This window comes from Capricornis sumatraensis, chromosome 5 (assembly GCF_032405125.1).
Source record: "Capricornis sumatraensis isolate serow.1 chromosome 5, serow.2, whole genome shotgun sequence".
In the NCBI taxonomy this organism is placed as follows: Eukaryota; Metazoa; Chordata; class Mammalia; order Artiodactyla; family Bovidae; genus Capricornis; species Capricornis sumatraensis.
This window is the reverse complement of record NC_091073.1, coordinates 70,691,739-70,763,827: the sequence shown is the minus strand read 5'-3', so window position 1 is coordinate 70,763,827 and position 72,089 is coordinate 70,691,739. Positions and strand designations below refer to the sequence as shown.

At 44.1% G+C, this 72,089-nt stretch overlaps 1 protein-coding gene across 2 annotated transcripts; it reads right to left on the bottom strand.

Annotated features, from left to right (window-relative positions):
* Positions 1–11,989: 11,989 nt before the first annotated feature.
* Positions 11,990–51,385, bottom strand: NOD1 (nucleotide binding oligomerization domain containing 1). 2 transcript variants are annotated; one of them, XM_068973242.1, is made up of 11 exons: positions 51,185–51,385; positions 49,755–49,929; positions 45,133–46,960; positions 38,992–39,075; positions 37,680–37,763; positions 36,260–36,343; positions 30,350–30,433; positions 29,170–29,253; positions 24,586–24,669; positions 19,831–19,914; positions 11,990–12,111 (listed from the first exon to the last, which is right to left on the bottom strand). In XM_068973242.1, exons 1-11 carry the CDS (start codon positions 51,383–51,385, stop codon positions 12,039–12,041), a joined length of 2,865 nt encoding a protein of 954 aa, XP_068829343.1. In that variant the 3' UTR covers positions 11,990–12,038. The 2 variants fall into 2 exon arrangements, with proteins under 2 accessions (XP_068829343.1, XP_068829345.1); XM_068973244.1 differs by lacking the exon at positions 30,350–30,433.
* Between the last annotated feature and the right edge of the window lie 20,704 nt (positions 51,386–72,089).

Here is a 72,089-nt window from a genome sequence, read left to right as displayed (position 1 = left end):
GCACATTTGGTCGGCCTCAAGATCTACCCAGAGCCTGCCAGCAGTCACTGGGGACATGCCATAGACGTTCATCACTGAAGCTCCTGGTGCCAGAAAGCTTCAGACTGTAACTGTCCCAGTTGGGATGGATTGTTCCCCTTTTACAAAGTCACATAAGCATAGTTTTTGCACATAGAATAAAATTATTTTCGGGACAGATAAAAGAGTGAAAAGAATGAATGAAAAAATTAAATTTATACCTACTAAGATTTCTTGAATTAGACGCTGAATAATGTGTGGAAAGGCCAACAGCCTTTATGTTGACAGAGGGGTTCTTGGAATAGACAAAGGAGACAAGAATTATCTAGGGTTTGGCTATCAACAGGAGGGATATCACCCCTAAGGGGTTAAAAGTTGGTTCTTGGGGGGAAAAAAGAGTTTAGCTATTGAATGGCCTGCAGGGTCAAGGTACCTAAACAGAAATGCAGTATATTTGTGGTATTAAGAGTTTTTTGGTGGAAGAGGGGATTAGGTAAAAATGTCTTAAAATTCTCTTTACAGGGGTGATAATGAAAAAAGTTGAGAAAAATGGACTAGATGATTCAGGTGGAAGCATAACATTGACCACCAATAGGCCCTCCTCTTGGGAATATGTGTTGACTCAGCAGAAGGAAAAAGATCTCACACATTGTCTGGTGAGTACCCACCGGGAGATCTAAAAGCAGCGGTGGGCAGCTGGGCCATTCCTTGGAGCTGCTCAGTAGATGATGAGCTGCTGGCCCCATACAAATGCAGTGCCCAAGATGCCAGGCTGATGGGTCCCGACACATATGGCCAGCTCCTGGACAAGACACAGCAATAGGAGGGTATGAATCAGGATGGGAGTCAGGATTCCAGTGGCTAACCCACCCACCTTCCACACTCCTGTTCTGACCTCCCTCCATCACTACTCTTCTCTCCTGCTAGCTCTCAAGACTGCCATTATTCGTTTATGCTGGAGGCTGGGGGATCAGTAGCTGTGTCAACCAAGTGGATGAAAAGAATGCTAGAAACAGAACCACATGCTGACATCAAAGACAGAAATGACCTTCAGCCATACGATTTTAGTGTAGAATGCCAGATAATTCACTCTAATATCTGTGAAATCAACTTAAAATGCAAACAGACTTTTAGCTTGCTTAATCCCTGCTTCTGAATAGGACCTGGACAGGCAGTTCCTTAACAAAATAAAACTGGAGACTGTCAGGTACGTCAAGATGCTTAGTTCTTGCGTGCATGCTGAGTCACTTGAGTCATGTCCGGCTCTGTGTGATCCTATGGACCAGAGCCCACCAGGCTCCTCTGTCCATGGGGTTCTCCAGACAAGAAGAGTGGGTTGCTGTCCCCTCCTCCAGGGGATCTTCCCAACCCAGGGATCGAACTGGCACCTCTTAGGTCTGCCTGCATTGGCAGGAGGGTTCTTTATCGCTCATGCCACCTAGGAAGCTTAGTTCTTATCCCATAGGTATTCGGCCTCCGGCTTCTGGTTTCTGAGCTGCTTGCAAGTCTAGACACTGCTGTCAGTTTGAAAATGGCGGTGTTTTTTCAGAGGGGCTCTCCAGGTGCGGAAGGATGGCTTAGCACTGCTCCTTCTTTTGCCCTGTCTCTGATGCTCATTAAGGTCGTGCTAGAGGGGAAAGGTCTGATTAGATAACAAATGTTGCTACTTCTAGAGCCCTACTACATGTCAGACACTGTTTTCAGTGCTTTATAAAAATATTTATTAATTTACTCCTCGTAACCAAACAGCCCTGCAAAGGGAGCAGTACTGCTACAGATGCAAAGCTCAATAACAGAAAAGCTAAGTCACTGTCCAGGGTCACACCAGTGGCAGCACTGGGATTTGAACCCAGACCCTCAGTACCCACAGACCTGGCTGTAACTCTGCTGTTTCTCTCCCTAACTTAACAGTGTCTTTGAAGTCATGGATGAATGCACTGACAATGAAATTGCTCTTAACACCATGTACTTTGGATTTTTATGTAAGTAGAACATTGGATCAGTATCAGCACCCCCTACACAATTGAATCCTTCAGGCCACTTATGTAATGGACTAATTGCTGGATACATGCTGCCCTCTTGTGATGGAAATAATCCCAGTATGACCTTCTCCAGGTCTCTGGGATACACCTACTTTCTTTGGTCCAGTCCCATGGTTGTGGTTGGCAGAGGATGTGTGGGCTTTGAAGAGTCAGACTTGGGTCACCCGACATTCTCCAGGGTGTTCCTCACCTTGAGACTGTCAGTCAGTGAGACTTGAAAACAGGAGTCCTGAGTCTTGAAGCTTTTCGCATCGTTCGTATATGAAAATAAGACCAGACTGCCCAGAGCAACACTTAAGACACCCCACCTAAGTCCTTGGGGAGCAGAGTTCATTTTGTTTAACTTGCCCTAGTGGATTGGGATCAGGTTTAATAGGCTTGGCCAAAAAAAAAAAAAAAAAAAAAAGGTCAACTGGAGAATGAACTGGAGGTCACAGACTGTCAGAACAGAACGGAAAATAAAGCCAGCCAGAAGGCCTGTGTTCTAGTTCTTGCTCTACAGATAATGTGTGTGACCTTGGGCAAGTTTCTTTTGCTCTCTGAGGCCAGTGTCCTCACTGGCATGGTAAGAAGGCTGAACTTACCAGGGCCTGTCTGTGGCGGTAGCATCCCTGTGTGTGTGGGCAGGACCTGGGTGCCATCTAGGGTACAGGTCCAAGGCAGGGAGTCTCATTCCTATTCAAAGGAGATAGTACATTGTTCTCTAACTTCCACCCGCTTCCAAACCATTTATTAGACTCCTAAACCTAATGGATTCATGTAGATTGAAAAAAAAATAAAAATTCACAGCAAGAATCTTTGACTTGCTAATCCCACTCCAAAGAAATAATCCTAAAGAAACTTTTTTACTTCCATAGAAATGTCTATAATAATCATCCCTACAGCCAGTCTGGACACCTGAATGTCTAACACCTGGGACATAATTAAGCAAATTAACATACCAATAGAATACAAATGATAATTATAAAGATTAATAACTGTGGGAAAATTAAATAAATTATAAATGTTCACTATGATTATAACTATATAAAAAGATGTCAAAATGGTCAACCCTAAAAAAGGAAATTCTGACATAGATGAACTTTGAGGACATCATGCTAAGAGTCACAGAAACACTCTGTTTGGCTTCACTTATGTGAGGGAGCTAATAGTCAAAATCATAGAGAAAGAAAGTAGTAGGTGGTTGCCAGAAGTCGGAGCAGGAGGAATTATATTTAATGAGCACAGAGTTTTAGTTTTACAAGAAGAGTAATTCTGGAGATGGGCATTGGTGATGGTTACACAACATATGAATGTGTTTATACCACTGAAATGTATAGACATGATTAAGATGATAAATTGTATATTACATGTATTTTACAAAAATAAAAGTCTCCATGTAGGCAAAATAGGGAAAAATGACATGCAAAAATTAAGTTGCTATTAGCATTATTATAAGCATTATTTGCAGAGTACATCATGAGAAATGCTGGACTGGAAGAAACACAAGCTGGAATCAAGATTGCTGGGAGAAATATCAATAACCTCAGATATGCAGATGACACCACCCTTATGGCAGAAAGTGAAGAGGAACTAAAAAGCCTCTTGATGAAAGTGAAAGAGGAGAGTGAAAAAGTTGGCTTAAAGCTCAACATTCAGAGAACGAAGATCATAGTATCTGGTCTCATCACTTCATGGGAAATAGATGGGGAAACAGTGTCAGACTTTACTTTTTTGGGCTCCAAAATCACTGCAGATGGTGATTGCAGCCATGAAATTAAGACGCTTACTCCTTAGAAGAAAAGTTATGACCAATCTAGATAGCATATTCAAAAGCAGAGACATTACTTTGCTGACTAAGGTCCGTCTAGTCAAGGCTATGGTTTTTTCAGTGGTCATGTATGGATGTGAGAGTTGGACTGTGAAGAAGGCTGAGCGCCGAAGAATTGATCCTTTTGAACTGTGGTGTTGGAGAAGATTCTTGAGAGTCCCTTGGACTGCAAGGATATCCAACCAGTCTATTCTGAAGGAGATCAACCCTGGGATTTCTTTGGAAGGAATGATGCTAAAGCTGAAACTCCAGTACTTTGGCCACCTCGTGCAAATAGTTGACTCATTGGAAAAGACTCTGATGCTGGGAGGGATTGAGGGCAGGAGGAGAAGGGGACGACTGAGGATGAGATGGCTGGATGGCATCACTGACTCGATGGCCGTGGGTCTGAGTGAACTCTGGGAGATGGTGATGGACAGGGAGGCCTGGCGTGCTGTGATTCATGGGGTGGCAAAGAGTCGGACACAACTGAGCGACTGAACTGAACTGAACTGAAGCATTATTTTCCACAGTTTATTGTGATCCACACAGTCAAAGGCTTTGGCATAGTCAATAAAGCAGAAATAGTGTTTTTCTGGAACTCTCTTGCTTTTTCCATGATCCAGCAGATGTTGACAAGTTGATCTCTGGTTCCTCTGCCTTTTTTAAAACCAGCTTGAACATCTAGAAGTTCATGGTTCACGTATTGCTGAAGCCTGGCTTGGAGAATTTTGAGCATTACTTTACTAGCGTGTGAGACGAGTACAATTGTGTGGTAGTTTGAGCGTTCTTTGGCATTTCCTTACTTTGGGATTGGAATGAAAACTGACCTTTTCCAGTCCTGTGGCCACTGCTGAATTTTCCAAATTTGCTGGCATATTGAGTGCAGCACTTTCACAGCATCATCTTTTAGGATTTGAAATAGCTCAACTGGAATTCCATCACCTCCACTAGCTTTGTTCATAGTGATGCTTTCTAAGGCCCACTTGACTTCACATTCCAGGATGTCTGGCTGTAGGTGGGTGATCACACCATCGTGATTATCTGGGTCATGAAGATCTTTTTTGTACAGTTCTTCTGTGTATTCTTGCCACCTCTTCTTAATATCTTCTGCTTCTGTTAGGTTCATACCATTTCTGTCCTTTATTGAGCCCATGTTTGCATGAAATGTTCCTTTGGTATCTCTAATTTTCTTGAAGAGGTCTCTAGTCTTTCCCATTCTGTTGTTTTCCTCTATTTCTTTGCACTGATCGCTGAGGAAGGCTTTCTTATCTCTCCTTGGTATTCTTTGGAACTCTGCATTCAAATGGGAATATCTTTCCTTTTCTTCTTTGCTTTTTGCTTCTCTTCTTTTCACAGCTATTTGTAAGGCCTCCCCAGACAGCCATTTTGCTTTTTCACATTTCTTTTCCATGGGGATGGTCTTGATCCCTGTCTTCTGTACAATGTCATGAACTTCTATCCATAGTTCATCAGGTACTCTGTTTATCGGATCTAGTCCCTTAAATCTATTTCTCACTTCCACTGTATAATCATAAGGGATTTTATTTAGGTCATACCTGAATGGTCTAGTGGTTTTCCCTACTTTCTTCAATTTCAGTCTGAATTTGGCAATAAGGAGTTCATGATCTGAGCCACAGTCTGCTCCTGGTCTTGTTTTTGCTGACTGTATAGAGCTTCTCCATCTTTGGCTCAGGAAGCAACAGTTAGCAACAGTTAGAACTGGACATGGAACAACAGACTGGTACCAAATAGGAAAAGGAGTACCTCAAGGCTGTATATTGTCACCCTACTTATTTAACTTTTATGTAGAGTACATCATGAGAAAGCCTGGGCTGGAAGAAGCACAAGCTGGAATCAAGATTGCCAGGAGAAATATCAGTAACCTCAGATATGCAGATGACACCACCCTTATGGCAGAAAGTGAAGAGGAACTAAAAAGCCTCTTGATGAAAGTGAAAGAGGAGAGTGAAAAAGTTGGCTTAAAGCTCAACATTCAGAAAACAGATCATGGTATCTGGTCCCATCACTTCATGGGAAATAGATGGAGAAACAGTGGAAGCCGTGCCAGACTTTATTTTTAGGGGCTCCAAAATCACTGCAGATGGTGATTTCAGCCATGAAAGTAAAAGACTCCTTAGAAGGAAAGTTATGACCAACCTAGATAGCATATTAAAAAGCAGAGATATTACTTTGCCAACAAAGGTCCGTCTCGTTACGGCTATAGTTATTCCAGTGGTCATGTATGGATGTGAGTGTTGGACTGTGAAGAAAGGTGAGCACCGAAGAATTGATGCTTTTGAACTGTGGTGTTGGAGAAGACTCTTGAGAGTCCCTTGGACTGCAAGGAGATCCAACCAGTCCATCCTAAAGGAGATCAGTCCTGGGTGTTCATTAGAAGAACTGATGCTGAAGCTGAAGCTCCAGTACTTTGGCCACCTCATGTGAAGAGTTGACTCATTGGAAAAGACCCTAATGCTGGGAGGGATTGGGAGCAGAAGGAGAAGGGGACCACAGAGGATGAGATCTGCTGGATGGCATCACCAACTCGATGCACATGAGTGTGGGTGAACTCCGGGAGCTGGTGATGGAAAGGGAGGCCTGGCATGCTGTGATTCATGGGGTCGCAAAGAGTCAGACACGACTGAGCGAGTGAACTGAACTGAAGCATTATTTAAAAAATTTTAATATTGTCATAGTGCTTTTGTAATACAAATGTGACAGAGAGGAAACTGTCAAGGAAAAAAAAAGATCAAGTTATTTTGATATTTGTTATTTGCCCCAAAAAGCACCTAAGTAGGTATGGGGAAAATCAGAAACTTGTTTAGCATCCTTGAACTTATTTTATAATTTACCTGGTTTAAAATCTTTTTTCATTATTCATTCATTCATTTCATTACAAATTACTGGGGGCCTACCCTCTTTTTCATCCTTAGTGCTTCCGAAAGAGTTTTAAGCTGGTCTGGGTGCAGTTAATTCAGCTTTAAGTCTGTGAGAATCCTGCTGGGATGGCCCCTGGGCCCTGTAGCTCTGCGGCCAGCCCATCTGTGCGGCAACATGAGCTTTGGCCTCCTTACCAGCTAATTCCGCTTTTCATTAAAATTCCTCTCTATGGACCTGAGATGATGGTCATGCTTTTGCCTTTCAGGTCCAGAGCAAGGATTTTTATTCCTGTAAGTGAGCAATTAGTTACTGGAAATAGACATGTGTCACCCCTGGAAGTGGACCAAAACACCAACGAGCCAAATGTGCCTTCCCAGTTGGGGAGCTGAAAGGGACACCTGGCAAAGGCTGGCGGGCCTGGCTTTGTGCGGTGGTGCCAGCTTTGCTCTGTTCTTACTGTGCACTGAAGACATGGATACGCCTCCCTCTGTTCAGTGAGTGACACGTAACTGTAAGAATGGTGACAACTCATGGCTGTGCTTTTCACTGAAGGTGTCAGGATACTGCAGGAAGCTCAATGTTGTATGCCTCTAGACTTGAATTTGAGAACCTCTAGTGCTGTATTTGACCTTGTTGGGACGTTTCCTAAGCCTAAGTGTCAAGGGGATACTGGGGGATGCCACTGTGAGCAGAAATGAGAAACATTGGTTTTACAATTGTTGTTGTTTAGTCGCTAAGTCATGTCCGACACTTTGGGACCTCATGGACTATAGCCCTCTAGGATCCTCTGTCCATGGGATTTCCCAGGCAAGAATCCTGGAGTGGGTTACCATCCCTTCTCTAGGGGATCTTCCTGATCTAGGGATCGAATCCGAGTTACCATACTGTGTATTGAGCACTGGGGGCTTCCCTGGTAGCTCAATGGTAAAGAATCCTCCTGCAGTGCAGGAGACCCTGGTTTGATTCCTGGGTCAGGAAGATCCACTGGAGAAGGGACAGGCTACCCACTCCAATATTCTTGGGCCTCCCTTGTGGCTCAGTTGGTAAAGAATCCGTCTGCAATGCGGGAGACCTGGGTTTGATCCCTGGTTTGGGAAGATGCCCTGGAGAAGGGAAAGGCTACCCACTCCAGTATTCTGGCCTGGAGATTTGGGTCGCAAAGAACCAGACACGACTGAGCGACTTTCACTTTCATTGAGCACTGACCCTGCACCAGCGTTGTGCTGATCTCCATGCGGCAGCTCATTTAATCCCCACAACAACTTTGTAAGTCAGTACTCTGGGATTTCCGTTTTCAAGGTAGAAACTGAAATTCTGACAGTCTTAAGATGTGGCCCAAAGCCCCACAGTGATTTTACATGGCTTATTTTATAAGTTCCAAGTCAACATGGACATGTAGGTCTGAAACAATCAACTAACATGTCCTGTGGAAACAGTCGTATCCTAAGTTTGCAGAATTCCTCCCCTCCCCCCAATTTCCTATTATCTTTTTCTTGATTTCTCCATTTCTCTGCAGAGAAGTTCACCTATGGGCAGTGGAGAACCTTTCCAACAACTCAGCAGTCTAATTTCTCTTTTGTAAGAAAATCCATCATTCACCATCTGGAAGACCAAAGTATTTCTATGTTAGAATTTAACCCAATACCACACAAATTCAGTTTCCCTTAGAGGCAACAGTTTTAATTTTCATAGTCTCTAAAAGTAGTAATATTTGGTAGTTTCTGGGTTCATTTTATTATTATTTTTTGTCTTTTATTTATTTAATATAAATTTATTTATTTTAATTGGAGGCTAATTTCTTTACAATATTGTATTGGTTTTGCCATACATCAACATGAATCCACCCGTGTTCCCCATCCTGAACCCCCCTCCCACCTCCCTCCCTGTACCATCCCTCTGGGTCATCCCAGTGCACCAGCCCCAAGCATCCTGTGTCCTGCATCAAACCTGGACTGGTGATTCGTTTCCTATATTATACATGCTTCATTGCCATTCTCGCAAATCATCCCACCCCCTCCTTCTCCCACAGAGTCCAAAAGACTGTTCTGTACATCTGTGTCTCTTTTGCTGTCTCGCATACAGGCTTATCATTACCATCTTTCTAAATTCCATATATATGCATTAGTATACTGTATTGGTGTTTTTCTTTCTGGCTTACTTCACTCTGTATAGTAGGCTCCAGTTTCATCCACCTCATTAGAACTGATTCAAATGTATTCTTTTTCATGGCTGAGTAATCCTCCATTGTGTATATGTACCACAGCTTTCTTACCCATTCATCAGCTGATGGACATCTAGGTTGCTTCCATGTCCTGGCTATTATAAACAGTGCTGCGATGAACATTGGGGTACACATGTCTCTTTCAATTCTGGTTTCCTCGGTGTGTATGCCCAGCAGTAGGATTGCTGGGTCATAAGGCAGTTCTGTTTCATTTTTTAAGGAATCTCCACACCGTTCTCCATAGTGGCTGTACTAGTTTGCATTCCCACCAACAGTGTAAAAGGGTTCCCTTTTCTCCACACCCTCTCCAGCATTTATTGCTTGTAGACTTTTAGATCGCAGCCATTCTGACTGGTGTGAAATGGTACCTCATTGTGGTTTTGATTTGCCTTTCTCTGATAATGAGTGATGTTGAGCATCTTTTCATGTGTTTGTTAGCCATCTATATGTCTTCTTTGGAGAAATGTCTGTTTAGTTCTTTGGCCCATTTTTTGATTGGGTCGTTTATTTTTCTGGAATTGAGCTGCATAAGTTGCTTGTATATTTTTGAGGTTAGTTGTCTGTCAGTTGCTTCAGTTGCTATTATTTTCTCCCATTCTGAAGGCTGTCTTTTCACCTTGCTTATAGTTTCCTTTGTTGTGCAGAATCTTTTAATTAGGTCCCATTTGTTTATTTTTGCTTTTATTTCCAATATTCTGGGAGTCGGGTCATAGAGGATCCTGCTGTGATTTATGTTGGAGAGTGTTCTGCCTATGTTCTCCTCTAAGAGTTTTATAGTTTCTGGTCTTATGTTTAGATCTTTAATGCATTTTGAGTTTATTTTTGTGTATGGTGTTAAAGTGTTCTAGTTTCATTCTTTTACAAGTGGTTGACCAGTTTTCCCAAGACCACTTGTTAAAGAGATTGGTCCATTTTAGAATCTCAAAAGTTTAGTTTTAGCAGTTTATAATAAAATATGATTCTGTCAGCTGGGAAGTGTGGTTCTCTGACTTGGCAAGTCTGAAGTCTGTTCTAAGCACCCTTGGCCTTCAACTCACCAAGCACTCAGTCCTTTATGTGATGTGGGCATATCTGCTGCTCAGATATTCTGGAAGAGAGATCCTCCCTTGGGTGGGGGTAGGGGTGGAGGTGGTGACTGTTAGAGATACCCAAACCTGCGGTGGCCAGGACCTTAGGGGACTAGCTCCCATGTGACCAAGTGACTGTACAGGATTTTTCCCCTAACTTTCAGGGCTAACTTGTTGAATTATACCCTTCTTAACTGGGGCTGTTGTATAAAGCCTGGGGGGACTTCTGACAATTCCAACGTACTGTTGAACGGGCCCCCCACTTACCCCTGTCAGCTCAGTGCCTCTTGCCACAGTGGGTACAAGCCCACCCTGGTCCTCTATTTGGCAGTGAACAGCCGAGAAGGGTAGGGGACAGCCCATCAGGTTGTGGTGGGGGCCATGAAATCTGGCTATGCCAGCGTACCCTGGCCCCAACCACCAGGGACTCAAGTTATTCCCTCTGAGAAGCCGTTTGGGAGGTTAGATGGAGGGGCCTCAGATGCTTTCTCTGCCTTCTTCCTTCTCTTGGTAGGTGGAGGGATTTGTGAAGGATAACACTGAGGATGCCTGACTGTCCCTCGTCTGGTTCTCTTCACAGCACGTCACCCTGGGGCCCCACCCAATGCAGTAAATGCCTCTAAAGGGGTCACAGCGTGCTTGCCAGGCCAACTTCCTTTTTAAAACCCCTGACTCAGACAATTGGAAGGACTGATGTTGAAGCTGAAACTCCAGTACTTTGGCCACCTGATGCGAAGAGCTGACTCATTTGAAAAGACCCTGATGCTGGGAAAGATTGAGGACAGGAGGAGAAGGGGATGACAGAGGATGAGATGGTTGGATGGCATCACTGACTCAATGGACATGAATTTGTGTGGACTCCGGGAGTTGGTGATGGATAGGGAGGCCTGGCATGCTGCAGTTCATGGGGTCGCAAAGAGTCGGACACGACTGAGCGATTGAACTGAACTCAATTAGAAATAATGAGGGTTTCAGTATTTTACTAACAAATGAATTGGCAAATGAATGAGTTATCTGGTAAAACCTCCTCCTTCCCCCCATTTAGCATCCACTGCATGCCCGCCATGGTGGCAGGGGTCTAACATGCTCTCCCAGCCGAGTTCTCAGCAACTCTGAGCCTTGCCTCTAACACAACCACCCTCACAACTGCTCAGGGGCAGGAGGAGACTTCCCTTTCTCCACAGGGCAAGAGAGAAGCTCCAGTTTGGATGCCACGGCCACAAGGGCACGCCAGGCCTTTATTCCTTTTGGAGGACGGTACTGATTCTTCTTCCTGGGGCAGAGCCCATAGCATCAGCCTTCTAGAGGTCAGCCCCATCCCATGAAAGCCCTGAGTAGAGCCTCAGTATTATGAAGACATTGCCCTGTCCCTCAGTCTGGTGAAGAGGGCATCCTGCCATCTTTGTCAGCAGATGGTGAGACTCCAGGACTAAGACAAAAGCCCATGTGGGTCCTTCCTTTGGCACCAAATCCCTACAGAGCCTTGGAGGAGTCAAACCCCCACACTGCACCCCCTCAGTGTCTACAGTGAGGTGGGAATAGTATCAACACTTGGGGAGGCACTGAGGAGGAAGACAATATTTCAGGTAAAATACTTTCCTTTGTTGAGCACCTTTGCCCCCCAAGAAACAGGGTACCAACTGTGCACCATGTCATCAGCTCTCGGTGAGCATGGCGGTGACTGACTCGCTCCCCCTAGCCTTTGGGCAGGCTTTCGTACGAGCTCTGAGTCTCACTTCTCTAGGTGCAGATTTAAATAGTCACGGCTGTGCATTAACATCTCTTTATAGAAAGTTTACAGTCACTAAAACGGCTCATGCTTTTTTCTGCAGAATTGTAACAACTACTCGGGGCCTCTGCCAGTCGGAGGGATCTCTGCCAGATCCCACTTGATCTGCATCATGAAGGCTGGATTCCTAGAAGTCCCACCTCAGCAGACCCTGGATGCCGCCATCCAAGCCAGGCGACTGCACTGAGTTGCCCCCAGGGCCAAGACCCACCCACGAGAAAATATCCCCTCAGAAACAGACAATGCGCTTCTCATCTTCAAAGACCTTGGCCTCCTCGGGCTTTATCAAGTTTCCATTTAAGCTGTTGGAGAAAAAGAACACAAGTAAGTGAGGGACTACTGTATACACCTTCCCAACATGTGTTCCTAACACACTCTCATGCTTCACACAACCCTGAAATTCAAACACTTGTTTCTTTTTTAAAACTGAAGTATGGTTGATTTACAGTATTGTGTTAATTTTAGGTGTATAGCATGGTGATTCAGTATTTCTGAACATTATTTTTTATTACAGGTTATTACAAGATAATGGATGTAATTTCCTGTGCTACACAGTATATTCTTATTATTTTATAATATAGTAATTTGTATATATGTTAATCTCATACCCCTGATTTGTTCCTCACCCTTTTGGAGGGTAACCACGAGTTCCTTTTCTATATTTGTGAGTCTGTTTCTGTTTTGCCTATATACAGGCATGTGTGTTATTTTTTAGATTCCACATTTACCTGATATAATCGTTTTTCTTTCTGTGACTTATTTCTTTTAGCATAATATTCTCTGGGTCCATCCACTTTATAAATAGCAGTATTTCATTCTTTTTATGGCTGAGTAATATTCCATTGTGCATATGTGTGTGTACATATATATTATGTGTACATATATATGTACATATAAGTGTGTGTTTATCACATATTAATCCAGTCATCTGTTGATGAACACCTGGGTTGCTTCCATGTCCTGGCTATTGTAAATAGTGCTGCTGTGAACACTGGGGTACATATATCTTTTCAGGTTAGTGTTTTATCTTTTTCTGGATATATACCCAGGGGTGCAATTGCTGGATCATATGGTAGTTCTACTGTTAGTTTAAGAATCCTCCACATTGTTTTCCATAGTGGCTGCACCAATTTACATTCCCACCAACAGTGTACGAGGGTTCCAATTTCTCTATATCCTCTCCAGAATTTATTTGTAGACTTTGATGGTGTCCATTCTGACAGGTGTGAAGTGATACCTCATTGGGTTTAGATTTGCATTTTCTAATAATTAGTAATGTTGAGCACCTTCTCATGTGCCTGTTGGGAATCTGTAAATTGTCTTTGGCAAAATGTCTATTCAGGTTCTCTACCCGTTTTTTTAATTGGGCTATTCTTTTGATATTGAGTTGTATGAGCTGTTTGTATATTTTGGACAGTAACCCCTTGTCAATTTCATCATTTGCAAATATTTTATCCCATTCTGCAGGTTGTCTTTTCATTTTTTCAGGGGTTTCCTTTGCTATGTAAAAGCTTTTAAGTTTAATCAGGTCCCATTTGTTTATTTTTGCTTTTATTCATTTTGCCTTAGAGCTACATTTTTAATTCCTAATGTCATATTTTATATCTCCCTGCTTACCCCTTTATTGTTTAGTGTAGTTATAGTCATTTTTACAATTTTTTCACTTTTAATCCATGTACTGGTTTAAGTGATCTTCAATCCTCAATATATATTTGCTTTTCCTACTGGTATTTTCCCTTTCCTAGGGAAAGGGAAGAGAAGATTCTTCAACATTTCTCTTAGGGTAGGTTTTGTAATGGTAATTTGCTTTTTGCTTTTCTGAGAAATTCTTATATTCTAAATGATAATCTTCCTGGGATTAAGTATCCTAGGTTGATATTTTTCCATCTCAGGACTTTGAATATATCATGCTATTAATACTTCCTCTGGCATGCCAGGTTTCTGCAGAGAAGTCAGCTGATAGCCTGATGGGGATTTCCTTGTAAAGGACTGTTTTTCTCTTGCTGCCTTTAGAATTCTTTGACTTTTGCCATTTTAATTACGGTATGTCTTGGTGTGGTTCTGTTTGGGTTCATCTTATTTGGGACCTTCTGTGCTTCCTGTTCCTGGCTATTTGTTCCCTTCTTTAGGTTTGGGAAGTTTTCAGCCATAATTTCTTCAAATACATGTTTTATTCCCTCTTCTCCTTCTGGAATCCTTACACAGCAGACACTGGCACGTTTTATATTATTCCATAGGTCTCATATGTTGCTTTCATTTTTTTCATTTTCTTTGTCTGCTGTGTTGATTGACTTCCATTATTTTATCTTTCAGATCATTTGGATTTGTGTCATTTGGTCTGCAATTGCTTTTACAGTGAGTTTTATCTCAGAAATTGAATTTTTGATTAGATCTTTTTATAGTTTTTGTTAAAATGATCTGTGCTTAGATCAGTTTCCTTTCTTCATTCAGTTAGCATTTTTATTACCAGCTTTTTGGTAATAAAAATTACCAAAAAGACCAATTACCTCTATTTCATTATTTTTTCCAGGGGGCTTCTCTTGCTCTTTCAACTGGGAGTAGTTCCTCTGCTTTTTCCTTAACTGTTTCACCTAAATTCACTGAAAGAGAGAAAAGTAATCTGTTGTGGTCATGGAGAGGTGTTTTTATGTGAGTGTCCCTGTGTAGACTGTGTGTGCCCAGTGTCTTTGGTGTGAGGACTGGATTTGATTGTGGATGCCAGCCATGTCTTCTTCAGGGTGTGCTGGCCACCATCACCTTGATGGAGTATGGCTAGAACTAAAAGAGCTAGAACCTGCACAGGTTGTGATGTGGGACCTCCTTTCTGCTCAGTGACCATCACCCAGGGCAGGTGCTGCTCCGGAGCTGCTGGAGCAAATGCCCTGAGCTTTGGGCTAGAGAGTTGGCTCTGCTCCCTGTAAGTGTATGTCTTCCCTCCTCCCTGCACTGGGGCTTGTGCATTTACAGAGGTCTGATGCACCACCTGTGTAGGCGGCTCACATGGAGCCCAAGGTCATGTTTCTTCCCATTGTGGTCGTGCCAGGTCGTGGCATGGAGAGGCTGGAGCATCTGCTTGGCTAGCAGTGGGGGTCATGGCATTCGGGCTGAAGCGGCTGTGTTGCCATCAGACATCTGGGCTGATGTCTGTTAGTGCCGTCAGCAGGCTCCTGGGGGCCACGTCTGTGTCCCTAGATCAGGTCTTCTGCCAGGACTTGGCTTCTCTAGATCCAGTGCCAATCTGTGGTGTGGAGTGAGTGGGCCTGGGGTGTTTGCTCAGCGCAGCTTTGGGAGCACAGTGAGGTGGCAGCCACTCGGGCAGACCTCTTTCTGCCCTGTCTGGTGGCAAGCAAGCACCCACACTCCTCCCAAGCGGAGCCTAGGTGCTCCAGCCTTTCTGTCATACTGGTTCTCCAAGCAGCCAACGGGGCTTGTCTCCTCTGCACAGGAGCCCAGGACTGGGACACCCAGTCTGTGGTTCAACCTGCTCACTTCCCAGGCTTCCTTTTCCTCTTAGTCCTTTCCGTGGGGTGTCATCCTCACCTGATTCTTTTTTTTACCCAGCCTACCTGATTACATGGAAATCTTTCTTGTAGCCTTGGTTGTATAGGCGTTCTCCTGCCAGTTTCCAGTTTTCCATGAGACCTGTTCTACACTTGGATGTATCTGGGGGGAGGTGAGCTCCACATCCTCTTACTCGGCCATCTTGATGACTTGTTTGATATTAATCCTTTCCAGATGGCCAACACACACATGAAAAGATGCTCAACATCACTCATTATTAGAGAAATGCAAATCAAAACTCCAGTGAGGTATCACCTCACACCAGTCAGAATGTCCATCATCCAAACAAATCCACAAATAATAAATGCTGGAGAGGATGTGGAAAAAAGGGAATCCTCCTGCACTGCTGGTGGGAATGTAAATTGCTACAACTACTATGGAGAACAGTATGGAGGTTCCTTAAAAAACTAAAAACTATCATGCTGCTAAGCTGCTAAGTCACTTCAGTCATGTCCGACTCTGTGCGACCCCATAGACGGCAGCCCACCAGGCTCCCCCGTCCCTGGGATTCTCCAGGCAAGAACACTGGAGTGGGTTGCCATTTCCTTCTCCAGTGCATGAAAGTGAAAAGTGAAAGTGAAGTCGCTCAGTTGTGTCCGACTCTTAGTGACCCCATGGACTGCAGCCCACCAGGCTCCTCCATCCATGGGATTTTCCAGGCAAGAGTACTGGAGTGGGGTGCCATCGCCTTCTCCGAAAAACCATCATAGGATCCAGTAATCCTACACCTAGGCATATGCTCTGAGAAAACAACAATTCAAAAAGATACATGTGTTCCAGTATTCACTGGAGCACTACTTAAAATAGCCTAAATGTCCATGGACAGACAAATGGGTAAAGAAGATGTGGTGTACCTATACAATGAAATATTACTCAAACACAAAAAGGAACAAAACTGGGTCAGTGTGGATGAACCTAGAGTCTGTCATACAGAGTGAAGTAAGTCAGAAAAATATATTAATGTATATATATGGAATCTAGAAAAACAGTACTGGTGAACCTATTTGCAGGGCAGGAATAGAGGTGCAGACATGGAGAACTGACTTGTGGACACAGTGAGGGAAGGAGAGGCCAGGACAGATTGAGAGAGTGGCATGGACATATATGCACACCCATGTAAAACAGACCGCCACGGGGAGCTGCTCATCTCAGCGCCCTGTGACGGCCTAGAGGGGTGCCCAAGGAGGAGAGAGATGTATACACACAGCTGATCCACGCTGTTGTAGCGGAAACTAACAACATTGTAAAGCAATTATAATCCAATTTAAAAAAATCCCTTCAGGGAGCTACCATCACTCCATGGAATGGGTCTAAGGTCACCAATAGCCTCTATAAAACTGAATTTAAATGACATTTTTCAGGACTTATCTTTCTTGATCTTCACAGGCATTTCTTCCTCCTCTTTGAAACACTACCATCCGTTTCTTGGCTTGATATTTACAGTCTCTGATATTTACATCTGATCACTCCATCTTCTTTTTTATATTCTCCTCCATATAACCTCTAAATAATGGATTTCCTCCAGGCTTGGGGCCCAGCCCTCTTCCCCCAGAAGAACCTCATCTATCCCTGGCCTCATCTGTATGTCAGTGACCTGGGCAAGACCTCCCTACTCCGGAGCCTCTTACCTACTTGATGTTTTCATCTGGATGCCTCCCAGGTACTCATAGTGGGCACCTCCCCCCAGGGTGCCCTACCTCTGTGAATGGGACCACTCTTCCTCCAGTTGTGCCAGTTAGTAACCTGGAGGTTAACCTTACCACCTTTCCCACCTTCATATTCTGTCACAAAGTTTTGTTTCCTAAATATCCCTAGCATGGCTCCTGGAATCTCTCCACATGTTCCCACCACCGTCCTGATCTGAGTACCTATCACCTCTTCTCTGCCTCACTGTGCTGTCCTGCTAACTGTCCCTTGACGTGGCCTCTGCGGTCTTTCCCAGTCCACTTTCCTACAGGAGCCAGGGTGGTTTTGTTTTTTTTTTTTTAAAACAGTGTGGCTCTGAGCACATCCCTCTTTGCTTGAAACCCTTCAATGACTTACTATTGCTTTTAGGATAAATACCAAAAATATCCAACAGGGCCCATAGATCTTTCAGGGTCTAGTCTCCACCCTATCACCTCCACCTCCTGTGGCCCTTCTTCCACACTGTTCTTCAGAGGTACCATGTTCCTTCGTGCCTCAGAACTTTTGCACATGCCGTTCTCCTTCCTAGAACACTGTCTTCCCACCTCAGCTGATGATCTCCTATTCGTCCTTCATGGCTTACTTTAAACGCCACTTCCTTCAGGAGACCTTCCCTGAAACCTCCTTTGTATCAGGTTCCTGTCTCAGCCTTCCCCTCTCCAGCACTCATCATGATTGTCATTAAATAATTACTTGAATAATTTTTTCCTTTGTCTTCCTCACTGGATGTAAACCAATGAGAGCAGCTCCATCTTGCTCACCACTGGATTCTCGGAATCAGCACAGCACATGGCACTCATTCGTTATTCAACAAATTAAGATGCTGTGCTTTCCCTGGGGACTCTGCAGTGACCCTGACACAGGCCCTACCTGTCTCCTGGAGGAGACAGCCTCACAGAAGGCTCTTACAACAGAGTGTGGTTAAGTGCTATAATTTATGACTTCGGGTCATTGAATACTGCTCATTTCTGTCTTTGAAGGCATAACTCAACTCAAGGAGGGACTTCATATCTCAAGTTCTTTTTGAACAGGGATGAGGCAGACATAAATGTCATTACAAAGAGTCCGAGGAGCTGGCCCAAGGTAATCTCTGCCAGTGGTGACGCTGGGCAGAGCCTGACCCCAGCCCTGGAAGCCCATGAAGTGAGACTTCTGGGATGAGACAGGGGCTGAAGATACTCCTGGGCCAGCGCCCGAGATGTCCTCCTTGTCCTCTTTTCTAATCCTTCCTGACACCAAGGCCTCATTCAGGTTCTACACAGCATTGCCTTAAAGACTGATACTGAGTCCTATACAAATAGTTCTTTGTGTAGGAACAATGGTCTTTGGTGGGCCATTTTAAGCTAGTCAGAATTAAAGCAGCTGCATGTCCTTAAACCAGTCACTGAGCAGAGTGGAGGCCAGCTGTCCTTCAGCCTGGTCCCCTGTCCTCTTACAACAGAGTCAGCAGCAAATGGGGTGCTTCTAGGAAAGGATTCCTGGCTGAGTAGGCTTGGCTTTGAAGACGACTTGCCACAGCCCCTCCATCAGTCTGTTTGGAGCCTGGGCTCTTCTCTCAAGCATAATGTTTTCAAATGTTTTTTTGGTTTTGCCTCCAAATAAGAACATTTTACATTGTGAACCAGTATCTATGCTGGTACACATCTATACAAACACACCCACATCTGAAATTAGATTATGAAATATCTCATAGTGTACCCACAGCATTCTGGTGTTCTACTCCATTTCATTCTTTAAATAATGCTAGTTACAACCTACCAAACCAATTTGTGATCCTCTAAGGAGTTCTAAAGTAAAGTTTAAAAAACGCCGTTCTAGCAGCCAAGGTCAGGGAGAAAGCTGTACCTTGACTTATATTTTTGGGGCTATGAAATTCTTCTCCCCAGTACGAAGAAAGCACTATAGTTAATGAGTAACTACCCCCTGCACTGAGGGTTTGGGTCATGGCAAGGCTGCTCCATGGACCTCAGGACCCTGGATGGAGCATGAACTCCTGTGGTCTCTGCCCTCCAGGGGAACCCGGCTCTGGCCCCTGCCAGGCTTTCCATGTTGGTCTGAGCCTCACACTCTGCTGGGCTGTCTCAGGCCAGGCCTGGGGCAGAGAGCAAATTCCAGAGCTCTTGGTGGGTCCGGGTACAAGGACACAGGGGCCCTCTGTTCTCAACTCGGTTACATCAGTACTGAGGCAGTCAGGGCCCTTTCTGTTACTAGTGGGACACACACACTCCCTCACCCCCTTGAATGTAGCCCAGTCCTACCTGTGGGGGAAGGGGGGGTGCTGTATGTGTTCCGTGGGAGGCACAAGAAATGGAATGGGGCGCAACATTGCAGTAAGGTAGGCCATGGGCTTTCCTTCTGCTGGCATAAGCGAGTCCTCAAAAGAGAAACAGGAAGTTCGAAAAGAGTACAGTCAGCTCAAATACAGCCTGGAAGCCCAGAGAGGAAAAGAATGTGCTTCAGACTCCAGGCCATCTCTCAGTGGGAATCAATTCTCAGTCTGTCTGCCCCTGTACAATCTAGGACAGGGGGACTGCAGAAGAGTCCTAACTATGAAGTCACAGCCTTGAATTTCAGTTTCTTCTTTTAGGTGTGACCTGGGTCTGGGCCTCAGTTTCTTCATCTGTGAAATGGAAACAGTACTACCTACTTTACAGATTGTTGGAAAGATGAGAAATAAATGCACATTGTCTTACATTGTGCACAGCACATAGTCAGTGGTGCTAAGTAAATAATCACTGTTGTTACCACTACAAAAAGTGGTAGCTCAGTCTTACCAAATCTCCATTATGCCAGTGTTCTTCTGTAATGCCTCTGCCAACTGGGCAATCCCCTTGGCTGTGATCTGGTTCTGGATAAGCCTGTAAGAAAAACATACCTTTTGTATCAAGTCATACTGGATGAACTCTGTCCACGTCATTAGGGGGTTGGAAGGGTATGATGGAATGAGAGACAGGGTCAGGAAGAACTAAATCCATTTAACTTTCAGTCTAGCAAAGATTGTCTAGATCACACTCAGGAGAATAAACGACATGTTTTAAAATGTTTTACTTTTCTGATGGGCAGAAGACCTAAATAGGCATTTCTGTAAAGAAGACATACATATGGCCAACAGGTACATGAAAAATCTCTATAATTATTGGAGAGGTGAAAATCAAAACCACAATGAGGTACCACTTCCTACCAGTCAGAATGGCCATCATTAAAAAGTCTAAAAATAATAAATACTGGAGGGGATTTGAAGAAAAGGGGATCCTCCTACACTGTTGGTGGGAATGAAAACTGGTGCAGCCACTATTGAAATCGGTATGGAGGTTCCTTAAAAAAACTAAAAAATAGAGTTGCCATAAGATCCAACAATCCCACTCCTGGGCATATATCCAGATAAAACGAATTTTGAAAGACATATGTGCTCCTATGTTCGCACAGCACTATATACACTAGCCAACACATGGAAACAACCTAAATAGCCATCAGACGATACAGAAGATGTGGTATACACACACACATATATACACTGAACTATTGCTCAGCATTAAGAATATCACACTAAGCAGAGAAGGACAAATACCATATGACAGCACTTATATGTGGAATCTAAACTATTACACAAATGAACCTATCTACAAAATAGACTGCGAAACAAATAAAGACTACAAAACACATATGGCGAACAGACTTTGTGGCTGGCAATGAGGAGGAAGGGCGGGCAGGGAAGGATTGGGGATTTGGGATTCGTAGATGCAAATTATTATATAGAGGATGGATAAACAGCAAGGTCCTACTATATAACACGGGAAACTATAGTCACAATCCTGTGATAAACCATAATGGAAAAGAACATGAAAAACAGCATGCAGGGAGCTTCCCTGGCAGTCCAGTGAGTTAAGACTTTGCCTTCCAGTGAAAGGGATGCAGATTTGAGCCCTGGTTGGGGAGCTAAAAATCCAAATGCCTTGTGGGCAAAAACCCAGAACATAAACAAGAGAAGCAATATTATAATAAATTCAGTAAAAACTTAATTTTTTAAAAATATATAACTGAGTTACTGTGCTGTACAGCAGAAATTAAACTGTATTAATATATAAATTATACATCAATAAATGTTTTAATGTTTAACCTTTCTGTATATTTTTAGCATGAGCATAATAGATCTGCATATTCACATGCAGGTACTTTTACTACATGAACATATATATGCATGTGTGCTTGACACTTTTCATTGTTTCGAGACTACCAGTCTGAACAACAAATTCTAAGGAACGTTATCTGGGAACAGGCAGTCTGATATCTCCTTCCAGGTGGCTGGAGAAAGCCAAGGCAGCTTTCAAAGTCAAGTATTTTTAAAGAGCTAGGCATTCTCTTCTTTGATGGGGAAAAGACTTCCAAAATGGTGCCATGTCCTATCCAACACCTGAGAGGGAGGGAGGGGGAACTAGTCATGAGTCCCAGTGGAAAAGCATCCATATTGGGGCCTCTAGGAGTATACCCCATTATGTTGGGTAACAGTGACTCAATGAAACGAAGGTTTCAGATAGAGCTGAGAAGCCTGAACAATTCCTGAATTGCTCCCCTGGGAGGCTATGCTTCTAGCCCACCCAGGAAAAAAATGCAGCCCAAGTCAGTGATATGTCTACTTTTTTTTTTTTTAATCATCACAGGTTCACTCCTCTGCTCTGGCTTTTTGTAGATAAAGGCTGCAAATACATTTGACCTTTAGAAATTTGGGGGCACTGATCCAAGAAGGCAGCTGCATGAGGAAGATGAAGGCCTGTATTACCATGACGATGAGATTTCAGAAATTAAGCCAATCCCTTAGAAGGAAGCAGTATAGCATGGTTAAAAGTTCTCCTCATATACAATTACACCTACGCCCCACCTTCCAGCTATAGATCCTTGAAGAAGCTCTCTGTTCTTTGGTTGCCTGACCTATAACACGAGAGTAACTGTAAGAGAACCCCACAACCCTGAGTGTGTTAGTTTCAATAGGAGGATGGGTAGGAAGTAGTTCTCAGTCTCTATCACAGTGCCCAGTGCAAGTTCTTGTCACCATTCCTGCGCAAGCACACAGGGATAGGCAGCCATGCTGTAGCCAGGACCCAGTGATTGTTGCCCTATCTCCCACAAACTGGGGGCCCTGGTCTTGGTGCAGAGGTGGTGACTTTCTGGTAAGCATGACCACAGTGTGACTTGGACTTTTTGCAAAAGGAGCAAAAATAGAACCTGGAAGTGGGCACAGAGTTCTGCGTTTAGTTAAATTCTGCTATTTCCTAATGATCCCTTCCATGGTTGTGACCACTGGCACCACCTACGCCTTGCTGGAGGTAGGCTAAGCTGCTTGCAGCCTAGACCTGGCAAGAGGCTGGGTAGAAGGAGAGGTTAAAAAGTCTGGCAGTGCTCAGGCCCACTGGCTACCTTCACCCTGGCCAGTGCGGTCTGTGCTTACACAAAGAGTGAAGACTCACTCTCAAGCCCTCTCCTAACTGTGTTCTCCCTGGGGAGGTTGGCCTGACACCTAGGGAAGGGCATAAAAGAAAGTCTGTGGGTGAGAAAGAAAAGGAAAAAAAAAAAACACAGATGTAAAAGTAACACATTGGGTTTATACATATATATATATATATATATATATAGAAACTGACATGATCTAAAATTCAGATGTAAAAGTAACACACTGGGTTTATACACATATATATAGAGAGAGAGAGAGAGAGAAACTGACATGATGATCTAAGATTCATGTGGCAATGCAAGGGTCCTGGAATAGTCAAAACAATATTAAGAAGAACAAAGTTGGAAACACACACTTCCTGGTTTCAAAAACTTATTACAAAGTTACAATAAGCAGGACAGTATGGTCCTGGCATAAGGATAAACATATGGTTCAACCAGAATAGAAAGTCCAGAAATAAACTCACACATTTATGGTCTACTGATTTGACAAAAGTGTCAGGGCCATTCAAAAGGGAAGAGCCTTCAACACGTGGTGCTGGCACAACTGATTATCTAGATGCAATAAAATAAAGCTGGACCACAAATCTCATACCGTACACAGAAACGAACTCCAAATGGATCAAGGACCTAAATGTAAGAGCAAAACTGTAACACTTAAAAGAAATCTTTATGACCTTGGATTAGGCAATGATTTCTTAGTAAGACACCTACAGCACAAGCAACTAAAGAAAAAATACATTGGACTTCATCAAAATTAAAAACTTTGGTGCTTCAAAGGTCACTGTGAATAAACTGAAAAGAAATATTTGCAAAATTGAAAAACTCTACAGAAAGGGAGGAAATATTTGCAAATCATCTATCTAGTAAATGTCTCGCACCTGGAATATTTAAAGAATCCTAACGACTCAGCAATTAAAAGGCACATAACCCAACTTAGGGCTTTCCAGGCGGCACTAGGGGTAAAGAACCCAGCTGCCAGTGCAGGAGACGGAAGAGACAAGGAGCGTGATCCCTGGGTGGGGAAGATCCCCTGGAGGAGGGCTCAGCAACCCATTCCAGTATTCTTGCCAGGAGAATCCCCATTAACAGAGGAGGCTGGTAGGCTACAGCAAAGACTGAACCAGCTTACCACAGCACAATCCAATTTACAAACGAACAAAGAATGTGGAGCCAGTTCTCCAAAGAAGGTATACAAATGGCCAATATGCACGTGAAAAGACATCCAACATTGTTAGTGTCAGGGAAATGCAGTCAAAACCACGATGAGACAGCACTTCATATCCCCTAGGATAGTATGACCCCAGAAGACCTGTGTTGGTGAGGACGTGAAGAAATGGTGACCCTCATACATGATTGGTGAGAACGTAAATAGCATAATCACTTTGGAAAACAGTTTATCAGTTAACAAAATAACCATATAACCCTGAAATTCTATTCCTAAGTATATACCCAAAAGAAAACACATGGTTATATAAACATGCACAAATGTTCACAGTAGCATTATTCATAACAGTCATAAAGTAGAAACAATCCAAATGTCCACCAACTGATGAACGGACAAACAAAACATGGACTATCCATACAACGGAATATTCAGCCATAAAAAGCAATGGAGCACCGATACATGCCACAGTGTGGATGAAGCTTGAAAACTTATGCTACTGAAATAACACAGAAACAAAAGGCCCCATGTTGTACGACTGCATCTCTATGAAATGCCCAGAAAAGGCAAATCCAGAGACTGAAAATCAGTAGATGCTAAATCCCACGGACAGAGGAGCCTGTTGGGGTGCAACGGTCCATTGAGTCACAAAGTCGGATACGACTGAGGGGACTTGCACGTATGCAGGAACCAAGAGAGAAGAAGGATGGGGGGTGATTGCTTAATGCATACAGGTTTGGGGGGAATAGGGGAGGTGGTTAAATGTTCTAGAGTTAGAGAGTAGTACTGGCTGCACAACCTATAAATACGCTAAAAATCACTGGATTGTATACTTCAAAAGAGTGACTTTTATGGTATGTTAATTTTATGTCAAAGTTTTTTTTTTTTTTTTAAAGCACAGTGTTGAAATCTGAATTACCATAAATGTTTCAATGTCTGGTTGACTTTCAACATCTCTGCAAAGCTCTCTGCCACTTCATCATCAAGTTCATTTTTGGTGAGCCTGTAAGAAAAAGGAAGAGTGGGCTCAGGGCAGTCAGTCCTACCTGGTACCCTTTCTTCATTGTGTTCCTGGCCCAGGCATCTCCAGCTTGTGCTGCTAATCACTTGCTGAGAACTCAGCAAACAGCCAGGCTCCAAACCCAGCCTCTGAGCCCCAAAGACAATAAATGGAGGTTCATTTCTAGTGCAAATCCTTCACCCAAGCTCCTACTTCTTAGCCCTGCTGTTGTTGGGGAGCCCATACTCCCCTCTATCCTTGCTAAGCTCTCGGATTTCACAGAAGACAGGGGCCCACAGAAAGCGAGGGACCAATGCTTGTTTCTCTGGTCTCCTGCAGCCTTTAAGATCCCTTGACCACCACAGACAGTCTGTTACTAAATTCAGTCTGATGGAGACCTAGAAAAGCCTGACAAATGCATGTTAAAAGGTGATCATCACTTTGCCAGTTATGAAGGACCCAAGTTCTGTGACCGAAAGTTCCAGTAGTCTCTCACTTGTTCATAAAAGCAGAAAGTGACCTGGGTAAAGCACAGAGGTTGAGACACTCCTGGTTGTAAAGAGGATTAAACCCTGTTGTGCCAGTGGATGAAAGAATAAATAAAGGAAGGAGAACAAAACAGAAGAAAAAATTAAAAATCATTCCTTGAAGGGCAATTTGGTAGTGTCTATCCATATTTTTTGCATCCCAGTCCCCTATAATGAAAAGGACATCTTTTTTGGGTGTTAGTTCTAAAAGGTCTTGGAGGTCTTCATAGAACCGTTCAACTTCAGCCTCTTCAGTGTTACTGGCTGGGGCATAGACTTGGATTGCTGTGATATTGAATGGTTTGCCTTGGAAATGAACAGAGATCATTCTGTCATGAGATTGCATTTTGAGATTGCATCCAAGGAAAGACTAGAGATTTAGAAAATTAGAGATACCAAGGGAACATTTCATGCAAAGATGGGCTTGCTAAAGGACAGAAATGGTATGGACCTAACAGAAGCAGAGGATATTGAGAAGAGGTGGCAAGAATACACAGAAGAACTGTACAAAAAAGATCTTCACAACTCAGATAATCATGATGGTGTGATCACTCACCTAGAGCCAGACACCCTGGAATGTGAAGTCAAGTGGGCCTTAGAAAGCATCACTACAAACAAAGCTAGAGGAGGTGGAATTCCAGTTGAGCTATTTCAAATCCTAAAAGATGATGCTGTGTAAGTGCTGCATTCAATACGCCAAGAAATTTGGAAAACTCAGCAGTGGCCACAGGGCTGGAAAAGGTCAGTTTTTATTCCAATCCCAAAGAAAGACAATGCCAAAGAAGGCTTAAACTACTGCAGAATTACACTCCTCTCACACGCTAGTAAAGTAATGCTCAAAATTCTCTAAGCCAGGCTTCAGCAATATGGGAACCGTGAATTTCCAGATGTTCAAGCTGGTTTTAGAAAAGGCAGAGGAACCAGAGATCAACTTGCCAACATTTGCTGGATCATCAAAAAAGCAAGAGAGTTCCAGAAAAACATCTATTTCTGCTTTATTGACTATGCCAAAGCCTTTGACTGTGTAGATCACAATAAACCGTGGAAAACTCTGAAAGAGATGGGAATACCAGACCACCTGACCTGCCTCTTGAGAAACCTGTATACAGGTCAGGAAGCAACAGTTAGAACTGGACATGGAACAACAGACTGGTTCCAAATAGGAAAAGGAGTACATCAAGGCTGTATATTGTCACCCTGCTGATTTAACTTATATGCAGAGTACATCATGAGAAATGCTGGGCTGGAAGAAGCATGAGCTGGAATCAAGATTGCCGAGAGAAATACGAATAACCTCAGATATGCAGATGACACCACTCTTATGGCAGAAAGTGAAGAGGAACTAAAAAGCCTCTTGATGAAAGTGAAAGAGGAGAGTAAAAAAGTTGGCTTAGAGCTCAACATTCAGAAAACTAAGATCATGGCATCCGGTCCCATCACTTCATGGGAAGTAGATGGGGAAACAGTGGAAACAGTGTCAGACACTATTTTTGGGGCTCCAAAATCACTGCAGATGGTGATTTCAGCCATGAAATTAAAAGACATTTACTTCTTGGAAGAAAAGTTATGACCAACCTACACAGCATATTGAAAAGCAGAGATATTACTTTGCCAACAAAGGTCCGTCTAGTCAAGGCTATGGTTTTCCCAGTGGTCATGTATGGATGCGAGAGTTGGACTGTGAAGAAAGCTGAGCACCGAAGAATGGATGCTTTTGAACTGTGGTGTTAGAGAAGACTCTCGAGAGTCCCTTGGACTGCAAGGAGATCCAACCAGTCCATTCTTAAGGAGATCAGTCCTGGGTGGTCTTTGGAAGGACTGATGCTGAAGCTGAAACTCCAATACTTTGGTCACCTCATGCGAAGAGTTGACTCATTGGAAAAGACTCTGATGCTTGGAAGGATTGGGGGCAGGAGGAGAAGGGGACGACAGAGGATGAGATGGCTGGATGGCATCACCGACTCAATGGATATGAGTTTGTGTGAACTCTGGGAGTTGGTGATGGACAGGGAGGCCTGGTGCGCTGCAATTCATGGGGTCGCAAAGAGTCGGACATGACTGAGCGACTGAACTGAACTGGTCCAAATTTTAAAGGTGTTTCACTTTGGACCAATAATTAGACTTCTAGAAATTGACCTATGGTGTGCAAAGACATTACACACAGGTTTCTATAGATGCAGTATTGATTGCAGTCTTTTTTGGTCATAAGGTAAGATGTGAACAAATTTCAGTATCAATAGAGGCAGCTGGAAAAATAAGTTGTGAGTGTGCAGCCTTTAGAGAGACTGAGGTAGGAGGAAGAAAGAGGCTGAAGAGCATAGCACTTAAGACACGAAGTCAGACAGGCCAGCTGGGAATCGCTTACTAGCAGGGTGACCACAGCAGGTGGCTGAACTTCTCTGGGCCTGAGTTTTCCCATCAGTAAATGTTAACAGTAATGGTACAACCCTCCTTGCATGGTTGTGAGAATGAGTTACCGTACGAAAAAGACAGTATGATGTATTTATGGTCAGTACTCAGGAGATTCTGGGGATTGACATTATTATCCACCTAGAGCCGTGAGTCTCAACTGGGGTGAGTTTCCATCCAGAGACACTTGCCAATGTCTGGAGACAATTTTGATTGTCACAATTAGGGGTCACTACAGAGTATCTAATGGGCAAAGACCAGGGATTCTGCTGAATATCTTACAATGCACAGGACAGCCTCTCAACAGAAAAGAAATATCTGGACCAAAATGTCAAAAGTGTTGAGACTGAGAAACCCTGACATAAAAGGACATATAAAATATGTACAATATATGGCTGAGATGTTTTTTAAGCCACCTGCTAAATTCGATTTTGTAAGAAAAGGGATATTTATTTGAATATACATTCAAATGCTAGAAATAGAAGATTATATTTAGGAAACATGAAAGGGGAGGTACTTTCACTTCCTACTTTCCAGACTTCAGTGTCATATTTTTTTCTCAAAAAGTATGTTTTTTACTTTCCAAAATCTTTTAAGAGATGTTTTTAAGAGAAAAGGGAAATGAGCTTCCTGGGCAGCAGGTCTAGTGTCAGAATTCTCACAATGATGACATTTACATTAACTGATTTAGCCAATATCTCACGAGGAGGATATGGAGACATGTAATATAACTTCCTCACCTGGAAGCAATTAATGATACAGGCAAGTAAGTAAAATACAGTAAAATAAAAATATGGTAAATGGCCAAAAAAAAAAGAACCAAAAAAAAAAGGAGCACTTTCAGAAGGTAACATTCATTAATTAGTGGCCCTGGAATCCAGAGAGGAGTGAGGACAGGTGAGCCGGAGCATGAAGGTCAACTCCTGATGTGACTGGCTGGGGAAGCAGGAGGCTGCATGGGAGAAAGGCAGTGTAAGAGGAAGAAGGGAGAACATTGAAACAAGAATGCGAAAGTTGGACCCTTCAAGGCATATCTGGGGGTGTTCCAGAGATATCCTGACAGTTAGAATGGCTAGCCTTCTGATTTACCTGAGGCCCGCAGTGGCCAAGAAAGCTAAGGTCTCAAACTCAGGCTCCGAGGGCCCTCTCCACCCATCCTGTTCTTGTCTGTGCTTCTGGGAATGACTATCATCTTCTCCAGGAGGAAATTAAATTATAGACCTTCCTTTGAGGAAAGGCCTAGAGCCTTTTCAATTTTCAGGCTTCCCTGGTGACTCAGATGGTAAAGAATCTGCCTGCAATGTGGGTTTGATCCTGGGTTAGGAAGATACCCTGGGGGAGGGCATGGCAACCCACTCCAGTATTCTTGCCTGGAAAATCCCATAGACAGAGGAGCCTGGTGGACTACAGCCCATGGGGTCGCAAAGAGTTGGACATGACTGAGCGACTAAGCGCAGCACAGAGCCTTCTCAATTCAGAGGCAGCCTTTCAGTTAAGATTCTAGGCTGTGCACAGTCTTTGGAAAAATCCCCAATACCCAACCTTTCCAAATGACTCTGGTTATTACCAGAATATTCTCAGAGATGCATTATGCTGCAGGGCCCACGCGAGGCTCTTTCCTCCTTCTGTAGAGATGCCGTTGAATGCAAGACTAGGAAGGAAAAACATTTGGAGAAGGTTATTAAAAACATGTCTACATTTGCCTTTGGCCTGGTAGCTTAATGGTAAAGAATTTGCCTGAAATGTGGGAGAACCAGGTTCAATACCTAGGTGGGGAAGATCCCCTGGAGGAAGGTATGGCAACCCACTCCAATTTTCTTGCCTGGAGAATTCCATGGACAGAGGAGCCTGGCAGGCTACAGTCCATGGGGTCACAAAGAGTCGGACACAACTGAGAGGCTAACACACTCAGCAACTAAAGCAGCTGGGAAGACTTGCCAGGAGGTGGCCCCTGCCTGGGCTGACTCAAAGCAAGAAGCAGAAGTGCTCAGCTGTGCCAGCAGCCACTTGAGTTTGTTGCTTCAGAGCCCAGGTTCAGACCATGAGAACAGGCCAGAAGGGAAATGAAACACGGGCCATATCTGGCCACAGTGCAAACAGCAGGCTGAAGAGGCTTGGCCAGCTCTGCTTTGGATGCTGAGACCTTACAGGCACACATCAGTGAGCCCTAGGGAAATCTCTGTTCTCATAAGGAAGGAACTCTGCTACTTCCCCTACCACAGGAGACTCTCTGTAAGTGACAGCAAGAACACAGGCAATCAAGAGACAGCCAGGTCTCAGGGATTCAGCCGGAGGTCTGAAGGAGGGCCGGGAAGGACCAAGTCTGTTTACAGAGATGAAAGGTCCCCTCTTGTCCCAGCACCATCCTGAGAATGAAGAAGGGGCAGAAATAAGCTGCCCAGTGTCCCTCTCAGTTTTATTTGGACTGAAGAATTCCTCCCCAACCCTCAAGGGGCACATGCAGACTGCCAAGGAGCTGGCAGCGTCCCATGTCTGATATGATGGGTGTGGGCACACGTCACATTACGGAGCTGAAAACTTCACCATGGTGTACTTTACTGTATCCCCATCTTCTATGTCAATAAAAATGTTCTTAAAAAGACAAGGTAAAACCACGCACACAAATACCTTCCCTGTTAGGAATGCCAGCCACCTCTTCCCCTTGGTTCCTCCCCTGGTGAAACAAGAGGTGCGCCGGGTGAGCAGGTTGGGCCTGAAGACACTGGGTCTCAGAAAGCAGCAGTTACCTCAGGTTGGTCAAGCTGGGGTGGTTCCTCAGAGCCTCTGCGAAGGCCTTTGCTCCTTCATCACCGATTTGATTCCCCCACATCCTGAGGGCAGAGGCGAGACAGTAAAAGTTACCTCATGCTCATCCCCTTATTTTCTGCTCGTGGCCACAGGAGATGGTGTGTAATCTCAACAGGCAGATGTCTCTGCTCCATCTCTGGAGCTGTGGCCTGGAGATGAATCCCTCCACCAGCCCCTTAGTGAGCTGCTCTGGAGGAACAAAACCAGTAGAAGCCTTGGGAACATAAGTCAGACACAATTAGAAACCAAGTCTGTCCCCTGAGTTTTTGGAGAGCTGTCAGTCAAAGCCTAAGCTCACGACCGTCCCTGAAATGTCACCCACAGGATATACAGGTTGACAAGAGCTTGAAAGGAAGGCCTGGGGGGGTGCCAGGTCCCAATATCCATTTGACCCTGAACAGGGGTGACACATGTTCCTGAAAGCATAGTCAGTCTTGCGTAAAGCAAATATCAAGAAACACACTGAGAAACTTAAATCAGCAATTTTCCTGGTATGTAAAGAGGACATGACCAAACCATGCTGTTCAGATTGTTGTAGTTTGGGTGGGGAGTTGCAATGACAAACTGTATTCCCTTCCCCACAGCAGAAAACCTTAAGAGAATCTGGCTAAATCAAGGGTCTGTATGGTAAGACATTGGGTTCCCAACCTGGCCCTGCCCCCCGCACCGCCCCCCCCCCCCAACCTATGCGTGCATGGGTGGTGTATAATCGCTTAGGTCTTAGTCTCCTCGTCTGAAAGCAGGAATAAGAACATTTCCTTATAGAGTTGTGAGGATGAAGTGAGTTAATATATGCAAAGCACCCAGGACAGTGCTGAGCCTCTGAGTCAGCTATTTCTAAAAGGCTGAGGGTTTCTACAGAAAGCAAGTCTGCTGGGCCCACCACAACACAACCAAAGCTGCCTCAGCTGCATGCTCTCACCAGGCAAGTGGCCTGATGTCTCTGGCAGTACGGCTTGTAAAACCCCAGAATGAGAGTTTTCAGCATTTTGCATAAAAAGTGTGTGAATATAACTGCAAAGGATCAAACTTTTAATAAAGTGGAAAACTACTCATGACATGAGAGTCAGTGAAGAAAGGCAGAGTAAAATTCTGTACAGATAGTTTGACGTCGACAATATTAACCAGTGTAGAGAGGGTACCCATTGCATGAAAGAGCTCAAGAAAGCTTACCTGACATCTAGGGCAGATAACAATTGTTTTTGAGAAGAAGATCTCTATTATACTTCTCATATTTTCCATAGTTTACAAATAAAATTATCTACGTTTCTTTTAAAATCAGGGGGAAATTGTAACTATGAAAAGCTTTAAATAGTTTCCTGAGTTAAAACCACAATAAGGTATCACCTCACACCCATATGAATGGTTACTATCAAAACACCAGGAAATAACAAGTGTTGGTGAGGATGTGGAGAAATTGGAACCCTTTTGCACTGGTAGTAGGAATGTAAAATGCTACAGGTGCTGTAGAAAGCAATATGGCGGTTCCTCAGAAAAGTAAAAATAGAATTGCCATGTGGTCTAGCAGTTCCACTTCTGGGTATATACCCAGAAGAATTGAAATCAGGGCTTCAAAGAGATATATGTACACCCGTGTCAATAGCAGCATTATTCAAAAGAACTAAAAGGTAGAAATAACCCAAGTGTCCACTGACATTAATGGATAAACAAAATGTGGTATGTGCATAGAATGGAGTATTAGACTTAAAAAAGAAGTAAAGTCTGATACATGCTACAACACGGATAAACCTTGAGAACCTAATGCTAAGTAAAAGAAGCCAGTCACAAAAGGACAAATACTGTATGATTCCACTTATATGACTACCTACAGTAGCTGAATGCACAGGGACAGAGAGTAGAAAGGTGGTTGCCAAGGGCTGAGGGGAGGGGAGAATGGGGAATTACTGTTCATGGGTATAGGGTTTCTGTTTTACAAGATAAAGAGAGCTCTGGAAATGGATAATGATGATGGTTGCATGGCTAGATGAATATACTTGATTTTAAGTGTATCAGACTGTACACTTAAAGTGGTTAAGATAGTAAATTTTATGTTACATGTATTTTCAGAAAAAATTGAATAAAAAAGCCTCCAGAGAGGGGAGGCAGAGACAAGATAGTGGATTAGAAGGATGTGAACTCACGTCTTCTTACGAGAACACCAACATCACAACTAAGTGCTGAACAACTATCAGCAAAAAATGGTGGAACCTACCAAAAAAGATATCCTACATCCAAAGAAGCCACAACAAGGCAGTATGAGGGGCATAATCATGATAAAATCAAACTCCATACCTCCCAAGTGAGTGACCCACAAACTGGAAACTTTTATCACAGAAGTTCTCCCACAAAAGTGAAAGTTCTGAGCCCCATATCAGGCTCCCCAGCCCGGGGGTCTGGCAATGGGAGGAGGAGGTCCCAGAGAATCTGCCTTTGAAAGCCAGTGGGGTTTGATCACAAGAATTCCACAGAACTGGGGGAAACAGAAACTCCACTCTTGGACGGCACACGCACCAACCCAGGGGAAAAGCAGTGACCTCATAAGAGCCTAGGCCAGACCTACCTGCTCATATTGGAGAGTCTCCTGGAAAGGCAGGGTGGCTGTGGCTTGCTGTGGGGACAAAGACACTGATGGTGGTAGTTCTTGGGAGTACTCATTGGCATGAGCCTTCCTGGAGGCCACCATTTTTTCACCAAAATCTGGCCCCACACAATAGCCTGTAGGCTCTAGTGCTGGGTCACCCTGGGTCCACCAACCAACAAGGTGGGAATACAGCCCCACAATTAGCAGACAGGCTGCCTAAAGTCTTCCTGACCATACAGCTGCCCACTAAACACACCCCCTGACACAGCTCTGCCTGCCACAGGGACAAGACCCAGCTCTACCCACCAGTGGGTGGGAACGAGTCTCACCCTCCAGGAAGCCTGCACAAGCCTCTCAGACAGCTTCATCCATGAGGGGGCAGACAGCAGAAGAAAAAGGAACTGTAGCCCTGCAGCCTGTGGGACAGAAACTGCAGTCACAGAAAGTTAGACAAAATGAAGACTGCCACAGAACGGAATAAAGAGAAAAGGATGAAAAGAAATGAGGACAGTCCAAGAGACCTCTGGGATAACATACAATGCAACAACATCTGCACTGTGGGGTCCCAGAAGGAGGAGAGACAGAGAAAGGACCTGAGAACACATGTGAAGAGATAATAGCTGAAAATTTCCCTAATACAGGGAAGGAAATAGTCACCCAGAGATTCTCCGCAGGCCAGAAGGGATTGGAGTGATATATTTAAGGTGATGAGTGGGAGGAACCTACAACCGAGAATGCTCTACCCAGCAAGGCTCTCGTTCAGATTTGATGGAGAAATCAAAAGCTTTACAGACAAGCAGAAGCTAAGAGAATTCATCACCACTAAAGCAGCTCTATGACAAATGCTAAAGGAACTTCTCTAGGTGGGAAAAAAAAGGCCACACTAGAAACAAGAAAATTATGAATGGAAAAGCTTACCAGTATAATCAAACATACATAGAGGTAGGATATCATCCACACACAAATATGACCTCAAAGCCAGCAACCATGAGGAGAATATAAATATAGAATACTGGAAATGCATTTGAAATTAAGAGATCAGAAACTTAAAACAATCTTGCTTATATATAGACTGCTGTATCAAAACCTCACGGTAATGCCAAACTGAAAATCTACAATTGATACATACACAAAAAAGAAAGAGGAATCCAAACACTACACTACACTTAGTCATCAAGTCACAAGAGAACAAAAGAGGAAGAAAAAAGACCCACAAAAACAAATTCAAAACAATTAACAAAATGGAAATTAAAACATATATATTGATAATTACCTTAAATGTGAATGGATTAAATGCCCCAACCAAAAGACACAGACTGGCTAAATGGGGTACAAGACACACATACATACACACACACACACACACACACACACACACACACACACACAGAGTCTACAATGGACCGATTTTAGATCTAGGACACATACAGACTGCAAGTGAGGGGATGGAAAAAGGTATTCCATGCAAATACACATCAAAAGAAAGCTGGAGTAGCAATACTCCTATCAGACAAAACAGACTTTAAAAACTGTTACAAGAAACAAAGAAGGACACTGCATAATGATCAAGGGATCAATTCAAGAAAATATAACAACTGTAAATATATATGTGCCCAAAATAAAATATAGGAGCACCATAATATATAAGGGAAATACTAACAGCCAGAAAAGGAGAAACCAACAGTACCACAATCATGGTGAAAGTGAAAGTGGCTCAGTTGTGTCCAACTCTTTGCGACTCCATGGACAGTCCATGGAATTCTCTAGGCCAGAATACTGGAGTGGGTAGCCTTTCCCTTCTCCAGGGGATCTTCCCGACCCAGGAATCGAACCAGGGTCTCCTGCATTGCAGGCGGATTCTTTACCAATACCCCATTTACATCAATGGACAGATCATCCAGAAAGAAAATAAGGAAACATAGGCCTTAGATGACAGACCAGATGGACTTAATTTATAGAGCATTCCATCCAGAAGCAGCAGGATACACATTCTTCTCAAGTGCACATGGAACATTCTCCAGGATTGATCACATGCTGGGCCATAAGGTAAGCCTCAGTAAATTTAAGGAAACTGAAATCGTGTCAAGCATCTTTTCCAACCACAATGCTATGAGATTAGAAATCACCTAAAGAAAATAGCTGTAAAAAACACAAAATGTGGAGGCTAAACAATATGCTGGGCTTTCCAGGTGGCTCAGTGATTAAGAATCTGCCTGCCAATGCAAGAGACATGGGTTTGATCCCTGGGTTGGGAAGATCCCCTGGAGAAGTACATGGCAACCCACTCCAGTATTCTTGCCTGTGAAATCCCATAGCCAGAGAAGCCTGGTGGGCTACAGTGCACGGGGAAGCAAAAGAGCTGGACACAACTTAGAGACTAAACAGCAACAAACAATATGCTACTAAAAAAACAATGGACCACTGAAGAAATCAAAGAGGACATTTAAAAAATACCCACAGACAAATGAAAACAAAAAGCACAACAATCAAAAACCTAAGGAATGCAGCAAAAGTCGTTCTAAGAAGGAAGTTTATAGCAACATAATCTTACCTCAGGAAATTAGAAAAGTCTCAAATAAACAACCTAAACTTACACCTAAAGCCACCAGAGAAAGAACAAACAAAGCCCAAAGTTAGTAGACAGGAAAAAAACCACAAAGATCAGAGCAGAAATAAATTAAACAAAGACAAAATAGCAACGGTCAATGAAACTAAAAGCTAGTTCTTTGAAAAGATAAACAAAATTGATAAACCTTTAGCCAGAGTCATCAAGAAATAAAGGGAGAGGGCTGAAATCAATAAAATTAGAAATGAAAAAGAAGATACAATGAACACTACAGAAATACAAGGGATCATAAGAGACTACTACGAGCAACTACATGCCAATAAAATGGACAATCTAGAAGAAATGGACAAATTGTTAGAAAGGTACAAGCTCCCAAGACTAAACCGGGAAGAAATGGAAAATATGAACAGACCAATTACAAGCACTGAAAAACTCTGAGCAAGCAAAAGGCCAGGACCTGATGGCTTCATAGGCAAATTATACCAAACATTTAGAGAACAGTAAACATCTATCCTTCTGAAACTGTTCCAAAATATTATAGAAGAAGGAAAACTCCCAAACTCATTCTGTGAAGCCACCATCACCTTGATAGCAAAACCAGACAAAAATATCGCAAAAAAAAGGAAAATTACAGGCCAGCAAGCACTACTGTATACAGAGCAGGTTGTATACAAACACCCACGTGCATTCACCTCTACTCACCCAACTTCAAAGATGGATTTGCTGTTCTTCACAGCCAGAGCGAGACTCTTTCCTCCTTCACTTGTTATTTTGTTTTTTCCCAATCTGCAGAGAGTCATGCACACATCAGCTCCAGCTGTGAGGGCACTCCAGCATCAGCCACCCTCATCCTTGGCACAGAGGCCCCTGGGGCCCTCTTAGGATGGATGGCCTTTCTCCTGGGACCCACAGCAGCCTTCCCTGGGCTTCCCCTCAGGAAGGGGCCTGAAGCTTTGAGGAAAGTAAGTCAGCATTCCTCTCCGGGAGACACAATCTCTGCAGAAACTAAGGGATCCGAGTTCTCCCTCAGATTCTTTAAATGACCTCTGAGCATCACTCCGTTCCATCAGCAGACTAGATGGTTCCCACTTCAACTGCAAATGGTCAAGGGGTAGGGTCCCATCATCAGAGCAGCACCAGGGGCTCCTGCAAGCCTCATGCTCTGACATCTTTAGCAGGACATTTCCTATGACACAGCCAAGGTTCAAACTGTTGCCTGCAACTAGATGGCTGTGGCCTGAACGTTCGTCTCCCTCACCCCACCAGAGTCTATATGTTGAAATCCTAACCCCTAGATATTAGGATGCTAGGAGATGGGGCCTTTGGGAAGTGATAAGGCCATGCATCACAGCCCTCACAAATGGGATTAGTGACTTACAAGTGAAGTCCAAGAATGTTCCCTCTCCCCCTCTTCCACCACCACGTGAGGACGCAGCAAGAAGGCACTATCTGAGAACCAGGAATCGGGCCCTCACCAGGCACCTAACCTTCTGGCACATTTATATTAGGCTCTCCAGCCCCCAGAACTGCGAGAAAGAAATCCCCAGTGTTTATGCATGCATGCTAAGTTGCCTCAATTGTGTCTGCCTCTTTGACACCCTGTGGTCTGTAGCCCACCAGGTTCCCCTGTCCATGAGATTCTCCAGGCAAGAATACTGGAGGGGGCTGCCATGCCTTCCTGCACGGGATCTTTCCAACCCAGGGATCAAACCTGCGTCTCTCTTGTCTCCTACATTGGCAGGTGGGTTCTTTACCACTAGTGCCACCTGGGAATGTTATTTTGTTACAAAAGCAAGATGGACTAAGATAATGAGAACTTCCTCAGGGGAAAAAGACCTCCAGAAAGGGTGACTGTTGTGACCTTTCTCCTGTCAGGAGTTAATGAAATCAAAATGCCACGCTCCCCCCCCCACAACACTGTAGGGCTTTCCCCTCAGGATCTCCCCACACCCTTCCAAACTCTGAGCCTCACCTACAGTTCACCACACAGATGTCCTGATTTGAACCATATGGCCCTGGGGCAAGCAGAAGGCACCTTTAGGGGGACATTTATTCTTTGCCTGAATAACAACAGGTGACCAAGAGAAGCTGCTGAAGACCCCGTTGTACCCACCCCACTTACTTCAGGTGTGTGAGGCCTTTGCACTCATCCAGGATTCTGGCGATGTACCCGGCTCCGACATCGGTGATTTGGTTGTTGTATAAGCTTCGAGAGAAAGCACGGCCATGAGAATTTATGACCCCATTTTTTTAAAGTAAGTGCTGTCTGCTGATGTCCAGAGTCTGGGTCAAAAGGAGAAAGGAAGGGCATGTGGAGACCAGAGTTTGGGGCTCAGGGGTCTCACAGGCCGGGGTCAAGGCCAACACTGACACTTTCCCCAGTTTTATGACCTGGGACAATGTACCCAGCCTCTCTGTGCCTTAGTTTCTCCATCTGTAACAAGGGGTAAGATTTACAGCTCCTCACAGGATTGTTATGAGGATCATACGAGATCATTCCAAGCTCTTGCATGTAAGTGCTCAATAAATGGTAGGCAGGGGGGCACTTTGAGATTAAGGGATAATCTTGAGGGGTAACATTTTCCGACCATTAGAACCACCTCAGTGTCTTCCTTTTAGTCAGTTTACCACTTGATACCAATTCAACAATAGGGTTGAAATTGGTAAGCAGACAGGTTTCCATGGTCACCGGAACTCCAGAGCCAAAAGGCAACCTGGGATTGAGTGCTTCAGTGTCCTTGTCTGATGGCTGACAAAACTGAGGCCCCAAGAAGCTGACAGGCTGGCTCCAGCTCACAGAGTGCACAGCCGCCATGGGGCTGGCCAGGCTGGCCCACAGCCCCTCATCTCAAACTCCAAGATCCCAAAGGCTCCCCAAACCCTAACTTCTTCATAACTATTTTGACAACCAATGTGGTGGTGTTCATGGTCTTTATCTCAGCTGGTTTGACTGTTTCTACATTTTGCTGCAGAAATATTAAAGTATCGGAAAATGGGGTCATGACACTACTGGCAGTAGGAACACTGATTTCTGATTCGTGTCATGCTCCAAGGGTTCTGGACAACAGATCACGGACCCACAGTAGTGAAATCTACCACATAAACAGTATTCTCACGTTCATAAAACATATCCCCAGGTATGCAGCCATTCCATCTCTCAATCACCACCTGCGAAACTATATCCCTATATTAGGATCCCAATTATCCAAGGGGGATGAGAGGGCTGGGTTCAGTGAGATTTCCTGACTTTCTCAAAGAGTGAGCTGCTGGCTGAGCCAAAAGCAGAACCCAGGATTCCTGGCTCCCAGTCCAGTGCTTTTGCTGATGTCCGGGGCCATCAGTCTCAACCATCCAGTGATCCATGAGAAGGGCAATTTCCTGCTACTCTCTATTCTTACTACATAGCTGTCCCAGTGTTCTTGAGAAATACATACCCTAAAAATGTCAGAATTTTGTATTTGGTCAGCTCTTCATATAGCACCTTCACCCCACTGTCAGTGATCTGGTTCACACTGAGTCTGAAAAAAACAGTAAAGAAATTTAAGAGTCAGAGCAGCTTCTCACTGTGAAAGAACATTAATTCCGCAAGGTTCTGAAGCTTATAGGTCCTGGAGTTTTCCCAGCTATAAATGCCCCCAGAGAGAATGGCCATAGTAGCCAGTCAAATGGCCCCTATAGTACCTGGTCTTCATGGGGGCTAAGAGACCCACCAGAATCAGCCCATTGACAAGGCTACAGCACAGCTCTGATTCAACACAAGGGCTACAAGGGGCACCTGAAGGACACATGTAGCCAGCCCCCTCTGATATCCTGCATTTGCCAAGGGCCTCTGTGTCAATGTGGCTCTCACTGTTCACAAGGGGCTATGGGATTTGGAAGCATATGGAGCTGCATTTAGTGGTTATGAGGCTAGGGGAGAGGATGTTCCATCATCATGCAAGTGGGGCCAGAGGTTAGGGGTCCTGCAAAAGGCAGGACAGTCCCCACGTGGACTGTGCCACCCAAAATGCCAAGAGCCTTTCCATCTGGAAACGCACGTGCTACACTTGCCTTGCCACCAAAAAGGCTAGTCAAGGGAGACAGCTCCTGTGGTGTGGCTCTGTGTGGGAAGTTCAATGGCAAGGGCGAAACTGTCGAACAAGGCAGGCCTTGGCAGCCACACTCTCCCATTCCTCTTTAATGCCAGTGCTGCTTGCAGTAGGCCAAGCTTTGAGAGGGGGCAAAAAAAGAGCGCCTTGGGATGATGGATGGCTCTTAGACAACGGCCAGCTGCACACTGAAATTGCTCTTCAAAAGTGCTATATTAGCCGGATATTATGATTTGGCCAAAATGCAGAATTTTTTGTTTACTACCAAGGAATCTCTATAACAAACGGCCCTGATCTTCTCAATCCTCCACCCCTTCATTTAGATGAGTCTGAGGGATGGAATGGAGAAAAGGAAAGATATACTCATTTGAATGCAGAGTTCCAAAGAATACCAAGGAGAGATAAGAAAGCCTTCCTCAGCAATCAATGCAAAGAAATAGAGGAAAACAGTAGAATGGGAGAGACTAGAGATCTCTTCAAGAAAATTAGAGATACCAAGGGAACATTTCATGCAAAGATGGGCTCAATAAAGGACAGAAATGTATTGGACCTAACAGAAGCAGAAGATATTAAGAAGAGGTGGCAAGAATACACAGAAGAACTGTACAAAAAAAGATCTTCATGACCCAGATAATCACAATGGTGTGATCACTCACCTAGAACCAGACACCCTGGAATGTGAAGTCAAGTGGGCCTTAGAAAGCATCACTACGAACAAAGCTAGTGGAGGTGATGGAATTCCAGTTGAGCTATTTCAAATCCTAAAACATGATGCTGAGAAAGTGCTACACTCAATATACCAGCAAATTTGGAAAACTCAGCAGTGGCCACAGGACTGGAAAAGGTCAGTTTTCATTTCAGTCCCAAAGAAAAGCAATGCCAAAGAATGCTCAAACTACTGCACAGTTGCACTCATCTCACACACTAGCAAAGTAATGCTCAAAATTCTCCAAGCCAGGCTTCAGCAATACTTGAACCGTGAACTTCCTGATGTTCAAGCTGGTTTTAGAAAAGGCAGAGGAACCAGAGATCAAATTGCCAACATCTGCTGGATCGTGGAAAAAGCAAGAGAGTTCCAGAAAACCATCTATTGCTGCTTTATTGACTATGCCAAAGCCTTTGACTGTGTGGATCACAATAAACTGTGGAAAATTCTGGAAGAGATGGGAATACCAGACCACCTGACCTGCCTCTTGAGAAACCTATATGCAGGTCAGGAAGCAACAGTTAGAACTGGACATGGAACAACAGACTGGTTCCAAATAGAAAAAGGAGTACATCAAGGCTGTACATTGTCACTCTGCTTATTTAACTTATATGCAGAGTACATCATGAGAAATGCTGGACTGGAAGAAGCACAAGCTGAAATCAAGATTTCCAGGAGAAATATCAACCTCAGATATGCAGATGACACCACCCTTATGGCAGAAAGAAGAACTAAAGAGCCTCTTGATGAAAGTGCAAGAGGAGAGTGAAAAAGTTGGCTTAAAGCTCAACATTCAGAAAACTAAGATCATGGCATCCAGCTCCATCAATTCATGGCAAATAGATGGGGAAACAGTGGCTGACTTTATTTTAGGGGGCTCCAAAATCACTGCATATGGTGATTGCAGCCATGGAATTAAAAGACGCTTACTCCTTGGAAGGTAAGTTAGGACCAACCTAGACAGCATATTCAAAAGCAGAGACATTACTTTGTCAACAAAGGTCCGTCTAGTCAAGGCTATGGTTTTCCCAGTGGTCATGTATGGATGTGAGAGCTGTACTGTAAAGAAAGCTGAGCGCCGAAGAACTGATGCTTTTGAACTGTGGTGTTGGAGAAGACTCTTGAGAGGCCCTTGGACTGCAAGTCTTCTGGACTGGTCCATCCTAAGGGAGATCAGTCCTGGGTGTTCATTGGAAGGACTGATGCTGAAGCTGAAACTCCAGTCCTTTAGCCACCTGATGTGAAGAGGTAACTCATTTGAAAAGACCTTGATGCTGGGAAAGACTGAAGTCAGGAGAAGAAGGGGATGACAGAGGATGAGATGGTTGAATGGCATCACCAACTCAATGGACATGTTTGGGTAAACTCCGGGAGTTGGTGTTGGACAGGGAGGCCTGGCGTGCTGTGGTTCATGGGGTTGCAAAGAGTCGGACACGACTGAGTGAGTGAACTGAATTGAGGGATGGGATAAAGCTCAGAAATGGAGGAGTGTAAGGGACGAGGTGAGGGTCAGGACTGGGTGAGATAACAGACCAGAGCTCTGCAATTATTTTCTATAAAGGGTCAGATAGAAAATTTTTAGGCTCTGAGAGCCATCTGATCTCTATTGTAACCACTCAGCTCTGCAGAATGAAGCAGTCAATATGTAAATAAATGAGTGGGACTCTGTTACAGTAAGACTTTATCTAAAACACAAGCCTTGGGCCAAACTGAGCCACAAGCTCCTCTGTAATTAAAACGAGGCTAAAGTGGTAAAAACTTGACCTTTAGGCCTATCAGAATGATCATATCAGACACTCTGGACCCTTCCCACTCATGTTACTCACCTTGGTGATGGGGCACAGCGTGTACAAACACTGCAGGACTATCCCAGAGCCCACTGGTCACTCCCAATATTCATGCTTACTTAGAAACAGAATCCCCGATTTTTTAGCTGGGCACACATGATTAACTTCTGCCCAGTGAAATCTAAGCAGAATTCTCATTAGCAGTGGATGAGAAGTTTTCTTAAAAGAATGGGATGTGTCCTAAACTATAATTAAAAATATGTCCCTATGTTCAGAGCAGCACTATTCACAACAGTCAAGACTTGGAAACAACCTGAATGTCCATCAACAGATAAATGAATAAAGAAGATGTGGTACAAATACAATGGAATGCTGCTGCTGCTGCTGCTAAGTCGCTTCAGTCGTGTCTGACTTTATGTCACCCCATCGAATGGACTACGCAGCCCACCAGGCAAGAACACTGCAGTGGGTTGCCATTTCCTTCTCCAATACATGAAAGTGAAAAGTGAAAGTGAAGTCGCTCAGTCGTGTCCAACTCTTAGCGACCCCATGGACTGCAGCACACCAGGCTCCTCCATCCATGGGATTTTCCAGGCAAGAGTACTGGAGTGGGGTGCCATTGCCTTCTCCTACTCAGCCATAAAAAAGAATGAAATAATTCCATTTTCAGCAACATGTGCAACTAGAGATTATCACACTAAATGAAATGTCAGAAAGAGACAAATACCATATGATATCACTTATGTGTGGCATCTAAAATATGACAGAAATGAACTTATCTGTGAAACAGACTCACAGACATAGAGGAGAGACTTATGGTTGCCAAGGGGAAGGGTGGGATGGGGTAGGGATGGATTGGGAATTTGGGATTAGCAGATACCACTATTATATTATACACATAATGGATAAACAACAAGGTTCTATTCTATAGCACAGGGAACTATATTCAATATCCTGTGATAAACCATAATGGAAAAAAGAATATAAAAAAAATATGTAACTGAATCACTTTGAATCAATAAATCACTTTGCTATACAGCAGAAATGCATACAACATTGTAAATCAACTATACTTCAATAAAATAAATTTACCAAAAGAAGAATGGGGGTTGTCCTTTGCCTTTTGTTCCTCTTGGTGACTAGAATGTCAACTGAATGGCTGGAGCTTAAGCAGCCGTTTTGGGCCAGGACTTGGCAGTCAGATAGGGAGGACAACAGAGCAGTAAGGCAAAAGACAGCCAAGGCTGGTGGTCATGGAGACCTCAAAGAAGCCCTAAGCTGCCCTCCTTTAAACTTCTTCATGAGAAACGAATAAGCCAATAACTTATCTAAGCCATCAGTATTTTGGTGGTGCTTGGTGCTCAGTCATGCTCGACTCTGCAGGCCCAAGGACTGTAGTCCGCCAGACTCCTCTGTCCATGGGATTTTCCAGGCATGAATACTGGAGTGGGTTGCCATTTCCTACTCCAAAGGCTCTTCCCAACTAAGGGATGGAAACTGCATCTCTTGTGTCTCCTGCATTGACAGGAGCATTCTTCACCACTAGCACCACCTGGAAAGTCCACCAGTATTGTGAGTTTTCTCTAACTCTCAGCCAAAACTAATCCTCACTGATGCCCTCAGGGAGCTCAACGTGCTTCCTTAGGGTGGTCCATTTCTTCCTGTTTTGTCTTTTGCTGTCTGGAGGCAAACTACGGGACCATCAGACTGGTGCAGCATTTCCACCTTATGAAATGGGCACGGGGAGGCACTGAGTATGGCGTTGCCTGAGGCTGCATACAGAGAGTTGCTGGCTGAGAGCTCAGAGAACAGATTCCAGACTTCCCAATTCCCAGGCCAGCACAGGCTTGGGCTCCCTACATCCACCCATCCCTGCACAGTGTACACTCTGGTGCTGGTCTAACTGGTACCTGGAATCAGTTCCAAATCCCTGCTGCTCTTCAGGAATGCATGAGCCAAGTAGTAGAGAACTGAAACCCCCCATAGAGATTTACAAGGCGTATTTAACACAAGATGCTAATAGAAGAAAGAAGACTGACTGGCTTTTCTTTCCTCGAAACCATCAAACAGGAAACTAAGAGTCAGCATTCTTTACTGAGATTCTTTGCTGCTCAGGGCTGCCAGCTTTTTTGGTAGAAATTAATGCTAATAAGCACAAAGTCGTCTTTGTTTGCCTTTATAAAATTTTTCACGTGTCAGAAACTTTTCACAGGTTATCTCTGAGCCTCACATAAATCTGAAAAGGTAGGTTCTTTATGATTCTGGCTCCACCACGGCCCCCATGTGCGACCTTGAGCAACTTCTCTGTGCCTCTGCTTCCTCATTTGCCAAAATAGAGATCTAGTGTGCTGCAGTCCATGGGGTCGCAGAGTTGGACACAACTGAGCGACTGAACAACTCTTACAGAGATGTTAAGAGGATTAAGCCAGGTAATGTTTGTAAAGCCCTTTACTCATTCTCAATAAATGCTGATTGCTATTACTGTAATTGCTAGGATATAAGAGACTCCTTTTTTGAGGAGTGTCCTTGAATGAGGACACTGAAACCTCAAAGAAGTTAAGCAACTTGCTCAAGGACACCCAGTTAGGGCCAATTCACATCCATCTAACTTGGAAGCTTTGCTCATTACCTTCTACCACCCTGAGACAGAGTGGGCTTCCCCTGTGGCTTAGCTGGTAAAGAATCTGCCTGCAACATGGGAAACTTGGGTTCAATCCCTGGGTTGGGGAGATCCCCTGGAGAAGGGAGAGGCTACCCACTCCAGTATTCTGGCCTGGAGAATTCCATGGACTATATAGTCCATGGCGTCCCAAAGAGTTGGACAGGACTGAACGACTTTCACTTTCACCCTGAGACAGAGAAGGTCTGGATGCTCCCAGATCCGTGGTCATGAGTCCCAGGATAACCCAGGAAATCCAGCTCCAGGATCCTAGTCCTTGGGTCTGACACCTGACCCCAGCCCTGCCAACCGCTCCCTGAACCTGGTGGCTTCACCTGATGACAGTGAGGCGGCTGAAGCATGGCTGCAGTTCACGCACGCCGAAGTCGTTGAGGTTGTTGTTGTCCAGGTCGAGCGCCAGCCGCTTGCGCAAGTGATGCAGGACGAAGGAGAGGGCGCTGCAGTCAGCCGAGCAGGCGTTGCAGAAGGTCAGCTTGAGGTAGTTGGCGCAGATGCCCCTGGCCGCCAGCTGCCCCGCCTTCTCACTCTGCGTCTCGAAGATGCAGCGCAACATCCAGATAAAGGTAGGCAGGGCCTGCACCTGGCTGAAGCCCCCAGACTGCACCCGGGGCAGGTTCTTCAGGTGGGAGCGCAGGCTGGCGAACAGGTGAGTCCACAGGGCCTTGCGTTTTCGCCGCAGGGCAGCTGTGGGCACCAGGTGCCGCAGGAGTTTCTGTTTGCCTTTGGACAACAGCCCGCACAGGAAGAGGTTGGTGAAATGAAAGTGATCCTTGTTCTTGAAGGGGTCTTCCCCATGCAGGCCACGGCCCCCCAGACACTGGACGGGGAGAAAAGGAGGAAAGCAGGTCGATGTGGCCACAGCCTCCTCGGGAGGAATCCACTCCTGGAAGAACCTGAGCAGCTCCCTAGTGCCCACCTTGTCGTCCACCACTAGAAAGAGGGCAGCAAAGAAGGCCTGGAGGGTTAGGTGGAAGAACTCATAGGACTGCTGTTCCTCTCCGAGGCCCAGCTCCGGCACGGTCCGAAGGAAGCCCAGCTGCAGGTCCCCCTCCCGCACCTCGGACGCCTGCACCTCGTCCTGGTTGAAGACGAAGAGGCTCTTCTCCATGCCCCTGTGAGCTACCCGGCCCAGCGAGCACAGGGTGTCCCGGCCGGCGCGGAGGGTCTCCGTCTGGCTCCGCGTGTTCTGCTGCACCAGGCTGGTGGGCTGCGTCCTGTTCAGGTGGACCTCGGTGACCAACAGGAAGATGTCAGTCAGCGTCACCGTGAGATCAGGCAGCTGCGGGGAGCTCTCAAAGGTGTCGTGGAAGTGCTGGAAGCACCGGAAGATGATCCAGCAGAAGAGGGGCACCGCGCACAGGCTGCAGAGGTTGGGGTTGGCCTCCAGTTGATCCAGCAGGCGCTGGCGCACGGCGCGCTCGGGGAACATCCTCCCCGTGTAGGCGCGCAGGTGGCTGGGGGAGAAGCCGCGCAGGAGCGCCTTCTTCCAGAGGAGATGTCGCGGGACCTCGACGCCCGTGCGGGCTGTGAGCAGCTTGCGAGCCCCTTTGAGCAGCTTCCCACTGAGCAGACTGGCCAGCAGGGCCAGCGGGTGGGCGGGCTCCCAAGGGGAGGAGGTGTCGGGTTCGCTGCTCAGGTCGAAGTCTGAGTGCAGCTCGTCCAGGCCGTCGAAGGTGAAGAGGGCCGTGTGGGGAAAGCGCAGCAGGAAGGCAAAAACCTCCCCGGGGTCCTGCTCTGGGTAGCAGTAATGCTTGAAGAGCAGGTCCTGCAGACACAGTGCCGCGCTCTTCTTGAAGCAGCTGAGGGTGCGGCAGCGGAAGTGGAAGAAGAACTTGATCCCTGGGTCCAGCTGGCCCGCTGCCCAGAGGCTCTGCAGCCGCTGCAGCAGCATGGACTTGCCCATGCCTGCATCGCCAAACACGAAGATGATCTCACCCTGCTCGTTGAGGACGCCCGTGGTTGCGTCCAGGAGGCAGGCCAGGCTGTCCAGGCTGCCCAGGCTCTCGTTGCTGAAGTTGACAAGCTCCACCACCGTGTCCGTGTACATCTGCTCCAACAGCAGCTCCTCCTTCTGAGCATAGCAAAGAATGAACTTGGAGTCCTGGCCCAGTTGCTGCTGCAGCTTCTGGCTGTATCTGCTCACTGCAGGGAGAGCCAGGGGGTGACAGGTGGAAGAAGGTTGAGAAAGAGACACAGGTGGAAAGGGTATGCAATGGGAGGTCTCAGGTGAAGAAACAAGTACACAGACAGACAAACCCACAGCCTGGACACTGAGTCCAGGTGCAAGGACTCCTCAAATACAAAGAGCTAGCAGTCCAGAATCCCCTGGTCCTCTGGCTTCCACCCCTCTGCCTGACCTCAAATTTAGCCAGCCAGCAGGGACAGAACCCAACTGGGATCAGTGTCTGATTCAGGCTCCCTACTCCTCTGCACAAGTCAAATCACTGAACACCAGCTAAAAGCTGAAGCCCCTTCAAAATAGAGGGCTAGGCTACATGGCTCTGCTGCTCCAGCCCACCCCAAGTGTTCCACTCAAACAGCTCAGGCCAGTCTGCACTGAAACTTGTACTTGAGGAAGAAACTGTCCCCAAACTTCTTGTGCTTATTACACTGCTCTTAAATAGTCTCATAAAACCCAGTGCCAAACTTTTTGTGATGATATGTTTGATATTAACATGGACTACAAAGGGGCTGTGCCTCACTGTAATTGAGTAAATAAAGGACTCCACAGAGCACAGCAGTCCTGGTTCCACAGCTGAGGCCTGGGGAATCACTGATGCTTAGCACATGCCCTAGGGGGAGCCCTGGGATTGCCCATAGGCGGGTTCATGATTTAACATGAAGACATGGGTGCCACTCTGCAGAACCAAGCTACAAAATGACCTTACTCCAGGCAAAAAAAAAGAGGGGGGGGGGGATAGTCCATAAATTCCTTTGAAATACTTTTGGGATTTTAATAACAATAAAAATTGGACACATGCATATTTCCAGATTCATCTACAACCCTCTCCTATCAACTTGGTTCTCTGCTTAACATTTGTGAAGTAAATCCTATTTTTCTAAGTTTTAGTAAGGAAAAATGTACAGACTGTAAATTCACCTATTTTACAACAGGTTTACAATTATTTTTAGTAAAATTTGAGATTTACACAAACACTGCTATAATCCAGGGGTACAATATCCACCATAAGTGCATTTGCCGACTATCTCTGTCTCACCTTGGCCCTGGGAAACTGTTGGTCTGCTTTCTCTCTCCATGAATTTGCCCTTTCTGGACATTTCCTATAAATGGATTCATACAATGTGCAGCCTTTTGCATCTGGCTTCTTACAGAGTGAATTATACTTTAAAATCTGTTACAGTAGCTAGGTAAAGGGCCCAATGGAGTAAAGTCCTTTTAGAAAACTCTTTATCAAAGGAATATTTTCCTTTTTTCATAGGGGAAGATAACAAACCTAGACAGCATATTAAAAAGCAGAGACATCACTTTGCTGACAAAGGTCTGTATAGTCAAAGCTATGTTTTTTCCAGTAGTCATATACAGATCCACCTGGATGTGAGAGTTGGACCGTATAGAAGGCTGAGCACCAAAGAATTAATGCTTTTGAACTGTGGTATTGGAGAAGACTCTTGAGAGTCCCTTGGAAAGCAAGGAAATCAAACTAGTAAATCTAAAGGAAATCAACCCTGAATATTCATTGAAAGGACTGATGCTGAAGCTTCAATACTTTGGCCACCTGACGTGAAGCTCTGACTCACTGGAAAAGATCCTGATGCTGGGGAAGATTGAAGGCAGGAGGAGAAGGGGGCCACAGAGGATGAGATGACTGGATGCCATCACTGACACAATGGACATGAATTTGAGCAAACTATGGGAGAGAATGGAGGACAGAGGAGCCTGGTGTGCTGCAGTCCATGGGGTCACATAGTCAGACACGACTTAGCAACTGAACAACAACAAAAATAACAGAAGTGAGGTGAGCAGGAGCAGTGAGACTGAGAAGCTAGCAATGGCTGGTGCTTAAGTGTTGGGACCTCGGAAGCAAAAGCTTGGCCCTGACACTGTCTCTAGGTCTAGTTTCTCCCAAATACACACCTGACAATCTGGAACATGATCCTATGCTTCTGTTTTCAAGGTCAAACTGGATTCTTTGAAACTCAAGAGTTTGGAAGCTCGGTGCTGGTATGTTGCCAACAGCTGTGGAGTGACCACAGGCGTGGAAAGAAGATTCCCTGGTCCTCAGACCAGACTGTGGCTCCAATTATGTGCTCTCTCAGCACCTTGGACTGCTGTGCTCCTTATCACTATTTGCAAATATACATCCGTGTTACTACCAGTTTCCTGCATTAACCTCTGAGCTCCCTGAAGGCAGGAACCATATCTGGGTCTGCTCCCCACTGGACCCCTGGCATCCAGCACCCTCAGCCTTAGCACATGGTGAGCACATCATAAATACCTACAGAACTAATCATTTAACTAAAGGGCAAGGTGGGGGTGGGGTGGGCATGATGTTTTGGAAATAAGGACTGGCAGTCAGGAGTGATAGAAGAATTCTTCGCCTAGAATCAAATTTGGTAAGATTTTTAAGAAGGAAAAAAAATACAACCTTGAATTTGTACAACCACTAAAATGTCTAGATACCTCAGAATAGGAAGCCAGCAAGGGGTTCAAACAGAAGTCATCCCGATACCTCCATAGGCCCTTACATAAACCAGACCAGCTACACGTGGGCAGTACAATCACAGTCCCTTGGGCTGCACAAGGGTGACAGGGACCCAGCTCTCTTTTTCTAAAAGGAACACAGCAGCAGAGCCTGCTGCCTGGGGTGGAGGGCAGGGCTGGCCAAGGTGGACCCCACCTTTATCCCCTGCTGGGCCTGCACAGAGAACATTTCCAAGCCCCCGGGGCCTTGCCTCCTGGGCGGCTCCCTCATACCTGGGTCAGTGTTGACAACAGCTTTGCTCTGAATGAGTGGCGAAGGGGAGAAGCCAATCTCTGACAGCCAAGGCCTGAGATCCACATAAGCGTCTGAGAGTTGCTGGATCACGTGGAGGAAGAACTCGGACACCTCCTCGCCCTTGCTCTGTACCAGATCCAGAATTCTGCGGACCTAGAGGGGTGCAAGCAGGAGGGTGAGGGCCAGTGCTAGGGTTGTTCACCCCCCAGAGGGGCCCACATGCAGGGCCCTGAGCTCTTACAGCCTCGAGCTTGACTGTCCACCCAGCCAGTGTAAGATGCTACAGCCTGAAATGGACCTCCTGAGCAAGAAACAAACCGCATGGCTCTAGGAAAAGAGAGGCTTCCACGAGCCTAAAAATAAAAAGGTCAGACTCACAACTGGGGTCAGGCCCACCCCTGGAATTTCCTTTTCCCAGCTCTTCTTTTCCTTCTTAACCTAACACTACTGCTCTCTGGGAACAAGAGCTGAGGGCAGAAAATCAGCCATTAGGCATAATGAGGTGGGTGCTGGGCCAAACAGAGCAAATGGAAAGCAGACTCCCGTCTAAGATGTACCTTCAGAAAGTTTTCTGTCGTATTAAAAATTCAAGGGAAAAAAATCACCACAGTGTTCTTTTGTGCTTTTCTCAGAAACCTTTCTGGTCTTTTCTGAGCCCAACAGGTCAGAAAAGTGCTGCTGGTGGTTTGGTCACTAAGTCATGTCCGACTCTTGCAACTCCACGGACTACAGCCCACCAGGCTCCTCTGTCCTCTGTCCATGGGATTTCCCAGGCAAGAACACTGGAGTGGGTTGCCATTTCCTTCTCCAGGGGATCTTCTTGATCCAGGGATGGGACTGGGATCTCTTGCACTGCAGGAAGATTCTTTACCAACTGAGCCACCAGGGAAGCCCCAGCAGGATCATGTTACAAGTGAATTCTGTCACTCCTCTCCCCAAGAAGGAGGTTTTGGTCCCTCCATTCTATTTTTCTTAACATGACACAAAGTTAAAGTGAAACCAAGGGCTGGGAAGACTTCCCACAGTGAAGTGTAAGAAAGTCTTTACTGTGGACCTGGGCTAAAACGCAGCTATTCCTCAATCAGAAATGAGGGCCATTCTCAGAGCCATACCCAGCAGTGAGCAGCTCTTCAGGGTTTAACAGGCACGGAAGAGGGGAGCATGGCTAGCATTTCATGCATGCTTTCTTTCTAAAGAATTCACTAATTTAAAGTGAATTGGAAAATGAGTTGTTTGAGAACCAGTACACACAGCAAGGAGAATGGAGGGGATCAGAGGAGTTTGCTGTGTCATGATCACAGAAATGAAATATGTAATTTCTGTTTTGTAAATAATCACCCAATGTACTGAACTCTCAAAGCTCTTCACCCCGTCTGGCCATCAGAGCTGGCCTCCCCATCACCAGCACCTTGTCGGGCTGCGTGGGGCAGGCACACACGATCTCTGCATCTTCAGTGGAGAAGTAGTCATTCTGCAGCAAGTTGTCCAGCAGACACTGAGTGTTTCGGATGTGAGTGACCAGATGCTCCCGGTTGACTTTCAACAACTTGATGAAGGAGTGAGACTCTGATGGGACTATTTCCATCTCACTGCGGCCGTGCTTTTCCATGGTTAAAGAAGCAAGCGGCTGCTTTCCCCAAACTCATCTTTGGCTGCCTGTGTCTTTCTGGCAGAAGGGCAATCAGGACCCAGGGCCAGCCTCTCAGCACAGCGCCTGAAGAAACAAACGAAATCACCAACAAAGCCAAAGCCATGGGAAAGGTTTCCCCACCCCACCATCCCCCACCTTTCTTTGGTCCTGGAATTTCTCTATTTAGAGCAGGAATCTGTTCAGTTCAGTTCAGTCGCTCAGTCATGTCCGACTCTTTGTGACCCCATGAATTGCAGCACGCCAGGCCTCCCTGTCCATCACCAACTCCAGCTTTCAAATATGCTGTCTAGGGGGTCATAACTTTTCTTCCAAGGAGTAAGCATCTTTTAATTTCATGGCTGCAGTCACCATCTGCAGTGATTTTGGAGCCCCCAAAAATAAAGTCTGACACTGTTTCCACTGTTTCCCCATCTATTTCCCATGAAGTGATGGGACCAGATGCCATGATCTTCGTTTTCTGAATGTTGAGCTTTAAGCCAGAGCAGGAATAGCATATTAAAAAACAGAGACGTTACATTGCCAACAAAGGTCCATCTGGTCAAAGCTATGGTTTTTCCAGTAGTCATGTATGGATGTGAGAGTTGGACCATAAAGAAGGCTGAGCACCAAAGAATTGAAGCTTTTGAACTGTGGTGTTGGAGAAGACTCTTGAGAGTCCCTTGGACTGCAAGGAGCTCAAAGCAGTCAATCCTAAAGGAAATCAATCCTGAATATTCACTGGAAAGACTGATGCTGAAGTTGAAGCTCCAATACTTTGGCCACCTGATGCCAAGAGCCAATTCATTGGGAAAGACCCTACGCTGGGAATTATTGAGGGGAGTAGGAGAAGGGGACAACAGAGGATGAGATGGTTGGATGGCATCATTGACTCAATGGATATGAGTTTGGGCAAACTCTGGGAGATAGTCAAAGACAGGGAAGCCTGGTGTGCTGTAGGCCATGGTGTCGCAAAGAGATGGACATGACTGAGCAACTGAATAACAAAAGCAAGAAGGAGTCATGCTTAAGATATTGATCTGAGATGAATTACAGTAAAAAAAAAATCATTATTTAGTTGTGTCTGCTTGTGGGTTACATCAGTGGGGTAGATGACCAGAGGTAGACAATGCTTTTGTTTAGCAAAACTTCTTAATTATTATCACTTTTTAAAAAAAGTGTGCCTCCATAGAACTCTATTCAATGTTATGTGCCAACCTGGATGGGAGAGGGGTATGGGGGAGAATGGGTACATACATACATGAATGGCTGAATCCTTTCACTGTTCACCCGAAACTACCACAACATTGTTAATCAGCTATACCCCAATACAAAATAAAAAGTTTAAAGTTTGGGGGGAAAATGTATGTCTCAATCCTAGACTGGAATAAGGATGCAAATGTATGTTTTCCAAATTAGCTGACAGGGATTAGAAGTTTCTATACGCCCTGTGAGGGGACAGGGGCCAGAAGTTGGAGCCAAGGAGTTGTGGGAACTGATGGGAGAGAGCAAAATGCCCTGCGGAGAGAGCGCGCTGGGGCGAGGCATCCATGGTAGTCACGGCTCTCCTGTGGCAGTCAGAGTCCAGGAGCCTGGGAACAGCAGCACGTCCGTCGTCACTGCCTGATCTGGGCTGTGCTGCAGTCCTCTGCACAGCCCCGCCCCAGCTCTCCTTATATCTCCAGCCAAGCCGGTTACATAAAAGCACCTGAGGGAATGAAGGCGTGGCAATGGCCACGCCAGAGTGAAGTGGGAGAGAAGGAGGGCGACAGAGAGAGGCAACGTGGAGTTTCAAGCGGTGGATGACCAGGAGACACCAGCTCCCTGGAAATCCTCAGAAACCTCATACAGGTGCTGAGCTTCCTGTCTTGGTAGGGCCCAAGCTCTTTTATTTGAGTATTAAGAAAATACTTTGGGTTTGTCTGTGCAACCCCAGAATTGTACTGATTGCTTTTTTTTCCCCCTCCAGAATAAGCTCTCTCAGCCACTTAATTTTCCAGTCATCCTGTGGATAGAAAATGGATCACACTCTTGAAAGCAGAAAGGCCTTGAACTAGTCTTTCATCTAAACCTCATATATCCCAGAGAGATAGCTTTAAATATTTTTTGTTGATCTTAAAGAAAAAAATTCATAAGAGTTCCAAACATGTATGTTTCACAAGCCCACCTATGTTAACATTCAGGTCTCATCGTTCTCACATTTTCCCCACAACTAGTCTCCTGCTCTTTGACACATTTTTTTTTCTTGCAGTTTTGCATTTTATCATCTTTTACCTTCAAGTTGTGAAATGCAAGCCTTCCAGAGATTCTCATCGGGACTCCACACAATACTCTTCCCTTTTATAACCTGACTGAGCAAAACACAGTACATTCTAACATTCTAAACAAGAAAGGCAAGAGATTCTTATCAAAAGGAATTTGAAGGAACAAAAATGAGTGATTAGCTACTATTCCACTAAAAGTATGCTGATTGATTAGACTCTAATTCAGCTTTTTCTACTGTTGTCAATTCTATGACTCACTTAAGGATCCAAAGTTTTAGAAAATTAGTTCCCTTAAGGATACCAGTTGATGATGTTAAATGTATATTTAAACTAGTGGTTAGTAATACCTTTTTTTAAGTTTCTGGCATGTGTTCTTTGAAGTGAGCGAGAATACTGTGAAACAACATTCTATCCTTAAATCTTCAATTTCCAATTTCTTTCTGGAATCTGCAAAGTCAAAAAAAAAAAAGAGAAAGAAAGGTTTCTTTGAAAACCCTCTTGTGCTGCATGGTGAACAAATGAATGAATGAATGAATAAAATTGGAGAAAGTAATTTTTAATACAGAACTGTAGGATCTCAGAGTACTCTTCGTTACCTTCTTCCTTTGGGACACTATTTTCCAAATCTTAGTCATTCAGGCATGACAGTCACATTTTTTGGCCATAATTGAGTCTCAAAAGCAAAGTTGTGTACTTGACTTTTTCCTTTAAATTGACTTTATTTTACAACTCTAGCAGATTAATTTTAAAGGAAATTTTATATTACCATTATAACCAAAACACTCACTTGCATTAAATAAAAAAGTAACACAAAAATAAATTCACTAAAGAATAAAACCGTGCTATTGAACTCCAGCTTAACAAAGTTGCCCAGAAAGGCTCTTGGTCTGAGGCTTGTTTTCTCTTAGAAGCATGCGAGAGGTGTTAAAGACACAGTAGCACAAGAATGAAACTTTCTCTTTGAGATCACGGTAAATCAGAGCTGGAAAGGGAACTGCCTTGTCACTTGGTGAATCAGGGTCTTTTCACACCATGATGCTGGGAAAGATTGAAGGCAGGAGGAGAAGGGGACGACAGAGGATGAGATGGCTGGATGGCATCAACTGACTCAGTGGACATGAGTTTGAGTAAATTCCAGGAGCTGGCGATGGACAGGGAGGCCTAGCATGCTGCAGTCCATGGGGTCGCAAAAAGTCAGACATGACTCAGCAACTGAACTCAGCTCCACTCTTCCCAAGGCTTGGAATGGGTGTTACACAGGACCTTCATTCCTTCGCTCCCAATCCTCATACATCTTCACTGTGGGTCTCATTTCACTCCTGGCTTCTAACTCTTCTAAGTTCGTGATTCCCACAGAACCACTGACGTGCCTCCCCGGCCCTTCCTCAGAGTATCGCCCATAGCCATCACTACCTCTTACTGCCTAAGGCAGAAACTTAAGGAAAACCTGATTTATGGCCACCTAAGCAAAGCAACAAATTACACGTCAGCCAGTTGGCAAGGAGACTAGCTTGAAATTTAACCAGATTTGCAAAGATCTCTAAACTCAGCAGGAATTTAACAAGGTGTGGATGGTGAAAGAGGAAACAAAGAAAGCTGATCCTGCCCTGTTAGAATCCACGGGTAGACCAAATCTAAATCATGGAACACTCCAGAGAAATGCAGTTCATGGACATTTGGTCACCAGAAATACTGATGCCAGAAAAGACTGTGAACCGGCTTTTCAGATTAGAGTTTCTCAGAAAGTCAGTGAGATGGGGGTTAAAGAAGTAAACTCACTATAACCCTATAAACTCAGAAACAAAGTAACTACAGGACCTAGTGGTTTAGCGTGAATTCCTTTCAACAATTAGATTTAATTTTCATGCTTGAAAAGATCAGAAAATAAGACACAAAAAAGGTTTTGATAGTATGGTGAGGCAAGAACTCTCATACCAGGAATGTAAACTGATGGACACCTTCTGGAAACACATTTGAAATACATATCAAGAGCCTGTGATAAGTTTCAGTTTAGTAACTTCTCATTCTAGATCTCAGCCTTCTGAAAAGGTTCAGAGGTTCCGACAGTTTTGTGGGTGTTTTTTTAAAACAGGGGGCTTCCTTTTCATGTGTTTGTTAGCCATCCGTATGTCTTCTTTGGAGAAATGTCTATTTAGTTCTTTGGCCCATTTTTTGATTGGGTCGTTTATTTTTCTGGAATTGAGCTGCATAAGTTGCTTGTATATTTTTGAGATTAGTTGTTTGTCAGTTGCTTCATTTGCTATTATTTTCTCCCATTCAGAAGGCTGTCTTTTCACCTTGCTTATAGTTTCCTTTGTTGTGCAGAAGCTTTTAATTTTAATTAGATCCCATTTGTTTATTTTTGCTTTTATTTCCAGAATTCTGGGAGGTGGGTCATAGAGGATCCTGCTGTGATTTATGTCTGAGAGTGTTTTGCCTATATTCTCCTCTAGATGCTCAACATCACTCATTATCAGAGAAATGCAAATCAAAACCACAATGAGGTACCACTTCACACCAGTCAGAATGGCTGCGATCCAAAAATCTGCAAGCAACAAATGCTGGAGAGGGTGTGGAGAAAAGGGAACCCTCCTACACTGTTGGTGGGAATGCAAACTAGTACAGCCACTATGGAGAACAGTGTGGAGATTCCTTAAAAAATTGCAAATAGAACTACCTTATGACCCAGCAATCCCACTGCTGGGTATACACACCGAGGAAACCAGAATTGAAAGAGACACATGTACCCCAATGTTCATCGCAGCACTGTTTATAATAGCCAGGACATGGAAACAACCTAGATGTCCATCAGCAGATGAATGGATAAGGAAGCTTTGGTACATATACACGATGGAGTATTACTCAGCCGTTAAAAAGAATTCATTTGAATCAGTTCTGATGAGATGGATGAAACTGGAGCCGATTATACAGAGTGAAGTAAGCCAGAAAGAAAAACACCAATACAGTATACTAACACATATATATGGAATTTAGAAAGATGGCAATGACGACCCTGTATGCAAGACAGGAAAAAAGACACAGCTGTGTATAACGGACTTTTGGACTCAGAGAGAGAGGGAGAGGGCGGGATGATTTGGGAGAATGGCATTCTATCATGTATACTATCATGTAAGAATTGAATCGCCAGTCTATGTCTGACGCAGGATACAGCATGATTGGGGCTGGTGCATGGGGATCACCCACAGAGATGTTATGGGGAGGGAGGTGGGAGGGGGTTTCATGTTTGGGTACACATGTAAGAATTAAAGATTTTAAAATTTAATAAAAAAAAAAATAAATTAAAAAAATAAAAAATAAAAAAAAAAATAAAACAGGGGGCTTCCACTGCCAGTTCTGATAGTGTAGCTTGCTGTTCCCACAGAGGCCAACTACAGGTGAGTGGATAAGCAGATTGGGGAGCCACGTAGAGTAGTGCCTTATTGAAAAATAAATATGAATGAAATAGTAATATGACATGAATGAGTATCAAAGATGTTATGCTGAGAGAAACAAGACTCAAAAGAGTATGGAGTGTATGATTTCATTCACATGATTCTAGAAATCAGAGCAGTGGTTTCCTGGGTAGGGGGAATAGAAGTGAGAAATTGAATGTAAAGAAGAATAAGAGAAATTCCTGGGGTGATAGAAGTGTTCTTTATCTTGCAGTGCCACAAATTCATGTATATCTCACCTTTTGCCTTTTCATACTGTTCATGGGGTTCTCAAGGCAAGAATACTGAAGTGGTTTGCTGTTCCCTTCTCCAGCAGACCATGTTTTGTCAGGCCCTGACTAGCAGGACATGCCCTTCAGCTGCTCCATGTAGCTGGAGGGCATGCCTGGCGCTCTGGTTGTCCCATTGCTGGTCTTTGTTGATGGTGAAAAACCATCATTGGCCATTGGGTGGCAATCAATGTGCCACCTGGGGGCTAGAGAAGTAAAATGGATGAGAACGGGTGAATTTAACTCAGATGACCATTATATCTGCTACTGTGGGCAAGAATCCCTTAGAAGGAATGGAGTAGCCCTCATAGTCAACAGAAGAGTCTTAAATGCAGTACTTGGATGCAATCTCAAAAATGCCAGAATGATCTCGGTTCATTTCCAAGGCAAACCATTTGGTATCACAGTAATCCAATCTATGCCCCAACCACCGATGCCAAGAAGCTAAAGTTGAATAGTTCTATGAAGACCTATAAGACCTTTTAGAATTAACACCAAAAGAATATGTCCTTTCATCATAGGAGACTGGAATGCAAAAGTAGGAAGTGAAGAGATACCTGGAGTAACAGCCAAGTTTGGCCTTGGAGTACAAAATGAATAGGGCAAAAGCTAACAAAGTTGTGCCAAGAGAACGCACTGGTCATAGCAAACACTCTCTTCTGACAAACAAGAGATGACTCTACACATGGACAACACCAGATGGTCAATACTGAAATCAGATTGAGTCCATTCTTTGTAGCTGAAGATGGAGAAACTCTATACAGTCAGCAAAAACAAGTCTAGGAGCTGACTGTGGCTCCGATCATCAGCTTCTTATTGCAAAATTCAGGCTCAAATTGAAGAAAGTTGGGCAAACCACCAGACCATTCAGGTATGACCTAAATCAAATCTCATGATTATAAAGTGGAGGTGATGAACAGATTCAAGGGACTAGATCTGGTAGACAGAGTGCCTAACAAACTATGGATGGAGGTTTGTAACATTGTACAGGAGGTGGTGACCAAAACCATCCTGAAGAAAAAGAAATGCAAGAAGGCAAAAGTGATTGTCTGAGGATCCCATACAAATAGCTGAGAAAAGAAGAGAAGCAAAAGGCAAAGGAGAAAAGGAAAGATATACCCAAATGAATGCAGAGTTCCAGAAAACAGCAAGGAGAGACAGGAAAGCCTTCTTCAGTGAAAAATGGAAAGAAATAGACAAAAACAATAGAACGGGAAAGACTAGAACTCTCTTCAAGAAAATCAGAGATACCAAGGGAACATTTCATGCAAAGATGGGCTCAATAAAGGACAGAAACGGCAATGACATAACAGAAGCAGAAGATATTAAGAAGTGGCAAGAATACACAGTTCAGTTCAGTCGCTCAGTCGTGTGACTCTGTGACCCCATGGACCGCAGCACACAAGGCCTCCCTGTCCATCACCAACTCCCAGAGTCCACCCAAATTCATGTCCATTAAGTCAATGGTGCCATCCAACCATCTCATCCTCTGTCACCCCCTTCTCCTCCTGCCCTCAATCTTTCCCAGGATCAGGGTCTTTTCAAATGAGCGGTTCTTCACATCAAATGGCCAAAGTACTGGAGTTTCACATTCAACATCCATCCTTCCAATGAACATTCAGGACTGATCTCCTTTAGGATGGACTGGTTGGATCTCCTTGCAGTCCAAGGGACTCTCAAACGTCTTTTCCAACACCACAGTTCAAAAGCATCAATTCTTCGGTGCTAGCTTTCTTTATAGTCCAACTCTCACATCCATACATGACCACTGGAAAAACCATAGCCTTGACTAGACGGACCTTTGTTGACAAAGTAATGTCTCTGCTTTTTAATACGCTGTCTAGGTTGGTCCTAACTTTCCTTCCAAGGAGTAAGCATCTTTTAATTTCATGGCTGCAATCACCATCTGCAGTGATTTTGGAGCCCCCCAAAATAAAGTCAACCACTGTTGACTGTTTCCCCATCTATTTGCCATGAAGTGAATACATTCTATTTGCCAGAATACACAGAAGAACTGAAAAAAAATGTCTTAATGACCCAGATAACCATGATGGTGTGTGGTCAGTGACCTACAGCCAGGTGTCTTGGAATGTGAAGTCAAATGGACCTTAGGAAGCATTACTACGAACAAAGCTAGTGGAGGTGATGAAATTCCAGCTGAGCTATTTCAAATCCTAAAAGATGATGATGTGAAAGTGCTGCACTCAATATGTCAGCAAATTTGGAAAATTCAGCAGTGGCCACAGGATTGGAAAAGGTCGGTTTTCATTCCAATCCCAAAGAAACGCAAGGCCAAAGAATTGTGCAGAATCTACTGCACAGTTGCATTCATTCCACACACTAGTAGGATTAGACTCAAAATCCTTCAAGCTAGGCTTCTGCAGTACACGAACTGAGAACTTCCAGATGTACAAGCTGGATTTATAAAGGCAGGGGAACTAGAGATCAAATTGCCAACAGCCACTGGATCTTAGAAAAAGCAAAGGAAGTCCACAAAAAAAAAAAAATCTACTTCTGCTTCAGTGACTACATTAAAGCCTTTGACTGTGTGGGTCACAACAAACTGTGGAAAATTCTTCGATAGATGGGAATACCAGACCACCTTATCTGCCTCCTAGAAATCTGTATGCAGGTCAAGAAGCAAATTTGAACTGGACATGAAACAATGGATTGGTTCAAAATTGGGAAAGGCATACGTCAAGGGTGTATATTGTCACCCTGCTTATTTAATGCATATGCACAGTACACCATGTGAAATGCTGGGCTGGATGAGGCTCAAGCTACAATCAAGATTGCGAGGAGAAATATCAATAACCTCAGATATAAAGATGACACCACCCTTACGGCAGAAAGTGAAGAGAAACTCAAGAGCCTCTTGATGAAAGTGAAAAAGGAGAGTGAAAAAGTTGCCTTAAAACTCAACATTCATAAAAATAAGATCATGGTATCTAGTCCCATCACTTCATGGCAAATAGCTGCTGCTGCTGCTGCTGCTAAGTCGCTTCAGTCGTGTCCGACTCTGTGCGACCCCATAGACGGCAGCCCGCCAGACTCCCCCGTCCCTGGGATTCTCCAGGCAAGAATACTGGAGTGGGTTGCCATTTCCTTCTCCAATGCATTAAAGTGAAAAGTGAAAGTGAAGTCGCTCAGTCGTGTCCAATTCTTCGCGACCCCATGGACTGCAGCCCACCAGGCTCCTCCATCCATGGGATTTTCCAGGCAAGAGTACTGGAGTGGGGTGCCACTGCCTTCTCCCATGGCAAATAGATTGGGGGTTAAATATGGAAACAGTGACAGATTTCATTTTTTTGGGCTCCCAAAATCATTGTGGACAGTCACTGCAGCCACGAAATTAAAAGATGCTTGCTCCTTAGAAGAAAAGCTATGACAAACCTAGACAGAGTATTAAAAAACCAAGACATCACTTTGCCAACAAAGCTATGGTGTTTCCAGTAGTCATATAAGGATGTGAGAGTTGGACCATAAAGAAGGCCAAGCACCGAAGAATTGATGCTTTTGAACTGTGGTATAAGATAAGACTCTTGAGAGTCCCTTGGACTGCAAGATCAAACCAGTCAATCCTAAAGGCAATCAGTTCTGAATGTTCATTGGAAGCACTGATACTGAAGCTGAAACTCCAATACTTTGACCACCTGATGGGAAGAAATGACTCATTGGAAAAGACCCTGATACTGGGAAAGATTGAAGGCAGGAGGAGAAGGGGATGACAGAGGATGAGATGGTTGGAATGGCAACATCGACTCAATGGACTTGTGTTTAAGTAACTCTGGGTGATAGTGAAGGACAGGGGAGCCTGTGGTGCTGCAGTGCATGGGGTTGCAAAAAGTCAGACATGACTTAGCAACTGAACAACAGCACATACATGTGAAAGTACGTATCACTATGCATAGGTATGTATTTATATGCATATATCACATATGTGTTGGAGTAGAAAATGGCAACCCACTCCAGTGGGTAGGTTGGAAAATTCCATGGACAGAAGAGCCTGGCAGACTACAGTCCATGGGATTGCAAAGAGCCAGACATGACTGAGCATGCACACACGTGTATGCATATGCAACGTGTGTGTATACTATGCATGCACACACATATACATATATACCATTAATATCATTAGTGTTAGTCACTCAGTTATGTCCAACTCTTTGTGACCCCATGGGCTGTAGCCTTTCAGGCCCCTGTGTCCATGGATTTCTCCAGGCAAGAATACTGGAGGTGGCTGCCATTCCCTTCTCCAGGGGATACCCAGGGATTATATATACACATAAGGTTTGTCAAAAGTCTACCTATACACTTAAACTCTGTGAATGTTACTGAATGAAATAATACTTCACTGAAGTTTATTTTCTTTAAAGTCAAAATATATTTCCAGGTAAATAAAAACTGAAAGAGCTTGTGGCCAGTGTAGCTGCACTAAAATAAATATTGAATGGCTTTTTTAGGCAGAAGAAAAATGATTTTAAACTCAAACAAAATGAGAGCAACAGAAAATTTTAATACCTGGTTAAATATAAATGTGTATTGACTGAACAATACTATCTTCTGGGGTTTTAAATATATGTAGAATTAACATTTAAACAAGGGAAACGCTGCAAGATGGCAGAGTGGGAAAGACCCTGAACTTACCTCCTCTTACAGGCACACAAAATCACAACTATGTGCAGAACAACCATTGTTGAAAATGACTAGAACCTACCAGAAAATGTCTTCTACAACTAGAGATATAAAGATGGAAGCACAGAGAGGTAGGCAGGAGGGGCAGAGTTGCCACACAGTCAAGTCCCACATCCCCCAGTGGGCAGTCCACAAACAGGAGAATAATTAGGACTGCATGGTTTTCCCAAAGGGTGAGAGACCTGAGCCCCATGCCAGGCTCCCCAACCTGGGAGTCCTACACAGGAAGATGAGCCCCCAGAACATCTAGCTTTGAAGGCCAGTGGGGCTTATTTTTGAGAGTCCCATAGGGCTGCAAGAAATAGAGACCTCACTTCTAAAGGGCACACACCAAATCTCACATGCTCTAGAACCCAGGGCAGAAGCAGTAACCCGATAGGCGCCTGGGTCAAACCTACCTGCTATTCCTGGAGAGTCTCCCGGAGTGGCAGAAGGCAATTATAGCTCGCCCTGGGAACACAGACACTGGCAACAGCCATTCTGGGGGGCTCTTTTACCCCATGGACACTGGTGCTGGCAAGTGTCATTCTGGAATCCTCCCTTTAGCTTATCAGCCCCAGGCCCCAACCCCACATGGGGCTACAGGCACTGAGTGGTCTGCAGGGGCCAGTGCCGGGACAGCTCAAGCCAAGCAACTAACTGGGCATGGACACAGCCCCACCTACCAGCAGAGAGGCTGCTGTAACACCCTTAGATCCACAGCTGCCTCTGGACACAGCCCTGCCCAGCAGAGGGCCCAGAATCCAACTCTATGCACCAGTACACAGGCAGTAGAACCTAGACCATCAGGGCCCTCCAGCCAGAGACTCTGGGACTCAGCTCTATCCAGAGCAGTCTGGAACCAGCCCCAGAATCCCCAAGGCAGCAGCCCAGCCCACCAGTGAGCCTGCTCTGGCCTCTCATCCAGCTCCACCCACCAGTAGGCAGACACGAGTCACAGGAAAACTACAGTCCTGCCATCTCCAGTCCTGGCCCACTCACTAGCTGTCCAGATCCTGCCCTGGGCCAGCTGGGCCCAGGACCTGCCCACTAGCAGGTCAATACAAGACTCAAGACACCCCAGACCTTGCAGTCAATTGTGTCAGGAACTGGCCCCACCCACCAGTGATCCGACACCTGCTCTGGGACCCTTCAACCTTGAAACCAGACACCAGGGCACAGCTCTGCTCACTAGTGGATGAGCAATGGCCCCTGAGGTCTCCTGGATCCTAACTCCACCCATCAGGACCCCAGCACAAGTATAGACCCCTAGGGGTTCTGCAGCCAGCTGCCTCATGAACCAGTCCCACCAATGAGTCGCTAGCAGCCTCTGCACAAGGCACGAACTGGCAACCAAAGAAACCAGGGGTCAACCAAGCTCACTAGACTACCCACAGAGCACACCACAACAGAAAGACCCATGCATCCCTCATGGGGGAAGCCCTAGAGCATACAACTCATGTGGTAAAAGGGAAGTATCCTGGGACACAAAGGATGCCTATGAAAAGCATCTTCTTCAAGGTTGGGAAACGTAAACAACCCATCAGACACATAAAAATAAAAAAATCAACTTAGACAAAATGAGGCGACAAAGAACATGTTCCAAATTAAGAAACAAGATAAAACCCCAGAAAAAGAACTAAGTAGACACAGACAATCTACCTGAGAAAGAGTTCAACGTAGTGATCAGAAGATGATCAAAGAACTTGGAAGAATCAATGTGCAAAACAAGAATTTAGGAGTTTTTAACAAACAGAAAATATAAAAAACCACCAAAATGGCATGAAGAACGCAATAACTAAAATGAAATAGACTAAATGATACAGAGGACTGGATCAATGAGCCAGAAGATAGTAGCAGAAATCACTGATGCTTAACATGAAAAAGAAAAAAGCATGAACAGAATGAAGACCTCTGGGAAAACATCAAACACACTAATATTTGCATTATAGGGGTCCCAGAAGGAGAAGAAAGAGAAAATAAGGCTGAAAACAGAACTGAAGGCATACTGACTGAAAACTTCCCTAACTTGGGAAAGGAAACAGACATCTAGGTCCAGGAAGTGCAAAGAATCCCAAACAGAATCAACCCAAAGGAAACACACCAACACCCCTTATAATTAAAATGGCAAAACACTGACGATAAAGAAAGAATATGAAGAGCAGCAATGGAAAAAGCAACACATTTTGTATATGGGAACTCCCATAAGGCTGTCAGCTGACTTTTTAGCAGAAACTCTGCAGGTCAGAAGGGAATGGCACAACATATTTAAAATGAGAGGGAAAAACCTACAACCAAGAATACTCTACCCAGAAAGTAATCAGGACAAGCCCTGTGCTGCTGGAAGGAAGCTGTGAAAGAGGAAAGTTTCCTGCACCATGGGAAGACCGCTCCCTGGTGGGGAGCGCTACAGGGACAGAAAGGGAGCTTCAGAGGCTTGGAGGAGAGTGCAGCAGCCAGCGGGCAGCAGCTGGAGCAGAGGGAAAACTGTACGGATGGTCAGGGCCTCTGCCCTGCGTTCCCCAGTCTGAGACATGAGTCTCCTGGGGTGGGTAGGAGCTGGGTGTCGGAACTTGGGCTTTGGAGATCAGAACCAGGGAGAGGATTGGGGTAGGCTGTGTGGAAACAGCCTGGGCTGGGGCTGGAATTCACTGAGCCTATGGCGGGGGGTGTACACAGAGGAAGCCCGGGCCATCCTAAAAGCCAGTTGCCACTGTCTGGAAAGCGTGCAGTGGGAGGGGAGGGAGCTGAATTGTAGCCTTTTTTCCTGTGCACGAGCTGACAGATGACAGGACAGTGCCTGCCCAGGCTCTAGGAGCAGTCATGAGCTATCACCACTCCAGGGGTGCTCAGGAACCACCACTGCCACCTGCCTGGACACAAGGCATGGTTGCAAGCTGCTACCACCCACCTTCACAGATTCCAGGAGTGGAGAATCCCAGGGATGGGGGAGCCTGGTGGGCTGCTGTCTATGGGGTCGCACAGAGTCGGACACGACTGAAGTGACTTAGCAACTTAGCAAGAATAGCCGCTGCTCCCATCACATTCTCTTGGGGCACACCTGAGCCACCACTGCTGCCAAGAACCCCCAAACAAAGCACCAGACACCACATCTGCACACCCTCTATCAAGGGGATAATAATACACACACACTAAGAAAATAGATGACAGGCACCCATACTAAAATACAACCCTCGCACCAAATATATTAAACCCACACAAGTCACACAGGGACGTCTCCACATAGAAATAGTCCTCCCAGACCACAGTAGATAATTGTTTCTCCTAAACTCACAGAGTAAGAGAAATATAAGCAAAATGAAGAAGCAAAGGAATCCAGGTAGAAAACCAAGAGCATTCCCCTGAAAGGACAAACAATAAAGCAGACCTCTTCAGTCTAATAGGCACTGATTTCAAAAAGGAGATAATGAAAATATGAAGGAATTAAGAAAGGCTATCAACAACAATGCAGAGTACTGTGACAAGGAGCCAGCAACTATAAAGAGGAACCAAGAAAAATTACATAAATCAACCGCAGGGAATTCCCCTGGTGGTCCAGTGGTTAGGTTTGATGGGGCCTGGTTCAGTTCCTGGTTGGGGAACTGAGATCCCACAAACCACATAGTGTGATCAAAAAAGAATAAGGAAAATTCATTTGCAGAGATGAAACCTGCATAAAGGCAATGAATAGCACATTGAATAATGCAGAAAGATAAGTAAGTGACCTGGAAGATAGAATAATGGAAATCACCCAATCAGGATAGCAGACAGAAAGCCAAAGGGAAAAAAAAAAAATCTATATAAGAGACTATGGGATAATATAAAGCATGCCAATCTATGCATGATAGGGATTCCAGAAGGGAAAGAAAAAGGGGGTCAAAAATGTATTTGAAAAATTATGGCTGAAAACTTCCTAGTCCTAAAGAAGGAAACAGATATCCAGGTACAGGAAGCACAGAGGGTCCCCAACAAGAAAAACAGGCTTACATCAAGACAAATAAAAACGGACAAAATTAAAGAGAGGATTCTAAAGGCAGCAAAAGAAAAACAAAGTTAATTACAAGAGAACCCCCAATAAGGCTAACAGATGATTTTTCTGCAGAAGCACTGCAGGCCAGAAAGGAGTGGCAAAATACATTCAAAGTTCTAAAGGGGAAAAATCTGCAACCTAGGATACTCTACCCAGCAAGATTATCATTTAGAATATAAGGAAAGATAAAGAGTTTCTCGAACAAGCAAAAACTGAAAGAGTACAGCAATACTAAACCTATCCTAAAGGAAACATTGAAAGATATTCTCTAAATAGAAAAGAAGAATCCATAATAGAAAAAAAAATCACAAATGGAAAATAAATCACTTAAACTAGATTAATACATTTTCTGTGAAAGTGATGAAAACCACAATGAAGAGCAAAAGGATGAACATGAAGATGTAAAAGAGGACCTCAAAATCATAAAATGTGGGGGCAGAAAGTCAGAAAACATAGATTCAACCCCCACCTCGCCAAGAATGTGTTTGAGCCTATATGACTACCAATCTAAGGCAAGTAGATACAGTAAGTGGTTAACACATTTAAAAAACGGGTTAATCACATATCAAAAACACACAGTAGATTCACAGAAACCAAAAAGAACATAAATATAATACAAGAGAAAATCAAACTACAAAAGGATTAACAAAAACAGAAAGGACAAAGAAGAAATACAAAATCAATGGGAAAAGAAGGTTCCAAATGGAAATAAATATATACCTATCAATAATTACCTTAAATGTCAGTGGACTAAATGTTCCTATCAAAAGACGTTTAGAGTGGTAGACTGGAAATAAAAGAAAACAAGAGTCTACAATATGCTGGCTACAAGAGATCCATTTTAGGGCAAAGGATACATATAGACTAAAACTGAAGGGGTGGAAAAAGATAATTTGTAAAAAAGAAAATGGCAACAAAGTAGGGACTGCAATATTAGTGAGACAAAGTAGACCTTAAAACAACGACTATAAAGAAAGATAAAGGACATTATAAAATGATAAAAAGATAAATACAAGAAGAGAATTTTGTACTCATCAACATATATGCACCTAATATAGGAGCACCCAAATACATAAAACCATACTAAAACATAAAGTGAGAAATTGATAGGCATACAGTAATAACAAGAGGTTCACGTCGATGGACAGATCTTCCAGACAGATAATCAATAAGGCAACAGAGATCCTAAATGATACAATAGAACAATTAGACCTAATTGATATTTTCAGGCCATTACATTCAAAAAATAGAATATACATTCTTTTCAAGTGCACACAGAACATTCTCTAGGATTGACCACATACAAGGGCCTGAAAACAAGCCTCAAAAAATTTAAGAGTACAGAAATTATTTTAAACATCTTTTCTGACCACAATGAAACTAAAAATTAACCACAGAAAAAGAAATGAGAAAAAATTACATGGAGACTAAACAACATGGTACTAAAAAAAAAATCAATGAGTCAGTAATGAAATCAAAGTGGAAACTAAAATATCCCTTGAGACAAATGACAATGGAAACACACCCATACAAAAGCTATGGGGTGCCACATGCATAGTTCTTAGAGGGAAGTTCATAGTGATACAGGCCTTTCTCAAAAACAAGAAAAATCTCAAATAAACCACCTAAGCCACCACATAAAAGATTTAGGAAAAGAAGAACAAACAAAACCTGAAGTCAGCAGAAAGAAGGAAATAATAATAAGATCAGAGAGGAATTAAAATAGAGATTAAAAAAAAAACAAGAGCTGGTTCTTTGAAAGGATAAGCAAAATTGACAAACTTCTGGCAAAGCTTACCAAGAAGAAAAGAGAGAGAACTGAAATAAACAGATTAAGAAATAAAAAAGACATAATAACTGATACCACAGAAATACAAAAAAAAACATAAAGGAATACTATGAGCAATTATATGCCAACAAATCTGACAACTTAGAAGAAATGGACACGTTTCTAGAAACATGCAGCCCACCAAAACTGAATTGAGAAGAAATAGATAATTTGAAGAAACCAATTGCCAGAAGTGAAATAAAATCTGTTATTTAAAAATTCCCTATGAAGTCCAGGACCAGATGGTGTCACAGATGAATTCTACCAAACATATGAAGAACTTGTACCAAACTTTCTCAAACTCTTCCAAAAAACTGAGGAGGAGGGACACTCCTAAGGACACTCAATGAAGCCACTATCACTCTGATACCAGAACCAAAGAACCCAGAAAAACAGAAAATTATAGGCCAATATCTTTGAAGAATACAGATGCAAAAATTTTCAATAAAATATTGGGAAACAAAATCCAACAACACATAAAAAGGATCATACTCCATGACTAAGTGGGATTCATTCCAGGTTCACAATGATGGTTCAATATATGCAAATCAATCAGTATGATATACCACATAAACAAAAGAAAAGACAAAAAATACATGCTCATCTCAATAGATGCTGAAAAAGCATTTGATGAAATCCACTATCCGTTCATGATAAAAACTCATCAAAGTGGGTATCAGTTCAGTTCAGCCACTCAGTCGTGACTGACACTTTGCAACCCCATGGACTGCAGCAAGCCAGGCCTCCCTGGCCATCACAACTCCTGGAGCTTGCTCAAACTCATGTCAGTTCAGTTGGTGATGCCATCCAACCATCTCATCCTCTGTCGTCCCCAAAGTGGGTATAGAGAGAACCTATCTCAAGCTAGTAAAAGTTATTTATGACAAACCCAGAGCCAATATAATACTCAATGGTGAAGAGCTGAAAACTTTCCTGCTAAAATCTGGAACAAGACAGCCCAGTTCAGTCGCTCAGTCGTGTGAAACTCTTCGCGACCCCATGAACCACAGCATGCCAGGCCTCCCTGTCCAACACTAACTTCTGGAGTTTACCCAAACTCATGTCCATTGAGTTAGTAATGCCATCCAACCATTTCATCCTCTGTCATCCTCTTCTTCTCCTGCCCTCAATCTTTCCCAGTATCAGAGTCTTTTCAAATGAGTCAGTTCTTCACATCAGGTGGCCAAAGTATTGGAGTTTCAGCATCAGTCCTTCCAATGAACATGCAGGATTGATTTCCTTTAGGATGGACTGGTTGGATCTCCTTGCAGCCCAAGGGACTCTCAAAAGTCTTCTCCAACACCACAGTTCAAAAGCATCAATTCTTCAGTGCTCAGCTTTCTTTACAGTCCAACTCTCACATCCATACACGACCACTGGAAAAACCAAAGCCTTGACTAGACGGACCTTTGTTGACAAAGTAATATCTCTGCTTTTGAATATGCTGTCTAGGTTGGTCATAACTTTCCTTCCAAGCAGTAAATGTCTTTTAATTTCATGGCTGCAATCACCCACAGTGATTTTGGAGCCCTAAAACATAAAGTCAGCTACTGTTTCCACTGTTTCCCCATCTACTTGCCAGGAAGTGATGGGACTGGATGCCATGATCTTGGTTTTCTGAATGTTGAGCCAACTTTTCACTCTCCTCTTGCACTTACATCAAGAGGCTCTTTAGTTCTTTTCACTTTCTGCCATAAGAGTGGTGTCATCTGCATATCTGAGGTTATTGATATTTCCCCTGGCAATCTTGATTCCAGCTTGTGTTTCTTCCAGCCCAGCGTTTCTCATGATGTACTCTGCATATAAGTTAAATAAGCAGGGTGACAATACACAGCCTTGACGTACTCCTTTTCCTATTTGGAACCAGTCTGTTGCTCCATGTCCAGTTCTAACTGTTGCTTCCTGACCTGCATACAGATTTCTCAAGAGGCAGGTCAGGTGGTCTGGTATTCCCATCTCTTCCAGAATTTTCCACAGTTTATTGTGATCCACACAGTCAAAGGCTTTGGCATAGTCAATAAAGCAGAAGTAGATGTTTTTCTGGAACTCTCTTGCTTTTTTGATGATCCAGCAGATGTTGGCAATTTGATCTCTGGTTCCTCTGCCTTTTCTAAAACCAGCTTGAACATCTGGAAGTTCACGGTTCCCATATTGCTGAAGCCTGACTTGCAGAATTTTGAGCATTACTTTACTAGCGTGTGAGATGAGTACAACTGTGTGGTAGCTGAGCATTCTTTGGCATTGCCTTTCTTTGGGATTGGAATGAAAACTGATCTTTTCCAGCCCTGTGGCCACTGCTGAGTTTTCCACAATTGCTGACATATTGAGTGCAGCACTTTCACAGCATCATGTTTTAGGATTTAAAATAGCTCCACTGGAATTCCATCACCTCCACTAGCTTTGTTCGTAGTGATGCTTTCTAAGGCCCACTTGACTTCACATTCCAGGATGTCTGGCTCTAGGTAAGTGATCACACCATCGTGATTATCTGGGTCATGAAGATCTTTTTTTGTACAGTTCTTCTGTGTATTCTTGCCACCACTTCTTAATATCTTCTCCTTCTGTTGAGTTCACACCATTTCTGTCCTTTATTGAATCCATGTTTACATGAAATGTTCCCTTGATGCCTCTAAGTTTCTTGAAGAGATCTCTAGTCTTTCCCTCTCTATTGTTTTCCTCTATTACTTTGCATTGATTGCTGAGGAAGCCTTTCTTATCTCTCCTTGCTATTCTCTGGAACTCCACATTCAAATCTCCACATTCAAATGGGTATATCTTTCCTTTTCTCCTTAGCTTTTCACTTCCCTTATTTTCACAGCTATTTGTAAGGCCTCCTCAGACAGCAATTTTGCTTTTTCGCATTTCTTTTTCTTGGGGATGGTCTTGATCCCTGTCTCCTGTACAATGTCACGAACCTCCATCCATAGTTCATCAGGCACTCTGTCTATCAGATCTAGTCCCTGAAATCTATTTCTCGCTTCCACTGTATAGTCATAAGGGATTTGATTTAGGTCATACCTGAATGATCTAGTGGTTTTCCCCACTTTCTTCAATTTAAGCCTGAATTTGGCAATAAGGAGTTCATGATCTGAGCCACAGTCAGCTCCCGGTCTTGTTTTTGCTGACTGTATAGAGCTTCTCCGTCTTTGGCTGCAAAGAATATAATCAATCTGATTTCAGTGTTGGCCATCTGGTGATGTCCATGGATGCCTATTATCACCTCTTCCATTCAACGTAGTATTGGAAGACCTAGCCACAGCAATCGCACAAGAAAAAGAAATAAAAGGTATCAAAACTGGAAGGGAAGAGATAAAATCACCATTATCTGTAAATGATATGATACTATATATAGAAAACTCTAGAGACTTCACACAAAAACTACTACAACTGATAAATTCAGCAAAGTATCAAGATAACAAGATTGACATGTAGAAATCAGTTGCATTTCTTTACACCAACAATGAAATATCAGAAAGACAATGTAAGAAAAAGTCTTTAAAACTGAAACCCCCAAAATAAAATACTTAGGAATAAAGCTAACCAAGAAGGTGGAAGACTTACATCCTGAGAACCATAAAACATTAATAAAGGAAATTCAAGATGATTCAAAGAAGACATCCCATGTTCTTGGAAGAATATTGTTAAAATAGCCATGCCACCCAAAGCAATCTACAGATTTAATGTGATCTGTATCAAATTACCCACAACATTTTCCACAGAACTAGAATAATCCTTAAAATTTATATGGAACCATAAAAGACCCAGAGTTGCCAGAGCAATCGTAAAGAAAAAGAAAAAAAGCAGGAAGCATAATCATCCCAGACTTAAGACAATACTACATAGCTACAGTAATCAAAACAGCATGGTATCAGCACAAAAACAGACATATGGATCAATGGAACAGAACAGAGAGCCAGAAATAAACCCGAACACCCATAGTCAATTAATCTTCAACAAAGGAGGCGAGACTATACAATGGGAAAAGGACAGTCTCTTCAAGTGGTGCTGGGAAAGTTAGACAGCTGCATGTAAATTAATGAATATACAATACACCCTCTCACCATACACAAAAAGAAACACAAAATGGCTTAAACACTTAAACATAAGACATGATACCATAAAACTCCTAGCAGAGAACACAGGCAAAACCTCTGATACAGATCATACCA

Excerpts from the sequence above, each read along its gene's own strand:
- NOD1 (XM_068973242.1), bottom strand. The coding sequence starts at position 51,385 with ATGGAAAAGCACGGCCGCAGTGAGATGGAAATAGTCCCATCAGAGTCT. Across the intron at positions 24,670-29,169 it reads GCATCTCTGAGAATATTCTG|GCTCACCAAAAATGAACTTG; the intron begins GTAATAACCAGA and ends TTTTTCTTACAG. Across the intron at positions 19,915-24,585 it reads CAGACATTGAAACATTTATG|GCTTATCCAGAACCAGATCA; the intron begins GTAATTCAGATT and ends TTTTTCTTACAG.